This window comes from Telopea speciosissima, chromosome 4, assembly GCF_018873765.1.
Source record: "Telopea speciosissima isolate NSW1024214 ecotype Mountain lineage chromosome 4, Tspe_v1, whole genome shotgun sequence".
Classification (NCBI taxonomy): domain Eukaryota; kingdom Viridiplantae; phylum Streptophyta; class Magnoliopsida; order Proteales; family Proteaceae; genus Telopea; species Telopea speciosissima.
The window spans coordinates 68,969,772-69,030,719 of record NC_057919.1 but is presented as its reverse complement, the minus strand read 5'-3'; the positions used below and the strand labels follow the sequence as shown (position 1 = coordinate 69,030,719).

At 41.0% G+C, this 60,948-nt stretch overlaps 3 protein-coding genes across 4 annotated transcripts; 1 reads left to right on the top strand and 2 right to left on the bottom strand.

The window, feature by feature from the left end:
• Positions 1-16,222: 16,222 nt before the first annotated feature.
• Positions 16,223-19,219, bottom strand: LOC122659593 (bidirectional sugar transporter SWEET16-like). The gene is made up of 6 exons (XM_043854693.1): positions 19,105-19,219; positions 18,973-19,009; positions 18,658-18,868; positions 18,413-18,574; positions 18,195-18,314; positions 16,223-16,564 (listed from the first exon to the last, which is right to left on the bottom strand). The coding sequence occupies exons 1-6, from the start codon at positions 19,136-19,138 to the stop codon at positions 16,223-16,225; spliced, it is 906 nt and encodes a 301-aa protein (XP_043710628.1). The 5' UTR covers positions 19,139-19,219.
• A 4,502-nt stretch (positions 19,220-23,721) lies between these two features.
• On the bottom strand, positions 23,722-36,589 carry LOC122658061 (peroxisomal fatty acid beta-oxidation multifunctional protein MFP2). The gene is made up of 18 exons (XM_043852933.1): positions 36,439-36,589; positions 34,492-34,563; positions 34,336-34,401; positions 34,185-34,247; positions 33,946-34,013; positions 33,783-33,864; positions 32,878-32,933; positions 32,449-32,751; positions 32,249-32,335; positions 30,961-31,135; positions 30,742-30,863; positions 30,460-30,623; positions 29,963-30,217; positions 29,723-29,844; positions 29,502-29,623; positions 24,809-24,957; positions 24,520-24,658; positions 23,722-23,993 (listed from the first exon to the last, which is right to left on the bottom strand). Exons 1-18 carry the CDS (start codon positions 36,530-36,532, stop codon positions 23,958-23,960), a joined length of 2,175 nt encoding a protein of 724 aa, XP_043708868.1. The 5' UTR covers positions 36,533-36,589; the 3' UTR covers positions 23,722-23,957.
• Positions 36,590-47,105: 10,516 nt separating this feature from the next.
• On the top strand, positions 47,106-58,276 carry LOC122660559 (Fanconi anemia group I protein homolog). 2 transcript variants are annotated; one of them, XM_043855921.1, is made up of 13 exons: positions 47,106-48,197; positions 48,284-48,365; positions 48,646-48,834; positions 49,785-49,849; positions 49,952-50,111; positions 51,705-51,950; positions 53,138-53,254; positions 53,503-53,694; positions 53,783-53,864; positions 54,284-55,254; positions 55,372-55,867; positions 57,405-57,595; positions 57,703-58,276. In XM_043855921.1, exons 1-13 carry the CDS (start codon positions 47,164-47,166, stop codon positions 58,141-58,143), a joined length of 4,266 nt encoding a protein of 1,421 aa, XP_043711856.1. In that variant the 5' UTR covers positions 47,106-47,163; the 3' UTR covers positions 58,144-58,276. The 2 variants fall into 2 exon arrangements, with proteins under 2 accessions (XP_043711856.1, XP_043711857.1); XM_043855922.1 differs by lacking the exon at positions 48,646-48,834.
• The last annotated feature ends 2,672 nt before the right edge of the window (positions 58,277-60,948 follow it).

The following is a 60,948-nucleotide window of genomic DNA, read 5'->3' as shown; positions in this document are numbered from 1 at the left end:
ATTTAGACTTGCAATAGACATTCCAAGAAATTGAGAGACCTTCTTGTGATTTGAAGATTCACCTCTCCAGACCTTCGCATTAATGGAATCTAACTGAGAGCAGATAGATCGGAGAATGTAAAAATAGGACATCAAATTAGTTAGTACACAACATAAATCTGATTTGATTGGACACGATGCACAATATTGGAGAAAACCTGGGCTTGTTCCGAGAAAAACTTAGGGGAGATAATAAATAAATAGAGACATTAAAGGAGACATTTCCTTCACACCCAAATGCATGCAAATACGAATCCTGAGATCATATGGAGTATTTTAACCACAAAAAAAAAAAAATCCCTTGTGAAGGTATTTATTTCTTGACCAGAAAAACTGCAAAAAATATCTAAAATAGATTATATAGTCAAAACACCCTCCATTCTTGCCCGACAAAACACAAAAGTATCATCAGCAAATAGGTAGTGAGAGATTTCAAGAGCTGTCCTTACAATTTTGCTTCCTTTAAATAATTTCAAATACCTTTACGCAATCAATAAATGGAAGAACCCTTCCATAACAAGGATAAACCGAAAAGGACTCAAAGGCATCCTTGACGAATGCCCATAGAAGGCTCGATATAATTAAAAGCAGAATCAAAATTAGAATGAGACATATATATATATCTTTCATTATCTTTGGGGGCAGAGGATCGACACGCTATCAACATAGTTTTTAATATTGGCATCAATATCGGTCTTGGCCGATACCAATACCAATATCAATATGAATCATTTATACTTGCATCAGATGGTTTTGCTCTAATTTTTCTTTAAAATTTTTATTTTTTTATGATTTTGCCCTTACTATGAACCATTATGCTAGCTAATACAATATTGACCAAGTGTTGGTGTCAGCTTCATATTGATATGGATCAATCGATACAATTGATTCAATACTAATATTTGAAATTATTATAATCAACATAAGATAGAATCTTCTACGCCAAGCCAATGGAAGCATGCAAGGGGTCCCTCATAGTTTGTAAATATTTGAAGGTTATTTTTTTATGGGAAAAAGAATGTTGCTTGATCGTGTGACTCCTAAATCCAAACACAAGAGTGCGTGAAATTATCGTCCAACCTCTCCTGAAATAAAATAAATCCAACCATATTGATGCCCATTAGTGCGCTATCATTGGCACTGGTACTGATACAGAATCTACACGATCAAGCTACAATCTGTTGACCTTTTTTTTTTATTTTCTTACCTATCTAACTATCCAATGGGGAAAGGGGAGAGGAAGGGGTGCCATATGCCATAGAGTCCGGATCATCTCTAGCGCGCATCGGACAGTTGGGTAGGTTGGCATGCACTCCAAGGCCAGTGCCCAACCATCCGATGCGCACTAGAAAGGATTTTTACACTATGGCACAAGGTGAAGACAGGAGAAGCAAACCTATGACTTCCTAACAGCATGAGTGGTGCCATATAGCACAAGACGAAGACAAGAGAATCAAACCTGTGACTTCCTAAGAACATGCAATCTACCGACAAAACATCAACCAACTGAACAAGCAATTGTCTTGCTTGTGATATTATATGCTTAGTAATTCACATTCTACTCCAGGGTTTAAGTTGTTGCTGCTAAGTCAATGGTTGTGGAATCATCTCAATTTAAATGTATTTCATTTGTCAAAAAGATAAATAAATGGATTTTGTTGCTTCCTACGCAAAGGTATGGATGAAAATGAGTATCCTGCCCCTCCCATCCCACCCTGCCCACAAGGCCGTATGTTTACTTGAAGTGGTAGCGTGCCCAAACTCTGCCCTAAAATATATCCATACCATTCAATTATTTTTATTTTATTTTATTTTTTTTGTTGAATAATTTTTTGTCTTTTAATTTGTTCCTTTATGGTCACGTTTTAAGAAGACATATAAGTAACGTTTTTCCCTTTGATTTTATATTTAAAATTAAATATCATTGTAGTAGTTATTATCATCATTGAGATATTGTAACTATATTTTATAAAATCATAAAAAAAAAGTGATTTTTTTTTTTTGTTTTTGGTAGAATAAAAGTGAAACGTTTCTCAACATTTTGAAAGGTGATGTGATAATTTCAACTATAAGGCTATAGCCTATAAGCGTGAATTTAATATTTTCAAATATTTTTTTACGTATGAAAAATCAAGACCATATCGATAAAGCAACGAAACCAATTGAACTGATAGCTATTGGTTTTGGTTTAGTTTTTGTAGACTGAACACCTTATTGGTTTGGTTTCGATCTAGCGGTCTCGTATATGAAAACAAAATTAAAACAGACCGAAATCAAATTGAACTGATCAATTGAAACCCTAAAACTAAGGGTATGAATTGCAAACGAAAACCATTTATCAAAATCGAATTAAACCATTTGAGTTGGAACGGATAAACCATTTACTAATTGGATGGTGATACATCCAATATTCACCGAGCCAATCAACGATCGCCACGTGTCACAGGCGACCCGTTCCAAAGCCAAGGAGAATGAACCGGGTCCCAGCACTCGGACGCGGCCTCACCCAGGCGCGGCCACCACTCGGGGGCGGCCTCACCTAGGCGCGGCCACACATCAGGGCGCGGCCTCACCCAGGGGCGGCCACACATCCGGGGCACAGCCTCACCCCAGGCGCGGCCTCACCCAGGTGCGGCCACCACTTGGGCGCAGCCTCACCTAGGCGCGGCCACACCTCCAGGCCGGCGCGGCCTCACCTAGGCACGGCCACACATCCAGGCGCGGCCTGCACCCAGGCACAACATCGTGGGCACGTGAGGTGGGGGCTACCCATCTGCGGTCCGATCGTATCACTAAGACTCATGTCACTATCAGGTCTCTAGACCGCCGCTTAGAGGTCACGTCACCCAGACGGATTCAAGCACCAAGGACGTTATCACCACACGCGGGTATCTATCCACCAAGGATCCTGATGCCACCAGGACACTCCCTCCCACGGGGAGATGGCCAATCAGGATAAAGCCCCGTTACCCAAGGCCCCTATCCACTCAACGGCACAATCGCCATCAAACTGGGACTCTCCACACCGCCATATGCTACTATAAAAGGCAAGGTACACAACCCCATCTGGGAGATCAAAACTCATACTGAATAATCACTATTCATCTGTTTGCGCCAGGAGATCTAACTTTGGCATCGGAGAGCCCTAGGTCGGGACCACACCGGTTCTCTCTGTTGACCCCTTGGTCCACTTGCAAGTGACGGCACTCGTAGGACCGCTCGATGATTTCTTGACGCAACAGATTGGTGCCGTCTGTGGGAACGACGCTAGCCATTACAGCTACTAGCTCGCTTCCATATTCATTCAATGGCACGAAGGAAGATTACCACCACCAACAACAGAGCAAGGAATGGATCACCACCCCCAGAGTGCTCTCGCAAAGCCAACGACCCGGACCATGTCCCTTTGGAGGAAGAGATCCCCCTTAATGACCAGTTCGTGGTCGACGAGCCCAACAATGACGAGGCCGACGATGCGGGGGTAGAGGTGACACCTGACCCCAATGCTCCAGCCACTGTGGGTCAGATCAACGACCTGCAATGACAGATCCTCGATAAACAACGACTCTTTCGAGAATACTTGACGCAGCGTGCGACGTCTCATCGTCGAAGGACTTCACCATCAACAAGGGTGGAGTCCGTACCTCGACAAGAGCCGAACCCTAGGAGATCATCTCCCAGGGGCGTGAGATCAGAGAGACTTGCGCGACAGGCAACCCCCACTCCGCAGCGGGGGGAGCCTTCCCAGCATCCCAGGAGAACAAGAGACCTCTCGCCACGGTCAGAACGTGGGAGGACCCCAACACCCAAGGCGAGGGTGTCTAGCCCGCAGAGATCGGTCCGGAGGTCTGTGTTCGACGAACGACTGGAAGAAGGTCACATACCACAACGAAGCCGGACCTACAGAGAAGAAAGCCCCTCACCTTCACGACAGGGTTCATCACGGCGTGACCATTCCCCATCCCACCAACACTCAAGGCGAGAGGGGACATCCAGGAGAGAGCGTGAAAGGGGTCGCAGCGAACGTCCGGCCAGGCGTGGGGGGCAAACACGGGAAAAGGAGCTCGATCAAAGACTCCGCGACCTGGATGAGAAGCTGGAAGGGTTGAAGAAGCAGACCAAAGGCGAGACGCATTCCATACCTGGACAACACCCATTCTCGGCAGAGATCATGTCAGCCACACTACCTTCTAGGTTTCGACTACCCACCTTCGAACTCTACAGTGGTACCACTGACCCCAATGACCACATCAACTACTTTAATGGCATGATGATGCTGTATGGGGGGTCGGACGTGGTCTCCTGTCGGGCATTCCCGGCATCCCTCAAGGGAGCAGCCACATCATGGTTCTCCAGGCTACAACCGAGATCTATAGGCTCGTTCGCAGAGCTATGCGAATAGTTTGTCACCCGCTTCCAAAGCAGCGTCAAGCAGAAGAAGACCACCGTCAATCTACTGAACGTGGTACAGAATCCTGGGGAATCTCTCAGGGAATACGTTACCAGGTTCACCAAAGAATCCTTGGAGGTTCGAGACTTGGATGACCAGACACAGCATGCAGCCCTAGCAGGAGGTATTAGGGACCTGGACCTGATTAAGGACCTGACACGTCATGAGACCAGGACTATGAAAGAGCTCTTGGAGCGGTGCAACGAGTTTGCAAATATGGCCGAGGTACTACAAGCTAGAACAAAAATAATCGAGGCCAAGCCACAAGACAACAAGAGGTCAGCACCTGATGACCGCAAAGAGGGTAAGAGGTCGAGGACAGAGCGCCGACAAGAGAAGGGCAATCGCCCATCTAGGAGGACAGATCGCCGCCCAGAGAGAAGTGAGAGGGCAAGCACCCCCGAGTTCACACCACTGAACACCACCGGGTCCCAGATACTCATGCAGATCCAGGACCGTGACTTACTCCATTGGCCACGACCCATGCTAGCAGGACCAGAGAAGCGGAACCCTAACAAATACTGCCTCTTCCACAAAGAGAATGGGCACGACACAGAGGAGTGCAATCAATTAAAGAGAGAGATAGAGCAACTGGTAAGAGCAAGAAGCTTGAACAAGTATGTGAAGGGGAGACGTGACAACCGCTCAGGCCAAGGAGATAGAGGTCGCGACGAAGACAGAGTGGAACCAAGACGAGAAGAAAGAAGAACAGATCGAGAGAGAGACCGCCCAGAAGAGCAGAGAGATGCAACAGAACCTAGTGGCACCAAGGGACCTCCTATCCTCACCATACTTGGAGGACCGGGGCAAGAGTCCACCAGAAAAGCTAAAGCTCATGCCAGGTTCGTGGGAGTGGCAGAGAAGCCCAGCAAGATAGCCAGGACCGAGGCGGTGATCTCCTTCTCGGATGAAGACCTAGAAGGACTAAACTTCCCGCATGAAGATGCCCTGGTAGTACAGGTAGAGGTAGCCAATCGACCTGTACACAGGGTACTGATAGACACAGGGGCATCTATTGACGTACTCTCCTTGGACGCCTATCGACAGTTCGGGTTCGGGGACGACCAGCTCAAACCAGAGCCCACTTATCTCCATGGATTCTCAGGTGTCACCGCCTCCATCAGAGGTACCATAAAACTACCTGTCACCTTTAGGGTACACCCTCAACAAGTAACCATCATGGTGAATTTTATGGTAGTCAGGTTCGTGGTGTCCTTCAACGGCCTCTTAGGGCTACCATCACTAACAGCCCTTAGAGGAGTCATATCGCCACTTCACCTAAAGATGAAGTTCCCCACCGAGAATGGGGTAGGCGAAGTCCGAGGAGATCAGAAGAAAGCAAGGGAGTGCTATGCCACCTTCATGAAAAAGAACAATGGCAACACCCGTGGAATGACACTCTGCCTAGAGAGCATGGTCAGTGACCAGAGAGATGAACTGACAGAGAGAAGGGGAAGGCCAGTGGAAGACCTCATCCCCTGGCCCCTCAGCCAGGACGACCCCTCCAAGGTCGTTCAGGTTGGCTCGCTGTTAAATAAGGAACAGAAAGAAGGGCTTGGACACCTCCTCCAAGCAAACATGGATGTCTTCGCATGGTCGACCTCCGACATGCCGGGAATATCACGTTCCATAGCGGAACATCGACTACATGTCGACCCAACCAGGAAGCCCGTTCAACAGAAGCGGCGTAACTTCGCCCTCGACCGACAAGCAGCAATTAAGGAGGAGGTCGAGAAGTTAAGCCGATCAGGGTTCATCAGAAAGGAGAAGTTCCCAACCTGGCTCGCCAACGTGGTCATGGTACCAAAGCCAAATGGGAAGTGGAGGATGTGTGTCGACTATACCGACCTGAATAAGGCATGCCCAAAAGATGAGTATCCACTGCCCAGGATCGACCTATTGATTGACGCCACCGCCGGCCATGAGATGCTAAGTTTCATGGACGCCTACTCCGGATACAACTAGATCCTCATGTATGAGGATGATGAGTCTTACACCGCATTCCGGACGGATAAAGAGAACTACTGCTACCACGTCATGCCGTTCGGGTTAAAGAATGCAGGGGCCACCTATCAGAGGATGGTCAACAAGATGTTCAAGGAGCAGATCGGGCGCAACATGGAGGTATATGTGGATGACATGCTCGTGAAAAGCATCCACGCCAACCAACACCTGACCGACCTAGAGGAGGCATTTGCGGTACTGAGGAGGAACCAGATGAAGCTAAACCCTGCAAAGTGCGCCTTCGGCGTAACGTCAGGAAAATTCCTGGGGTTCATGGTTTCAGTCCGTGGAATAGAAGCCAACCCATCCAAGATCAAGGCCATCCAAGAAATGGCACCTCCTCGAACAGTCAGGGAAGTGCAGAGGTTGAATGGAAGGGTCGCCGCCCTTTCCAGGTTCGTGTCACGATCAGGTGATAAGTGCTTACCATTCTTTAAAACGTTGAAGAACCTCTGAAGCCCTAAAGATTTCACATGGACGGAAGAGTGCCAGAAGGCGTTCGGAGAATTGAAGGAGTACCTAAAGAGCCCACCACTGCTTGGGCGACCAAAACCTAACGAAGAGTTGCAGCTCTACCTGGCCACCACCCCTGTCGTGGTCAGCGTAGTACTGCTGATGGAAGAAGACAAAGTCCAGAGGCCCATCTACTACGTCAACCATGTTCTGATCGATGCAGAGACCAGGTACACTAGGATCGAGAAGGTAGCCTATGCATTGGTAATTGCAGCCAGGAAGCTACGACCATACTTCCAAGCCCATACCATCATAGTCCTCACAGACCTACCCCTGAAGAAGATACTACACAAGCCGGACGTCTCCGGGCGATTGATAGCATGGGCGGTGGAGTTAAGTGAGCATGACATCAGGTTCTAACCCAGGACTGCCATCAAAGGCCAAGCCTTGGCAGACTTCGTCGTTGAATGCACCTTACCAGAGACAGAGCCAGAAAAAAAAAAAAAAAAAAAAAGAGAGAGAGGCTAAGTGGCCACGGCCTTAAAAGACCACGACCAAGAGGTCACGGCCAAAGGGCCATGGTGGTCATAAATGGACGTCACCTATTAAGAAAAAAAAAAAAAAAATTCATGAATGGGTGCCATCCGTCAAGGGCCACCGCCCAAAAGCAAAAAAAAAAGAGAGAGAGGCCAAGTGGCTACAACCAAGAGGCCATGGCCAAAAGACCACGACCAAGGAGCCATGGTCAAAGGGCTATGGTCGTCATCAATGGACGTCACCTATCAAAAGAGAGGCCAAGTGGCTACGGCCAAGAGGCCATGGCCAAAAGACCATGACCAAGAGGCCACGGCCAAAGGGCTATGGTCGTCATCAATGGACGTCACCTATCAAGAGAGAAAAAAATAAATAAATAAATAAAATTTATGAATGGGTGCCATCCGTCAAAGGCCGCTGCCCAAAAGCAAAGAAGAAGAGAGAGAAGCAAGAAAAATAAAAAGGGGGTCTTTGGCCATGGCCAAGGACCATGATCGACAAACCATGGTAGAAGTTCGAGGTTCGTGGTTCAAGGTTCGAGGTCCGAGGTCAAGAAGTTTGAGATGGTTCGAGTTCTAAGGATCGAGAATGCAACTGTTGATGCACTGTCCAGGCTAGCCAATGATGAACTCAGAAACCTGGCTAATGCAGTGTACGTGGAAATATTACATGAGCTAACATGGCGGGAGAAGCAAGTTAATGAGATTGAGGAGGGGCCTAACTAGATGGACCCTATACTCAACTACCTACAGGACGACGTCTTACCAGAAGACAAGGCCGAGGCAAGGAAGATCAGGATGAGAGCTGCAAAGTACACCGTCCTAGACGGGGTACTATACAAGTGGGGGGCAACAGCACCACTAATCCGGTGCCTAGGACCCAAGGGGGCAGAGTACACCCTAACAGAAGTCTGTGAGGGGATATGTGGAAGTCACATGGGAGGACGAGCCCTAGCCTACAAAATCCTCCGCCAGGGACTAGACTGACCACGAATGCAAGAGGAGGCCATTCAATATGCCAAGAAGTGTGAGCAATGTCACTTGTTCACCCCAGTACCCCATCTACCCGCCACCAAGCTGACATCAATCCTCAACCCCATACCTTTTGCCATGTGGGGACTGGACATCTTAGGCAACTTCACCGCAGCACCGGGAAATAAAAAGTACCTGGTTGTTGCGATTGTCTACTTCACCAAGCGGGTCGAAGCTAAACCCTTGGCCAAGATAACAGAGACAGAGATGGAGAAGTTCGTCCGCGACGACGTCATCTACAGGTTTGGGGTACCACGGATCCTCGTCTCAGATAACGGCAAACAATTCAACAACCCCAAATTCCAAGCATTCTGTCACAGCTACAACATCGACTATCGGCCTGTGTCGGTAGCATACCCACAGGCCAATGGTCAGGTGGAGGTCACCAACAGAACACTACTGGAAGGAGTCAAGAAAAGGCTAGAGGGAGCCAAAGCAAAGTGGGTCGAAGAGCTACCAAGCGTCCTGTGGGCATACCGAACTATAGTACGGACACCCATAGGAGAGAGCCCCTTTCGCCTAGCATATGGCACTGACGCATTGGCGCCAGTAGAGGTCTGCGCCATGTCCCATAGGGTTCTGCACTTCAACGAACGTACCTATCTCGACGGACTATGGGCGAACCTAGACTTTATAGATGAGGTCCGTGAGAGAGCACTACTAAGGAATGTCGCCTACCAACAACATACTGCCAGGTACTATAATGCCAGGGTCAAGGAAAGGCTATTCCACCAGGGAGATCTAGTCCTACGGGGGCAAGTGCATTACGATCACAGCGAGGCAGTGAAGTCGATTACCAATAACCGGAAGGACCCTACATAGTCTCCAAGCGATACGTCCAGGGACCTACCGGTTGAAGACTCCGGGGGGCAAGAAGGTAGACCGTGCCTGGAACTCACTACACTTGAAGAAGTATTATCGGCAGGTAATGAAGAGGAGTTTGGCACCACCAACAGAGCAGATGAGATGGCATTACAATTTCAAGGATGAATTGAAAAAAATTCGGGAATACTCGGCTTCTTCTACTACTCAACTGAGGCTTCATGCCTAAGGCAACATGCCACCACTGAGGCTTCAGGCCTAAGGCGTCATGCCACCACTGAGGCTTTATGCCTAAGGCAACATGCCAACACTGAGGCTTTATGCCTAAGGCGTCATGCCACCACTGAGGCTTCATGCCTAAGGCTTTATGCCACCACTGAGGCTCTATGCCTAAGGCGTTATGCCACCCCTAAGGCTTCATGCCTAAGGCGTTATGCCACCACTGAGGCTTTATGCCTAAGGCAACATGCCACCACTGAGGCTTCAGGCCTAAGGCTTCATGCCACCACTGAGGCTTTATGCCTAAGGCAACATGCCAACATTGAGGCTTCATGCCTAAGGCGACATGCCAACACTGAGGCTTCAGGCCTAAGGCGACATGCCACCACTGAGGCTTCATGCCTAAGGCGTCATGCCACCATTGAGGCTTCATGCCTAAGGCGTCATGCCACTACTGAGGCTTTAAGCCTAAGGCGTCATGCCACCACTGAGGCTTCATGCCTAAGGCGACATGCCACCACTGAGGCTTCATGCCTAAGGCGACATGCCACCACTGAGGCTTCATGCCTAAGGCGTCATGCCACCGCTGAGGCCTCAAGCCTAAGGCGTTATGCCACCCCTGAGGCTTCATGCCTAAGGCTTTATGCCACCACTGAGGCTCTATGCCTAAGGCGTTATGCCACCCCTGAGGCTTCACGCCTAAGGCTTTATGCCATCTCTGAGGCTTCATGCCTAAGGCGTTATGCCACCCCTGAGGCTTCATGCCTAAGGCTTTATGCCACCTCTGAGGCTTCATGCCTAAGGCTTTATGCCACCATTGAGGCTTCATGCCTAAGGCTTTATGCCACCATTGAGGCTTCATGCCTAAGGCATTATGCCAATATTGAGGCTTTATGCCTAAGGCGTTATGCCACCACCGAGGCTTTATGCCCAAGGCGTTATGCCACCACTGAGGCGTCATGCCACTAAGGTCCGGGGACCACCGAGACAAGGCATCCCTATGGACCGCCAACTACATGAGATTGCATAGATCAATATCAAACCGACAAGGATCAAATCATATCAACATCTAAAGAAAGAGTCAAGTACATACAAAAGAAAGCATCACAATCCAAAAGTTATCATCCAAAAAGTCAACATCCAGAAAGAACATCTATAAAATCAGGGGGCATCTAGTGGAGGAACAGCCTCTGATCCAGAAGGAGACATCATATCAGCCTCAGCCGGACGAGCAACACTCTCCTCTGGTAAGAACGCACCCTCCTCTGTCACCACAACATCATCCTCAGGAGAGACACGAGCCACTATAGCAGTCTCAGGTAGCAGCGTAGTGACCTCAGGGAACCTTGAGAAGTCATAATCACGGGTCTTCTCCAGAATGCGAACACCAAGTCCGAAGAAGTCAAGACGCTAGGAATGAAAACCAACTTACTCTTAAGGTCACCAACAGAAATAGAAGCTCTGGAGGCCCCACGACCCCTACTAGGGAAGGAATCTCCAGAAACCTCCTCCTCCCCTTCACTAGCAACAGGGGAAGGCAAAGAAGAAAAAGTATCCGCGAGGGAAGAAGACTCCTCAAGGGATCCAACCACGACCGCAGTCGGATCAGAGTCATTAGGTGATGACATGGATAAATAATGAAGCAGACTAGCTACTTGCTCAGAGTAATGACCTCCCAGACAAGAAGCTAGCAAGAAAAATGAAATGAAGACCACCTGCAAAGTATAAACAGCAGATCCATCACAGACAAGAAGAAGAAGGAGAGTGGACAAGCATGAGGGTCCATCACACCCACGCTGTGGCCACCATAGGCGCGGCCTCACACCCACAGGCACAGCCATCCCAGGCGCAACCTCACACCCGCAGGCGACGGCCACCCAGGCACGGCGACCCAATGGCCTCACTCCCACAGGCGCGGCCTCAAGCCCCACAAGCGCGGTGACCCAGGGGCAGCCTCACGCCCCACCGGCGCAGCCTCGCTCCCGCAGGCACAGCCACCCTAGGTGCGGCCACACCCGCAGGCATTGCCTCACCTAGGCGCAGCCCTGCATAAAAAATAAAAAAAAGGAAAAAGAAAGAGAAGGGGTCGAGCTTACCTCAAGGGGAAGACGATCGCACGGGGAGGCAGGCACACGACGACGCGGCCACACCACTGGCACGATCAAGTGACAAAGACCACCAGAGGCAAGGCACTCAAGCCAAGCACCACTGAAGCCCTCCCAGCAAACAAGACACTAAGTGAGCACAAAGCAAACACAAGGACCCAAAATCAAGCAAAAATGGATACTAGTCTAGGTGACCCAAAAATAAGCACATGGTGGGCACCAAAGAGAGGACAAAAGACAAAAAGGAGAATGCAAAGGGGGAATTAAAGGAGAGCAAAAGAGGAGACAAAAAGTAAGAAAGAGAAATGAGAAGTGAAAGAAGAGAAAGTGAGAGGAAGGAACATATACCTACAAAAAACAAAAAAAGAAAAAGTGTAGGAGAAAAGGTTTGACCCCCCAACCTCTCCTACCTCATTAGTGGATTTACAGACACACCCCACAAGGAAAGTCTATTCGCAGCAGACCCCTTACTATGCAAAGGCACTTACTCTCTTGGACATCCTATCCCAAGAGAGTGGGGGGCAAATGATACATCCAATAGTCACCGGGCCAATCAACGATCGCCACGTGTCACAGGCGACCCGTTTCATAGCCAAGGAGAACGAACCGGGTCCCAGCACTAGGGCGCGGCCTCACCCAGGCGTGGCCACCACTCAGGCGCGGCCTCACCTAGGTGCGGCCACACATCAGGGTGCGGCCTCACCCAGGCATGGCCACCCCTCGGGCGCGGCCACACATCCGGGGCGCGGCCTCACCTAGGCACGGCCTCACCCAGGTGCGGCCACCACTTGGACGCGGCCTCACCTAGGCACGGCCACACATCCAGGCGCGGCCTCACCCAGGCTCGGCCTGCACCCAGGCACAGCATCGTGGGCACGTGAGGTGGGGGCTACCCATCTATGATCCGATCGTATCGCTAAGACTCATGTCACTATCAGGACTCTAGACCGCCGCTTAGAGGTCACGTCACCCAGACGGATTCAAGCACCAAGGACGTTATCACCACACGCGGGTATCTATCCACCAAGGATCTTGATGCCACCAGGACACTCCCTCCCACGGGGAGATGGCCAATCAGGATAGAGCCCCGTTACCCAGAGCCTCTATCCACTCAACGGCACAATCGCCATCAAACTGGGACTCTCCACACCGCCATATGCTACTATAAAAGGCAAGGTACACAACCCCATCCGGGAGATCAAAACTCATACTGAATAATCACTATTCATCTATTTGCGCCAGGAGATCTAACTTTGGCATCGGAGAGCCCTAGGCCGGGACCACACCGGTTCTCTCTGTTGACCCCTTGGTCCACTTGCAGGTGACGGCACTCGCAGGACCGCTCTATGATTTATTGACGCAACAGATGGATTATGATTTTAAAAGGTAAAACCGTTTAGTGAACGGTGTTATTGAAATCATCGATTTCGAACCTATTAGTTAGGGCTATAATAGGGCCGGGCTTTTTAAAACCCCAACCCAACCCTAAGTCCCCTTAGCTAGGCCCAGGCCCGACCTGAACCTGACTCAAGACCTGAAAAATCCAACCCTAACCCACCCTTAGGGTCAGACCGGGCTGACATTGATTGGCCCTGACCATGGAATGAGGGAAGGGAGAGATGCAGGGCCTAGACTACATTGGGTTGGATCAGGGAGAGCACTATTAATTTTACATAAAATAACACAATAAAGTATATCAATATATATTTTATGGGAAGCAGTTTTCTATTCAAGAGTGTGGCCTACGCTAGCACTCCCATGTATCTATCTTTCTCCTCAAAACATTAGGGCATAGGTATCTTTTCATATGGGTAGGAGAGAGATGGACTCTATAGGCGACACTCCCAAATAGAGATCTTTTTCCCATATTTTATAGTATAACTTAAAACAAGGTCGGGCCAGACTCAGTCCAAGGCCTCAACTTTGGCTCATCCCGACCCTAACTCTGGGCCAAAAATTTCCAGCCCTAACCTGCCCTCAGGGCCATGTTTCTCAGCCCCAAGCCCTTTTCGGGCTCAAGGCGGGGTCGGGCAGGCAAGGCCAAACTTTCACCCCTAGTATTAGTACCATTACATTAATAAATCGATTAGTCCGAGTATTTTATATACAGTATTTAGCTTTTTTATAATGAACATACACGATGTACATGTCACAATTTGGGCCTACATGCTGTGTTTCAAGCCCAATCATCAGGTTTCTTAATGGGCTTCAACAATAGGTTCGTTCCAATTGGACCCATACTTATTATCTAAAACCGGCAACAAAACCGAAATCAAAATAGGTAAAAACCGTTTATCAGTTGGTATCGATTTGGGTTATTGGAATCATTTATTAAAGGGTACAATACACGTACCCCCTATAATGCACCTAATATTCCTCGTACCCCCCTCAGGTTCTGAAAAGTCCACCTATTACCCTTGCAAATTCCACGTACCACCCCTACTTTACCCCCCCTAATTCCATATAAATCCAAACCGTTAAGTTTAACCGTTAAGTACTAAAAATTTGACCATTTTATCCTTTCTTGTATGTTTATAAATTTGAAAAGACCTAATTGCCCTGACCTATTTGTTTATAATATGAAAAGATTTTTTTGCCCTAACCTAATTTGATAAGACCTTTTTACCCTCACTATTTGTAACAACCTAACCCAACCTAATTACTAAAATGCCCTTGCTAGGGCATAATTACCAAAATACCCTCATCTCCCCCAAAATCCCCAAAAAAGGGTGAGAAACTGAAGTTGAAACAGGCTAAACATAACAGCAGAGCTTAGTCTTCCCGTCTGAAGCTCTGGTAATGGCGAGATTCCCTAAACTCCTTATTTAGGGTTCTTTGATACAAATTACTTTCTTCTTCCTCATCCTGCCCAACGCTTTGTATTCCTTTCAGTGAAAGGAGATTTGCTTGATCGGACCTTTTCCGTGAAGGATAAAACGAAGGTTAGCATTTCCTTCTTTTGGAACTAGAATTGATCAGTTTTGATCTAGAATTCATTTACTTTTCTTCTCCATTTAAAGCATTTCATAATTCTACAAGAAAGAGAAGTCGGAAGGCATAGACATTGGCTCAGTTTTCGTTTCGAGAAATTCTGTTCTTAGATCAGTCCGTTAAGAGTTCCGTGTTTCTCGTTGGAAATACGATCTTGTTCAGGATCCTTTGCCTTTTCATATTTTGGATCCTTGATCAGCGATCTGTAAATGAAAAGGATGCTACCACCAGCTGTTTTCGGGTCTTGGGGTTGTCAATCTATTGCTAGATTTGTTTTTAAATCGTCACAGCTTGAATTTGAATTTGGAGTGCAGCTGCAGGAGGTTGATGGATTTTGGGGAAGATGAGGATATTTTGGTAATTATGCCCTAGCGAGGGCATTTTAATAATTAGGCTGGGTTAGGTTCTTAAGAACAAATAGTGGGGGGTAAAAGGGTCTTATCAAATTAGGTTAGGGCAAAAAGATCTTTTCATATTATGACCAAATAAGTCAGGGCAATTAGGTCTTTTCAAATTTATAAACATAGAAGAAAGGGTAAAATGATCAAGTTTTTAGCACTTGACGGCTAAACTTAACGGTTTGGACTTATTTGGAATTAGGGGGGTAAAGTAGGAGTGGTACGTGGAATTTGTAGGAGTAATACGTGGACTTTTCAAAACCTTAGGGGATACGAGGATTATTGGGTGCATTATAGGAGGGTGAGTGTACTTTACCCTTTATTAAATGGTTAAGTTCTGTTTTCTACCATTCATATCTTGAACCAATTCATCCAAACTGAACTGATTAACACACTTACCCACATTCCGGGGGATGATCCGGCAAGAGTGCATCCCTACGTGTGAATGACTCGCCGGCATTCATCTGTTCATGTACATAATCAGGTTCTAAGTTTTAACATGTCTGCAAAGCATGGTTTTAGTATTCGGTATTGAATCGCTAGAATCGCCAATTTGAATCAGTATTGCAGGGATCCATACCGATACTTGGCCGATTAGGTTTCAATACAGACCAATGGTAAAATGGTAAGAAATACATTTTTAAATGAAATTAAGGGCAAATCCGTGCAATACAGGTCGGTATCCGGAGGAGAAAGAAAAAAAAATTTGGTACGCCCGGGGGAAAAAAATTTGCTGCTACGCTTCTGGCAGCCAAGGAAATTGAATAATTCACTTCCCTTTGATTCATAAGTACCCTCCTAAGTTTTTGTATTTTCAAATATACCCTTTAAAATCTCATTTCCTTGGCTGCCAGTCTTCGTGCTACAAGTGTCGAGCAACAAAATTTCGTCCAGTATCCGGTTCCAATTACTAAATCCCTGCTGAAATCTGGTTGGTAAAGGAAAGCCACTGAAAATTTTTATTTTTTTTCCAGCCTAAACTCCAAAGATCTATTACAGATTTACAACTTACAACTTACAACGCCATTCTGTGAACTACTGGGTTGCAGGGAATAAACTCCCCTGAAGGGCCTCAACGAACATAGAAATCAACAATGGCAGAATTGCAGGTGAGCTGTTTTTAATGAAATAGAGCAGCTAAGCCATCATTGGTCGTTGTGTGTTTCCGGAAGAGAATCAAGCATGATTCTGAGCGTTGTTGCCCTTCTCAACGTCATCTTCGTCGTGCCAACTCTCAGAATGCAGACTCAGAGATTGCGTCTTTAAGATTTTCTGGAAGCTCTGATGCCGAGCAACGGATGTCTTGGGAAGGCTTCTGCCCTTATGGAGGTTCCGATGTTTACTCTTTTTGGTTTCATCGTCTTCGTATAGATCCATCTCAATGCCTCCACGTACAAGGTGAGCCGAACCTTCTTCCTCCACCTTCTCAATGGATTTCTGGCTTGCCGACTTCTTCTTGTACATTGCATAGATCACAAGCTGTAGCGATCCTAGAAAGAAACCAATGATGTTGGGTATCTGCAAATGTATAGAACGATTGATGTTATGTGCCTAATGGGGTTTAAATTAGTATGTGAATGCTAAATTGGGTCAGTCTAATATGAGATAGGTTAAAGTTTTTGATTTAACGTGTTCCATTTACTCTGGAGTTTTCGGTGTATCGATCAAATACCCAACATTTGATATCAAAGTAAGGACGCTAGATTGGGCCAACCTAGTGTGGGATAGTTTCAGCAATGTAAACCGGTTGGGTTCAATCGGGCCTAACTGGGCCTCGAGGTGCTTAAAGCCTACATCGTGACCGCCCATTTATATAATCGGGTCGGTCTTGGACGGGCTAAGTCAGGCTAGGGCTATAATCGGGTAATATAACCGGATCTTACACAATGCAAAACTAGGCTATGGGCATGTTTAAATCTAAATAGGCTTTAAACGGTGCTGCCATTTCAGAGTAGTGTGACGTTCAATTTCGTTCCTTTCCAAATCTAGGATTCCAGACTTCTTGTCCTTTTTTAATATTCTAAACTATAATTTTTTATTTACTTTGTGCTCTCTTGGGTGCTATTGGCGTTGGTGAAAAATCCCTACTGTAATTGGTACAACATTTTAGATAAAGTATCTCCAATCTAGTAAATTTCATAAAATTTCCTCTTAATTTTCATACACAGGTAAATAATGACACAGTCACACAAGGGAGAATGGGATTGAGCTCCTCTCCAGGGAGCCCAACATGCCTAGGGGGCATCCAGCCGTTGGGCTGTGCCACACACATCCCTAGGCATGCGTCGAGATGTATGTAGCACAAACCAACCCTTGGATGCCCCCTTGGCACTCCCTAGGCGCTGAGCTCCCTGGACAGGAGCCGAATTCGAGGAAACTGAGAGAGGTAAGGGGAGGGGAAGTTTACAAATTAAAGGGTCGGACTGTAGCCAGACGGGTTAGGTTGGGCCTGGAATCGATCAGTCCGGTGGGGTGCCCCACAAGCTAGGACCCTACACCAGGACCGCCCAATTACTAAACTTATCAGGTTGGGCTTTAGTTGAGCAGGCTTGATCAGATCTGCCAAGCCAAGCCTGAAATTGGCACCCCTAAATAGGTTAAAGGGTTTAATTTAACAAGTTATATCAATTCTAAAGTTTTTTGTGCATGATTAAGTACCCAACATTTGGTATCTGAATCGTACACTACATCACCCGTTCAACCAACCGAACTTAGCGGTTGGTCACGCCTATTTTGACTAACTTGTAAGGATAAATTCAATCTAGGCTCCCAAATTATGATTTTTTTTCGTGTACAGTTCCCTAGTTTCTCTCACAAGAGGAGGATGGACCCCACCTAGGTAGACTGTTCGATCAGGTGCTCAAGATGGGTCCCACCCCCTCTTGTGAGAGGAACTAGGGAACCGCACCGGTCAAGAACCGTAGACGGTAACGACTCACCTCAGTCTCTCAGATAACTTCATCAAAAAAATAAAAATAAAAAGTCTCGAGAGAAAAATGATTGATAGAAAAGAAAGAAAGAAAAAAAGGTTAGAGAAAAGCTCAGAGAAAACTGTTACCGACTTTATACGAGAAAGAAAGAGAGACACTACCATACACATGAAAAAGTTCTACTCAAAAAGGTTAGAGAAAAGCTGTTACAGACTTACCCCAACGAAGAAGTCCTTGACGAGCACAGCATACACAGACCAAACACCTCCATTGAGGAACAAGAAAAAAGATAGCGAGAATGGCATGTATTCTACACTCTTCGTCTTTATCACCGTTCTCTGCAATTATATTTTTCATCCATTTCCACAAACACATCATATCCATACTTTTTCTTCAAAAACCCATCAAAAAAACAAGAGACTTGAATCTTACTTACCATGGCTGCAAGTGGTGAAGCATACATGCCTAAAGTTAATCCTGCACATATAGTTCCTACTACAGTCAATCGAAGACCTCGATGGATCACCAGAAGACTCAATCCCACCACCAACCCAAAAAACCCTATATTCAATACTGCAACCAATTTCATCGATTTCACCTGAACAAGAACAACCCGAAATCCATGTTAATCAATGATTAAATAGAGAGGTGAAGAGATGAGTAGATGAGTAGATGAGTTACCTTAGTCTCCTTGGGAGCATAGATGAGAAAAAGGGTAACATAGATGAACTGTAAGAAAGTGCCAGCACCATTGACAGTGGCAATGAGCAAACCACCAGGTTTCATTAGTCCATAGAAAGTCCATAAAGATGTGCTCAGTAGTGTACAGATGTAGGGAAGCCCTTTGAAATCCTCTGTAGATTTCTTCTTCACTACTCTACTGAAAGTCCCTCTGCAATTTAACACTCCAAACCCATTAAATTAGTTGTGATATCTACAAATCAAATTTCTTTCAAAACCAAAGAAATAAAGAAGAAGATACTTTAAAGTACTCACATGGGAGAAGTAAACACAAGTATGGAGATGATGTTTCCTGCCAAAAAAATAAAAATAGAATATAGAATCAGAATAAATTAAATGAAGATAACTGGTTCATGGGTAGTAATTAGAAAAATTAGTAGTACTCACCAATGATCCCAACAATGAAGCTTAAGCTGGCCATAGATGATTGAGAGGAAGAAATCAAGAAAACCCTCCTGCAGTTCTGCTTAGAATAGTGAATGAACAGCAGGTAAAGATTAATAAGATTGTCGGTACTGGGACAAAGAGATAGGAAATGAGGTGTCGGTTCTGGAGTTCTGGGTGCCCTGTCCTTGTCCTGGCACATGCCCTTCCACCCTCTTTTATATCTCACTTGCTCTTCTTTTTTTCTGTTTTTTTTTTTTTCTGGAATTACAGAGATATAACATGTGAGGTGGTTTCATGTTTGGGTTTGCTTTCCATTACTTTTTGGCTTCAGGACCACTGTTCCATCACATAGATCTGTCTTATTTCCCCTGGAAGAAGAAAAGGATACAAGCAATCATTCTTATTGGGTAGTCCCCCCTTTCTTGTCTTCCTTTAAGCTCATGGAAGTGAGGAAATGAGACTAGAACATACTAATCCACTTAGCAATCTTACCCAACCTTTGTTAGGTAATCCTCTTAAACTCAAATAAAACTCAAATATTACTCAAATCGATCTCGAATCCTCTTTCTCATCACCCCACCACCACCACCACAGAAAAAAGATACATGGAAGGTATGGAAATGATTCATGCATGGCCTGGTTTTATTTGAAAAAAGACTCTGACCGTACCAATTTAGGGTAACCGCCCACGATATCAATACTTAAATCCTTGATCTGCTAAAGAGTTAGTAGTACTTTAAAGAGTGACGGAACGTCCTCATTGGGGTTTGGCGGTTTCTGAATCAAACCTAACTGCTTAAATACTTATACAGGGAGTGCTTACAGTTATATGGCCAGGAAGGAAATGTGGGATCAGATTTCAGAAAGATTGGCCGATTACAGATCAAATTCTACCTGACCATGCTCTGGGGTTAGGTTCAAACAATTGTCTACACGAAACGAAACGAAACGAAACGACAGTTTCAAAACAAAAGCGATGGTTTCTAGTAAAGGCACAATCGATGTGAGACTAAATTCTATTGCAAAACACTGGAAACATAGGGACTCCTCGGGAAAGTGGTATTCAATTCTAACTTGATTTGAACTCGCTGGATTCACTTCCCCATTTCAATTTTCAACACAATTAAAACAGGGGAATAGGGGGGACAAAAAAACGACAATTTCAAGTGGAGGCCTAAATTCCACTGTTACGATCCATATCGAATCAGATGTGGGGCTGCTGATCTCATATCAGTATACCGTGTCGTATTGAGTAATATATATCGATATTAGTGAGTATAGATACGATACTTTTTTTGAAGAAATATACATACGATACTTATTTTTCAAATAAAGTTTGTATTGATTGATACAGCCCAATAAGGGAGCGACACTGTCCGATATAGTTAAGATACACTTGATATGCATCCTTTTAAACCTGCAAAATAGAAACCTTGAGTAATACAAAACTGAGAGCAACCGAAGGCCTTGAAAACTTGTTTTTCTCTTCAATGAGTCTGGAGGAAATTAACTAACATAAAAAACAACTCTAACCTTCACCATTTCAACAAATTTTGAGGACTTACGATGTTCAAATCATGGATCGAAACAAGTTTATCTTAAAAAACGATAAAGTTATAGATTTTTTTTTTGGTTATGCAATATGTCTCACTTGATTAGATAAAAACGATTCAAATCTTTGCATCAAAATGATATATATTTTCATATTGCATAATAAGGTGTTTTATGCTTTAAATTTGAATTTTATATGTATCATAAATATATCCATGCATTTTTTACCATTTTCATGCATATATTTAACGAATACCCGATACTTAAATCCTTGGGTCTTAGGTTCCCACATCGCTCACCTTATAATTAGTTGTTTATGGGGTTGAGCAATCAATCCTTGATCCCAACACTCGCACAAAAGGGGCAACTTGATACTAAAGTAAAGTCCCTAGAAAAGTACCTGTTGTCAAACTAATTAATATCATGGAGTAGAATGGCCTCGTTTAGAAAACATTCTACATGCAATGGAAACGTTTGTAAATTACTACCAGATTAGAGAACCTTGTATGGGTAGCAATTATACAGGAGTTGTTATGGTAGCAGAGATATTGAAAGGGCATGCAAATAATTGCTATATTGAATTCAGGGTTGATAGACATGTTTCCCTCAACCTATGTGACAAGATGGTATATAATGGTTGGTTGGAAGATAGTCGTAATATTCGAGTTGATGAACAACTTGCAATATTTATGATGACAGTAGCATATGAATGAGTAATAGGCAAGTGTCTAGGAGGTTTCAACACTTAGGACAGACGATTAGTGTTGTCTTTCATACAATGTTGCAGGCTGTGCTCCTATTAGTGAAGGAAACAATCAGGCCACCTTTTTTTGACGTAGTCCCCGAAGAGATTCTTTTGAACCCAAAATACAACCTATATTTTAAGGTAAATTCAAATTTTAGAATTGAGCTACAGATATTAATGTCTAGTTATTCATCCATGAAATAACTATTTGCAGACTTTGATTGAGTATTTGTTCCATTTAGGATTGCATCAGTACTATTGATGGTACTTATATAAGTGCAATAATCCAAGGTCAGAGTAAACCCGATATAGGAATCGAAAGACATTAATCATACAGAATGTCATGTGTGCATATTTTTAAATTGTTGGGCTCTGTTATGTGCTTGCAATATTTTTAATTAATTTTTGTGTTTAAACTTAAATACTAGCATTTCTTATATCTTCCATATCCATTATAGGATGCATTTTTTTTTTTTTTGACCAGATGGCTTCCCGTGAGAGTGTGATTACCATTGCTAGATGTGAGATTTGCAATACATTGTGTATTAGAGGGACCAAATCACGATAGAGATTACTTCAAATGTCCCATCCATACATCATTTTTCATGTGGGTGGACGAGTTGAGATTATGTGAATATGGAATAGGGCAGTGTAAGATACGAGTATCAAAAACCGAAGCAAACTCAGGACGAAGATTCTGGTGTTGCCCACAATCAACCAGGGTATCACTATCAATTTGTGCATTATTATAACATTGTGCATTATTATAACATTGATATAAAATTAAACAACTTATAATTGTAACAGATTTTAATAAGCTTATGTATTTGGAATACAGGTTCAAGATCGTGGTTGTAAATTTTTCAGATGGGTAGATGATGAAATCAGTAGCTCTTATACCAAACTTATCCCACTAACAACTGATTCTACGGGACCCCCCACGTCTAAAGCTCCTTCGCATTCATCTTTTAAGCCTTCATCTGATTATGTCAAGGGATATATACACAGAACAATCCAAGGCGAAGAGGACCAAAAAAGAATGTTAAAAGAAACAGTTCAAGACTCTGAAGAAAAAACAAGAATGTTTAGAGATACCCTTGACTCAGAAACTTGACTTAAGCAAAGGAGGAAATTAAAACCCTATCCCGGCATATTGCTTTGCAAACTCTTTTATTAGAACATACCGATGTTTACAATTGGACTGCAAAACTTTTATAATTATATTTATAACCTATTTATAAGTAATCAATTATGATAATAGGTTATAGACTATAAACAATAACCATTTGGTTGCTACTAGACATAATAGATAATATAATGAAAAATAGGTTTGGTATGCTTGTGGGGTGGGATGGGGTGGGGGTGGAGAAAGAGGGGCAAAACAGAAGCTTTGTTCTAATTTTTGTTAATTTTACCAATTTACCCTCACTTAAGTAGCAATTGTGCAAATGTTCATTAATGGTACCCACATAAACAAACATTAACACATAAACAAACATTAACAATTTATCATAAACAACTCTCAAGTTGTTTATGAATTTATACTTATATTGATTTATTGTAATGAGAAATATGGATCATAAATCATACCAAACACATATATTTATGCTTATAAGTTGGATAAACATAAATTTAAACTATACCAAAGAGAGCCTTAAATCACATGGATATTTTTATTACTTAAATTACATCTTTTCGTGAAGATATTTTTATTATTAAATTTAAGAAATATTTATTGTAATGGACTAAAATATGATTTTGATTTCTCATATGATAAAAGATCATGTCAATTATATACGTCGTGAGGTTATAATGATAATGGCAATTCTGTAATTATTTGTAACAATATAAGAATCCGTTTCCAGAAACAGGTTTTGTCAAACGCCATTGGTGTTCCAAATGTGTTCTGAAAACGTTTACCGAATAGGTTTGCCAAACGCCATTGCACACCCCCAAAAACTGTTCTCAGCACAAAAACAGAAAAAATGTTTCAAAATTGTTTCTGTTGTTTCTCACCACAGAAACAGCAGAAGCGATAGCAAACGGTACCAACCGCCATCACAATGTTTTTATGAGTAAACTGCCTTTAAAATCCGTCTTGGAAGGGCTTTGTAAAGGATCACTTCGATAGATGATGTGGCACGTTGCAAACCCTGATTACGCTAAAACTTGACATGTGAGCACATGACCTATGGTTCCACCTGTCGACAAAATTTGTGCTCCCATCTGAAGTGCTCCGTGATAGATTTCAATGGTTATTTAGGCAACAATCTTCCTCAGTGGACCGTACAGGAAACTTTTACCCTATTTTTAATACTTGATTATCACCAAAATGAAAAGGAATTTGTAGGTTCATTAATGTTGGGAAGTAATAAGAAAGTTTAAGATTGCCTGAAATTGCTGATAAAGACCTTGATCAGAAATGGTTACAGCATTTATTGCAGAATCTTCTTGCAATCCTAAAAGCACCGTCTGAGAAGTAATTTAGCACTCATACAGCTTTCTTCAGTGTCAAGTATGATAAAACTAAGCAGATGAGATTGCAGCCAAGCTAATCTTAAAGCCGAGACTTGGCCTGCTCCTTCGGTGCACTCTGCAGAAGTGTTAACAATGCAATCATAAGTGTAATTGACGAGCAAGTTATCCAAATTAACCACCAGAACGAACGATCTATCATAGGCGTAAAAGTAGACCTGATACAATTGCATAGTTCACCTAACATGGTCAAATATTGGCCATTGCATGCCAAGAGAGGGAATCAACAATGTTTCACCCAATTTATGTGTCATCTGTGGACCAAGTAGAGTGCTGGTGGACTATTCATGTGATGGTCACCAACTGGTATAGCATAATTTCTTCAGCAGTTCTACCCTAGTGTAAAAGCCTTCAGAAGGGTAGGGTGAAAGGAGGGGTAGAAAATGACTGGGTTCGGTTTTTTAGGAAAAATAGCCAAAGGAAAAATGCAACTGCAACTAACACAATTTTATCTGGCAAGAATTCCCCTAACAGAGGAATTGCACATATTAATGAAAACTGATAGCCAACTGCTGCTATGACAAAGGGGTATCTAAATTTTATATATGTTAATTAATCAACAAGAAAAAGATGACATGTCTCACCAGAAGAGCCCCCTTGGCTGCCCTTTCTGCTAAGTAAGCACAAGGCTTGAAGAACTGTCCATACATCATTGACCACTCCTCCAATCTAGAACAAATGTATTTCGATCCAAGAGAATCGGCCCAGAATATTATTCCTCCCCTGATAAAAGAAAATAGTTCCAATCATTAAATCAGACTAGGAATTCAATGCTTGGTCATTTTGGTTTTTTTTTTTTTGGGTGGGGAGGGGCGGGGAGGGGGAGGGGTAGGGAATCAGTTGACTAAACTTTAATAGAAATAAGTCACAAACCTGTATGGTGGAAATCCCATACCCATAACCGCTGCGATGTCTAGGTCTGAAGCCTTGACCGCGATTCCTTCATCAAGGACACGGCAGGCTTCATTCACAACAGGGAAAAAGGTCATCTCCACAATGTCCTTATCTGACAACTTCATTAGCTGCATCCAGGAAGCGGGGGAAAAAGAAGGAAAAGAAAAAGAAACTAAATTTAGTCAAATTTTAGTCAATATGATAGCAATTTCAAATATCCAAACTAAATTTAGTTAAATTTGAATGCTATCCCCTTCTTCCAGATTGATTCAAAAAAATAAAAAGGAAAAAGAAGAAGGTCATGTATAGTAGGAGGGCATGGATTTATAGGAAGTAATAAGATGTCATGAGAACAGCCCTAAAGATTAACAAAGTAAACCTTTCAATACCTAAATAAATCAATCCAATAGGAAGCAAAATGAATGAAATTAACCATTTTATTATTGATCATTTTAACTTTGTCTGCTTTTAAGTAACAACTATCAAATAGCATTGCTGACCACTTTCTACAAATTTTGTGACGATGCATTACAGAACAAAATGCTACCCTGTTTTAATTAAACAAAACCAGAGAACTGCTGTCTAACTCCAACAGTTTTTCTCTATCAAGATCGAATCAAGAAAGCAGCCGGAGGAGGGAGTAAGGGAGCAAGTCAAAACAGCATAATAAAAAATATCTGAACCCACATTCATTATTAGAATTTGGGTTGCAGAACCAAGACCAGAAGATGTGACCTGAGCCAAAATTTCCATATATTACACCAGAACTACATTAACGATTGATAATGGTTCGAATTTCCACAATTTTTTCTACCAAAAAAAACATCCACAATTTTGAGATACAAATAGCTCAAATCCTCTCAGTGGTTAATTGGTGGAGTAATAGTAGTACATTTTGACCTGAGATAAGGAACTTATGTCCAGCAGGGGGGGAAAATAATAAACACTAACATTTTTAAGATGCACCTATCGATGGCCAATATTCTAAACCCAGAAGACCAAATACCCAAGTGTCTCATATAATTATCCTACTTCTTGGACAGCCCTCATTGCATGGCCAAAACCAATGAGGTTGTCACCTTATACTGCAGAGAATTAAGAACTTAATAAATCCAACTTCATACTATATCCGGCCCACTGATTCATCAATGCACTCAATCAGTTACCTATCTTCTTGGACGAGTAATACCACAAAGCCAGGAATGTTTTCCATGGATACAAAGATAATTTGGCACACCCTAATACTTAAATCCACAGACAATAATAGGTGGCACACTGACAATATGGTCTAAGATCTCCAAGTGTGCCTACTGGACGCTGCTATGAGGGATAGTGTTAACTGAGTTTGATCAACTTGAGGAGCAAAATATTTCTCTCTTTTCTTTGATATGGATATATCATCGTCAGATCAATCAATAAAACTTGAAATGAAGGAGAGTTCTGTCAACCCACTATCCTCACATAGACAAAGTTAGCTACTTAGAATACCAAATAATGGGGTATGCTAGATCACCCAAGGGTTAGGGCTAGAAAACCTCATGTAAATCCAGAATCGCAGGGATTAGGAACCAAATCAGAATTTGAAGAAATTCAACAGCAGAATAAAATAGTTTAGATGTTCATGAAAGTCTAGTTGAATGGTCTAGATCATGTAAGGATTAGGGTAAAGAAAACCTCGTGTAAATCGAGAATAGCAGGGATTAGGAACCAAGTCAGAATTTGAAAAAATTCAATAGCAGAATAAAGACAGTTCAGATGTTCATGAAAGTCTAGTTGAACTATTGGACATGGAGAACACACACCAAAAGTTTGAAAGAAATCCAATGTTCAGATGCAAAGATATGATACCCTACTTGATTAGGAAGGTTCCCAAAATAGAGAGCAGAGACAGAATTAGTAACTTCCAAATTAGAAACTATCAAAAATAGTAACTATCATATTTAGAAAGTAGAGATTCGAAACTTTCAGAAATAGAAATCAGATCTGGAAACCGATGAAACAGAAAATACAAGCTTCAGAGAATAGCAACCAGAATTAGAAATAATGCTGGACAGAGTCAGCAACTGCTGAAAACAGAAACTGAAATTACAAACAAAATACAGAATTAGAAAATAGATTCAGAACCAGATTTTAAAAAGTATAGTTTGTCAGGATTTAGCAAAACAGAAATCAGAACACCACATTAGCTTTAGAATGGGGAGTTTCAGAACAGAACATCATTGGTCTCTTCTAAAATCAAAAGCTGCACTGGGGAACAGAAACTAACTGAACCTGGAACGTTAGAAACAACAGAACTGTTAGAAGTCTAAATATATTGTGATGTTATGGCTTGGAACAGATCTAAAACAGAACCAACAATCAGTTATTTGAAGAGAAATAGAGTAGAGAATAACTAGTAGACTACCACCCAACATAATGGAGTTTAACAAGCATACAAAATTAATGAAATTTAAAACTTACCAGCCGCAGGGTATGATAAAGCAGGAACTGACCCCAATCGACAGGGAAGAAAACAAGGGGGAAATGATCAGGAATCACCATCTGATCTAAAGGGGTGGCATCCCATTAGTACCCCAACCTTGGAATCACCACCAGAGGTTTTCTACAGAAACCCCACAGCAGGAAGCATTATGAATCTCGACATAACCAAAGGCAAATACCAACTTTCATTACTCAAATCTTTTGTGAGGGCCTACCTTTGTACATATATTTATAACCTTGGCTAGGACAGGCTCAGACTCTGAAAATAGAAACTCTATAAAATAGAAATAAACACCTAATCTCGTATAGAACTCAAATCCCACATATTTGGGCTCATAGAATTGGCCCTTTACAATAGAAAACCAAAAAAAAAAATTCACATGACCCATATAACCCATTGGGACCTAAAATTGAGTCTAACTTTAATGAGTCTTGAATCGCAGAGATTGGTTTGAACTAAGGTTTCGTTTGGTTGCAAGGGGAATTAAAGGGAAGAGAAGTGAAATTTCCATACTTAAAAAAGGAAGTTTTGTAATTATTACCCCATGTGACAATATCACTAACTCCAAATCATTCCTTAGTTGGTTATTAAATCCATTGTACTTTGCATCCAATTCCCTTTGGTTTAAAATGTAAAATAAAAATTACATGTACAGTGTATCATTACTAAATATGGTAAGAAATGTAAGTAGTTTATACATTCACATGGGGTAATGATTACAAAATTTTCTGTTTTAGGTTTGAAAATTTTCCCTTCCCTTCCCTTTAATTCCCCTTGCAACCAAAGGTAGCCTTAGTGAACCAAACCAAACGAAACTGACAGGAAAAAATCTGATGCAGATAAATCAGCAAGAGTGGGCTTATTTTAGTGGGAATAAGCCTTGGGTTGGTTTCTATACAAGTTGGGCCTTTGGTGGGTTTCCATTGTAACGAGCCACTTTAATGGACCTAAAATATGGATTGAAGGTAGGAATACGGGATTTATTTTATTAGTTTAGAAAGGGTCCTGTTTCTATACTTTTAATTGTTATTAAAATGTTTTACTTGGGTTGGATTAGGTCTCCATGAGTCCAGCCTTGTTCTAAGCTGTTTTCCTTTATTTTAGCCTGAGTTTTAGCAGCAGTAAACTACCTCCAAGGTAAGCTATTGGTTGGAGGAGTTTTAAGCCCAGTTTAATTCCTGTTTTGAATTTTCTATTTAAGCATATGTAAGGGCTATGCCTTGTACACGAATTTTATGAATGAAGTTGGTTTTTTGCCTTTGGTTCTGTGGTGATTCAGTAGGTTAGCTTTTAGCCTTTGGTATTGTGGTGATTCAATGCTTCCTACCATGGTGATTAAGTAGGCTCTCCCTGGTGGTAATTCCAGGAACTCTTGGTGTGAATCAAGGTTATAGGTTCCGGTATCGGTGGTAGTTTTGGTCACCATACACCACGGATCGGGTTGTATCAGCCCGTATTGTGTTTGAATCAGGCAAAAATTCATAAATCAGTCACTTTTTTGGTATCATATCGATGCCAATACGATACCGATACCTTGATCCATAGGTGTGATTCCAAGGTTGGGGTACTGGTGGTGATTCCAATCCAGCCCCGCAGATCAGGTAGTGATTCCTGATCATATATTTTCTATCTTTTCAATTTTAGTTTCAGTTTCAAAAACCCCCCAAAAAAAAAATCTTATCTTTTCCATCGAATTCTAGTTTTCTGCTTCAACTAGGATTTGTTAAATCTTCAGATCTCTAAATCTGTTTTTGGTTGTTATGTTCCTACTTCTATTACTGGTTATTCAACTGTTAGAACCTTAATCGCTGGTTTGAACCCCCATTCTGTCCATCAAATTCTGCAATTGTTGAGCTATCCTTCTCCAAGTAGGATTACTCCATAAGTGTGACTCTAACCATCAGATTTTGATCCCACTTTACAAAACTCTTCTACACTAAAATCAGACCCTTTGATTTGATTATTGGCCAAATCAGACCTATTGTTATTCAGTTATTAGTTTTCTTTTCAAATATGGTTTTGTCCTTTTTTTCCTGTGATCCTATCGCAGGCTGATCTCCCTCTAGATTTCACTGGTTCAAGATAACCACAGCATTAAAATATTTTCTTCCTCTTCTTTTCTGTTGGAAATCAGCATCTCACACACACACACACACACACACACACACACACAGAGACAGAGACAGAGACCTTGGGATCAACTGTAACTCCAGAAATGTTCCTTGCTTTCTCAATATACTTTTTTATCTCAGGGTCTGGGTTAGCTTTGCGCTTATTGTCATAGACGTAAAAACCTTTGCGAGTATTTTCACCTGAAACAAGTGCCACAATGGATGAAACTACTAGGTAAAACGCTAACTGCTAAGGAGACAATTATCAAGCCTCAACTATGCACTGACAATCATTTGTACCTAATCTTTTATCTTCTTGCATGAGTGGAATCAGCATAGATTTATATGACCTCTCTGGAAAGTTCTCTACAAACTGCATACCCGTTGCAATTGCAACGCCAAAACCCACCAGATCAGCCAACCTGCAAAATTTAAGTTATAAAGCTAAAACCCACTTTAGGCAATGAAGCAATGGGCCCACTTCCCAAAGGAAAATGGAACAACTTCCAATCAACAACCAAGAATGTGATTTTTATATACCTAAAGGGGCCCATGGGCATCCCAAATTTAGTAATTGCCCGATCAATTTGGTATATATCTGAACCACGCTCCACTAGTAAGAAAGCTGCTTGAGTGTAGGGAAAGAACATCCTATTCACAGCAAAGCCAGTGCAGTTTCCCACCACAACTGGGGTTTTTTTTATTCTCTTCCCAACATCTAGTAAGTCAACAATTACTTGGGGAGATGTCTTCTGTGTACGGACTATTTCCAAGAGTGGCATGACATGAGCTGGACTGCACCAAGAGATTAAAACAATGGTCAGGTTAAATTTTAGAGGGTGAAAAAAGAAGATAAGAAATCAGGGGGTGTGGTAGCTCCATAAACTTTTCTGGCTCTTCGAGCCATGCCCCACTGGGATGCACAGATGTACAGGATAAGTTCCTCCAATATAGGGCTGAGTTTCAATGTACATCAGGGCATTCCACCAGGAGTATCATTCCTCAAGAAACCAATAAGGCACAGTTACAGAAGTTACCTAAAGAAATGGGCGCCAATAATCCTATCATGGGACTTGGTCTCCTCACCAATTAAGTTCAAATCGATGGTGGAAGTATTACTGGCGAGTATGCAATTGGGAGGGCAGTATTTTTCAAGATCGGCAAAAATTTTTCGTTTTAATGAAACATTCTCAATAACTGCCTGTTCCATGCATAAAAAAGGAAGTAAAAGGACTTGTTAAAAGCAAATATAATAAAATCCAATACCGATTAAAATAAAAACTGAAAAATAAATCAATCAAAATATGTTTTAGAATCACCTCAATAACCATGTCCACATCCCTGAGGCTTTCATAGTCAAGAACACCCTTGAGAAGCGACAGGGTCTTTTCAAGCTTTTCTTGAGTCATTTTCCCTTTTTTTACACGACTCTGCAGATTGGCTGAAATCATGTAATAGCAATGATACACAATGAGCTTTTCCTGATTGAAAAAACATGGCTAAGTAACAAATAATCTGGCAATAGATTCATGCCACACCTTTGACTCTACCAATCCCAGCCTCTAGGAACTTCTCATTTACTTCTTTCAAAATCACAGGGTAATTACTAAGTATCAATGCTGTCGCAATTCCAGAACCCATTAATCCTCCACCAAGAATTGCCACTTTATTTATTCTCCTGGGAACCAAACCCCGATCTGTGACCCCAGGAACCTGTTGCACGTTAAAAAAAGGAAGTGTTACTTTTATACTCCTGGTCTACTCTTCAAGGATTTGATCGGAAAGGGGGTGAAGTTCAGGATAGGAAAGGTCAAAATTAAGAACTTCAGCATTGTCACAGAGTAACCTCGAATTAAAAATATGGATGACTGACATCAGACTTTAAAATGTAATAACACTCAACACTCGCCAGGATCACGAGTTATGTTTGTGACCATGAATATCCTAATCTGGGCTTCCAGCTAAGATGTTGGGAAGTTTTTCGTTAGTCATTTGATTTTCAAGTTGACGCAAATCAAACAATAGCCAGCCAAGCTTTCAATTTTCAAGTCAAAACCTCTTTTTTTTTTTTTTTCAATCAAAGCTAAAGTACCCAATTTTGGTCAAAATGAACCAAAATCATGTAAAGATCATGGAAATCAGAATTGAAAGGAGATCTTTCAATTTTCTGCAAACTTAAAGACATATTATTTATACACCAATGAACATTTAAGAATGACCACAGACAGAAAATCTCCGATAATACTTTTATGGACTTGGTACCTAGTTTCATTAGCACAAGACTGGAACAGTCAAATTCTTTGTAAACGAAGTAATCATCTAACACATATAGAACACTAGTTAGCAAAGCAACACATCCACATAAAAATGCAATCTAGAACAAAGAATCTCCTTTCATTGCACATCAAACTCCTTGAAGGAGGAGATGGAAACCACATCTGTACCTATATGTTACATTCACTACAGATAACAAGAAACACCTCCATACACATCATGTCTATTTTTTTCCAACTAATAGTGAAGATTGATCAAATCTGATGCTCATGGCCTTTAAGACCATTCTGGGTTAAAAAAAATTAGAAGAAGAAAGGGGGGGGGGGGGGGGCTTCTCATAGAACTAGTGCTTTATTACAAAAAGCCAATATCATTATTTTTCTAAACAACAACAACAAATCCTTATCCCAAGTTCCCAACTAAATGGGATTGGCTACATGGATCCTTTTTCTCCAATCAGCTCTAATCATTATTTTTCTAAACAATTAAAAATTTTAAAAAAAAAAACATAAATAAATTCAACGAAGATAACATACAATAGCTTGTTCAAACCTTTAAGGTTCCACGTTGAGCAAAAAATATATGGACCAGGCTCTTGCAAGTATCAGACTGAACGAGTTCCTGAAAAGCCTCTGCCTCCTGTCAAGACCAGAAATAAAATATTTTTTTGGGAGGTGAATAGCAGAAATAAAATATTACGATCACATAATAGCTAAATTTTTTAAATAAAACAGCAGAAAATATCTATATACCTTCCAAAGTCCAGCACGGGGTCCGTAAACTATGCCCTCTTCAATGACGTCGATGCAAACTAATGGGTGTTTGAGATTCGGAGCTTGTTTTCGGGTCTGAGCTCTTGCAAACTTAAGTATCTCCCTAGCCTCCCCCAGGGACTCTAACTTGTTAGTCCTGTGAAGACTAGCAACCCATGGTCTTCTGCACTCCACGATATCCAAGGCCCAACTACGAGCAGTGCTTACCAACTCATTTGCTGGCACTATGGCATCAACAAGGCCCAAGGCATGAGCTTCATCCCCTTTAACTGGCTTTGACATCTGTTTGGAGACACACACACAGAGGGAACTTAGCTGATCATGTTGAATTACTATGGTGAAAATGTTACTTAACAAAGTTAATTTAATACTATGGAATAAGAAAATGAAGAAAAGCATGACATATACCAGGATCATTTCAAGTGACTTTGTAAGACCTACAAGGCGTGGTAGCCTTTGTGTTCCTGAAACAAATGACAAAAGTAAGATCATTACTCTTTATGAGATTAAGGTTTATTGATGAGGATAAGGGGAAATCAGAAAGCCTACGTGCATAATTGTCTCAAGACCATACAGGAATTTAAAAAACTCCACACAAGAAAATCAACTCGGGGGGGGGGGGGAGAAGGAAAAAAAAAAGATACAGAAAGACAGAGTAGAACTTAAAGGAAGTAATATGTAATTGTTGTTCTTCACCCACATAAGGGCACAGTGATAGGAGACATGCAGGATTCACCAACATTAACATGAATTCTGTTAGTCTATGCCAAGATATTAGTTCTCCATTAGTAAATTTGGTTGATCACTGGGTGGGGTGGTATCCACGTATTCAGCCAACTCTAATTCGTCCCCTTCCATCTATTTTAGATTCCTACTGCTGGCAACACTATCATCCAAACATGACCAGGATCTACATTGATCCTAGTCTAAACCTATATAATCAAACACTGCCACTAAAATGAGTCCTGAGAGTGGAACACTGGAACATGAATATTGAGGATACAAACATGAGACCCCCACTTTCACGAACGTTGCTATCATCCATTGTTACTAAATCATAATGAGTCACCATAACATAGATGTGAGATACACACCAACAAAACATGACAAAGCATGCGACTCACTTTAGGTGAGCTCCTTTTTTGTCATGCCTTTCACAAAATTGCATGCTTCATATTATCAATGTTAAAATCTTAAACCCTCACCCTCCTCTTCTTCTAGCTCCTCACAATCAAGCACAGTCGGGTGTACAGGTGTACAACTCCAACACCTAATAAAACACTGCCGTAACATAGAATACACATAAAACATACCTCCAAATCCTGGAATGATTCCAAGTTGAAGTTCAGGCAACCCTAGCTGTGCAGTAGAAGTAGAAATACGTGCATGGCAACCCTGAAAAGTAACAATAACCAGGAAATATAAAAGTATCCTAAATTATCAAACCCATGTTTTAATCAACATAGCAGCACTTACCATTGCAACCTCTAATCCACCACCAAGGGCAAGTCCATCAATAGCAGCCACTGAAGGTTTTTTTGCACCTGAAAGCAACAACCATTGAAACGACGAGCACAAATCCAATCCAACATTGAAAACCCATATATGTGGAGGAAAGAGAAGTAAAATCCGTGAAACAAAATCAGGGGATACAGGTGTACACCTCCAACACCTAATAAAACACTTCCATAACATAGAATACACATAAAACCTACCTTCCAAAGTGTCAGTGACGATTTCTATTGATATAAAACCAGGCTTCATCTGCTCCTCCTTCACTATAAAATGCACAGGAGTCTTATCTTAGAACAAACCAGTAGTACATTACAAAGATGTAAAGAATAACAAAGGAAAAAGTAATCATACTCTTTCCGCTCTGAATTCCACCAAAAGCTGAGATATCAAAACCTCCTGAAAACTTTCCTCCGGAACCTGCAAAAGTAACTCAATGTATTAGCTTCATCCTCAGTCAATCATCTCATATCCTTCAAAGAAATGATTATCATCAGTCCTCCAGTTTACCGGTGACAACAATTGCTTTCACATCATCCCTTCGCAGTGCTTGCTCATAATTCTCTTTCAGGCTGAGTAATACTGGAAAAAGCAAAATGAAGGTCATATTGTGTTGTAATTCAGGAAAAAGAAGTAAGAATCCAATAGTAGAGATAATTGATATATTGCAGAGACATATACCCATTGCGTAATTCAAATATGTTGCTTTGTGCATTTAGTTTACCAAAGGCAAAATTTATTACACAGTCCTGTTTAGCCCCTAATGATCAGATAAGAAAATTATGAGCACGTAGAGGGGACTTAACCTTGACCAATCAACTGCAATAGAACAGTTATTTCTAGAGTTAATGCACAAAATTGCAGTCAGCAATTGCAAGACAAATACCACGGTTATGTGTTTCAAGGCTAGAAGGATTGCTTCCTTTTGCTTAGCTGAATCTCAGTAGCCAATAAACCCTTCCAGCCTTGCAGCATTCAGCCTGCGTTCAGCTATTTTCCACAATTGAATGAAGAATCTACCACTATTCTATCCAAGTTACTACCTGATGAAAATGAGAATACTCTCAATTGGATCTAAATTTACATCAGTACAATGTGTATGGATCGTGGTAAGAAATACCTACTTATTTAACCCCTATTCCAGCAAAAAGAATATTGTTCTGTCATTCCACTCTATTAAGGGCCATATCTTAATGTTGCATTTGGAAAATTGATCCAGCGCAACAACCCTTTTTCTTTTTCTTCTTTTTTTTTAATGGAAATTTGATAGGTCCCCTTCAGCGTTTTAGTTTTACATAAACCATGGGCGTGGAAATTTCTTTCCTTCAGGTGTATCTTTCCCACAGGACATCAACCAATTGCCATCTTGAAAGGAAACCAATCCACTGACCCGCATGGTAAACTGGTATAGAGTTCAAATGGCAGTGCTTGAGAGCAGTAAGTAGCTAATTGTTTGTCCAGTTTTATTCACTATGAGCTGATGTGAAGCTGCATCATATGAGTCAGTGAGAGTTTAATTAGAATTTGTTTGTTGGTACAAAAACATATTGGTTTACTTCTCAACTATGAAACAGCCTATGGAGCTTCTTGCTTGTGAAGATGTGCTCTGGGGTAGAAGTAATTGCATCCTTGCACTAGCATAACGATAACAAACTTTTGCTAATCCTGAGTAAGAAACTAGAGATTTTGACTACCTGGTACACAAATATCCTATTACTTTTTGTCCCTCCGTGGGAGCTGGCGTGGCGTGGTGGCTTCAAATTACCGTCTTCTTGTGATTAATTCCATCCATAGTAAAGGTAGTATGAACATATCTGAGAGAAGGGGCAAAGTTCTTTGCCCCTTGAATTAAAACAGAAGCACCATATAAGAGTAAAAGAAGCTAAAATGTCAGCTAACTGGACGAATTGAACTTTGCCCCTTGAGTTAAAACAGAAGCAACATATAAGAGTAAAAGAAGCTAAAATGTCAGCTATCTACCTCTCCAGACACAATATCTTGAGTTAACTGGACGAATTGAAAATATAAATCAAAACAAAAATATCCTATTTAACAAACTCCTTGTTAAAGTACGGTTTAACACTCCTAAAACTCAATTTTCAATCAGTAACCGCCTCATCCAATTTTTTTCTGCCAATTATACATCTTACAGATCGGTCTATTAACTCTTCCATCGAAGTGACCACAGAATAAAACCATGATAAAGAAGACAACCGATATCGGAAAGGCGGAGAGTGAGAAAGGGGGTGTTAAAAAGTGGCGCAAGTAACATTAAGACGTTGATCTCCCTAAATTGCAAAGAATGGAAGATCTACCATGTTAAAAATCAAGCGAAACCACATGGTATGTCTGTAATTGGAAACTAATTAGACAAAATGAAGAACAAATCCATGAAACGAAGCAGGAACAAGTAAAAATTCTGGAGAAAAAATGAAAATGATAAGCATGGAAGAATACCATCAAAGGAGAGGGAGTTGACGGGAGGGTTGATAAGGGTAATCACAGCTACCCCATCAGCTCCAACCTCCAAAACTGTTCTTCCTTTAGCCATATCTCCTTCTCACTCTCTGTGATCTATCTCTTCTCTCTCTCTCTCTCTCTCTCTCTCTCTCTCTCTCTCAGGCGACGACGAGAAGAAGTATTATAAACGAAACTTGAAATGGTTGGCAATCACAATCGCATTGAAGAGCGGGACGGTCTGATGTTAAAGGAACGATAAATGAGGAAGTTAGAATTCGTAAGCCGTTTGGGAGAGTGACGTGTGACGGTGTGAGACGTTTGTCAGTTAGCCCACGCTAGGTTATAAGCGAGTGTAGGCCTGTAGCTTTGACTAGCTTCGTATGGCACAGCGATTATATCCACTGATCCACAGCACAGGTACATATTCATTATTTTGTCTTGGTGGGGACACCTAAAATAATCGCTTCACCGAATCACCCATGGGTGATTGTCGTAAGGGCGTCGGTTGGGTTTCGGTTTTATGATTCAGCTGTTGTTGTTGTTGATTAATTCGGCCGAGTGGTTACAGGTTGGAGTATGGAATAAGTCTTTTTACGAAGGTTGGCATAAGAACAAGGTTTAAAAAATCGTTTTATGGATCCGACTATGTATTGGCCAGAGTTGGTGTGTGTTGTAATCTTAGGATTTGATCAGCCGATATTATCTGGATTGGATCGATCAAAATTGGTTGATATCAGTCAGTATCGATCAATATCAGTCAAGATAGGTTGGTATCGGTCAAGATAATATAAAAAAACTTTAAAACTTTAAAAAAATAAAAAAAAAATATCAGTTGGATTGGTCAAGGATCGGTCGATCCAATCGAATTGGACGATCCAATCAACGATTCAGTCAAATCTTATTGTATCGGTCAAATCTAAGGATCGGCCTCGATCGATAAAGATACTAGTTTCATTGTCGCGTACTAGTTTCATTTGGATGAGCAAGAGAGGCCACGTCAGTATTCTAGAATAACGATAATGTTGATGAGACTTGTGATATTTCCCAGGTTCACACTTTCCAAGGTTATCCATTTCATTGCAGCACGTCCGGCCTCGGCCCAGTACTCCAGTCTCCGATTGAAACGGCCCACCGCTACAGGGACGCAAGGCTAGGGTTTTCAGGCAGTATCAGAACCATGGTTAAGTTTAAATGGTTCGGTTCGATTAAGTTCGATTCGTTACAAGTTTTTTATAGGTGAAACCAAAATCAAACCGTTTAATTTTTATAAACGGTTTTATAAGACTTTTTTTAACTTTTGTTATTCAAATGGTTATTTTTCATTATATGTCTTTTATTTTAATTAATTAATAATTGAAATGGAAGTATAAATTTAATTCTTATATGTTTTATTTAAATAATTGTTTGTTTGTACCATTAAATATTTACTAATTATTTATTATTATCATTAATGTTTAACTATTATCATTACATAGTACTAATATTTGTTTTGGTTTAAACGTTACTTTTTTTAAACGGTTTATCTTCAGTTTAAACAGTTCAATTAAACGGTCTCAATTTTAAAACCAAAATCGATCCATTTATTAAACATTTCTAGTTTAAATGGTTCGGTTTCGATTTCAATAAACAGGTTTGGTTTGATTTTGATAGCCTTAGTTTAAGTGCACGGTATCAGATTGGGGATCGATCACCTTGGAAATCGATACAAATCAGCCTGAATTGGATGGTTTAGCCCCTAGCTTTTCTTTTAAATAGGTTTCTTATACCCTTGGTCTCTTATCATTCAATCCATACGAGATCAGTCTAGACCGATACTGATTTGTGGCTAATACCTCAAACCATGGCTAGAACCTTCCCATTTTATTAAATTGTTCCAAAACTAGGATTCAGTCCTCTTTATTTATGGGACGGTTTGCTAAAGTGTATAAACTTCCAAATTACCTTCCTAAGCATGCAAATTATCGAATATACATTTCTAAAAGTATAAATATTTTAGACATCTATTCCTAAGCATAAAATGTCTCAAACCTATATTTATAAACACACATCAAATACTTAAAGAGGAAATCTCCATTGCTAAGTACAAAGTCCAAAATTCCATAGTTTCAAATCACTAACACGAAAACAAGGTCATTCGAATAAACATATTCCATAGATCACAACCCTTAAAAACTAAAACTATGTTTATATATGTGTTTTTAAACGGGTCTTGGTGGTTTCGGTTCCAATTGGTTCCTCATTTGTCTTCGGTTTTCAACCGGCTGGGAAACCAATCCTAGAACTGTTTCATCCCATTTACTAATTGATTTGATATCCCCAATTTGACATTGAGAGGGGGTGACTCAATGTACTTCAAAATTTTAAAACTGACCCTCACTGCTCACTGATAATATTGTTTGTATTTGAATGTCATTAGCAATTGCAATTACATAATGAAGGTCGTGCTTGGCACGTTGGTTAAGTGCTCACTTGCTGAATGCTTGGTCACAGGTTCAAGTCATATAGTGGCCAAGTCTACCAAACTATGCACCCCCATCTTGCAATCACATAACATTCTAATTCCACAATAAAATCACAAGCATCCACAACAGTTACATGGTTTGACAATTTGCATACATTGGTATATACGAGGGGGATCGTTTCTTCCCACCTATAGTGAAGAGAAGAATCTAAACAGGAAGAAGAATATTAATCAAGACAAAGTGGCTTAATCGAGGAAGCCTGACCTCTCTACTCAAGAGTAGTTTTGGTTAATTCCCATCCCTTCATTCAACGAATCAATACTATTTATCCGTGTACATAACCAACTCCACCTACTCACAACACCTCACTACCTCTCCCCTATAACAGCCCACATAATGCTCTCCATCCCTCAAAATAACAACCCATACTCTATAACTACCTACATACAAAGTGAAAGCCTACATAAAATAACATAGCAACCCACCTAAAATGATGACCTCATACATAAAATAATGACTTCACCCACTAACCATGGAAGTTATCTCCTCCCTCATGCACGTGGCCACTCCCCCTCTCTCTAGCACGTAACATATTTCCTCCCGTTGAGTTTGGTCTTGTCCCCAAGACCAAGGGCTGGGAATTGTAACTTCATCGTTTCCACGTTCTCCCAAGTAGCTTCGAGGAGAGAGTCCACGCCAATGGACTAAGACTCCGAGCCCGCCTCTTGTGTGTACGATGGTCTAATATGGCTTGTGGAAGAGGATGGAGGGTTTCATCTTCTTGCACCACCGAAATCGCTCTTGGGTCCGATGCCGCTCTCCAAGTTGCTTCTTCGGTAGAGACACATGGAGCGTGGGATGGATGCGTGAGTAGTCCGGCAAATCTAACTTGTAAGCCACTTTCCCAATGCGTTGAAGAACTCGGTATGGACCATAATATCGTGGAGCAAGCTTCTGCGCCTTCTTAATGCAAGAGATGTTTGTCGATAAGGGTGCATTTAACATAGACCCAATCTCCTATCTCAAATTCTCTCTCCGATGTTTTTGTCATAAATGCGCCTCATTCCGTTTTGGGCCTCGATGAGGGTGTGACGCAGCCTCCTTAACTTTGGTATCCCTATCCAGAATTGTCTTTCAACTCGCCTCCACCTTAGCGGTCCCTGGCACATAGGTAAGTAGAGATGGTGGTGATCGACCATACACGCTTCAAAGGGTGTAGTTTTAATGGCGGAGTGCCAACTAGTGTTGTAGCAATACTGCCCACGCCACCATTTGCTCCACTCCTTAGGATGTGAACCAAGAAACATCGAGATACATCTCCATTGTACGGTTAACCACTTCACTTTGCCCATCGGTTTGGGGATGATATCTTGAGCTCAAATTGAAGCGGGTCCCATTAAGTTGGAACAGTTCCTTCCAAAAATTGCTAGTAAAAGTAGGGTCACGATCACACACGATCGACTTGGGCATTCCATGAAGTCGGAAAATTTGATCAAAGAATAATTGCGCCACTCCTGCAGACGTGTAGGGGTGCGAGTGAGAGAAAATGTGCATACTTAGAGAGTCGATCCACCACTACTAGAATAACCGTCTTTCCCTTAGAAGTAGGAAGTCCTTCCACGAAGTCCATAGAAATGTCCTCCCAAACACGTTCGGGATAGGAAGCGGTTGCGATAAACCCGCAGGGGTTTGGAGAATTGCCTTGTGACGTTAGCATGTGTCACACGTGGCTATTTTCTCTAAAATGGACTTCCGCATACCCCGCCAATAAAACGTCGCCCTTATCCGATGATAAGTCTTCTAAATCCTTCATGCGTGCTGTTGTGGAACTGGTCAATAATGGTGGCTATAAGTGGAGAATTTGTAGGGATATAAATCCTCTCCTTAAAAATACAACTCCACCTCTATCCTCCCATGGCCCCACGGCTTCATGCTCTCTTATTTTTGTAAGGATTTGTTGCATCTCCACGTTGGAAGCAATTTCTTCTTTTATGGCCTCTATCCAATTAGTCAAAGGCATGGATAAGGCTCTTCATCTCCTTCTTTTCCTACTACTTCCTCTCTCCGTGAAAGTGCATCTGCGCACCACGTTCTCTTTCCCTCTTTTTATACTCTATTACGAGTCGTAATGCATCGTTTAAATAACCACCGCTGTTGGCCAGGGGTAGTTATTTTTGCTCCCATAGATATTTCAAACTCCTCTGTCAGGTCCTAACCACGAATTGTCGGCCAATCGGGTAAGAGTGCCACTTTTGAACGGCTACCACCAGCGCTAGGATTTCCTTTTCATAGGTTGAAAGCAAAAGATTTTTTCCTTTCAACGAATGACTAAGGAAAGCAATCGGCCTTTTTGTAGGAGCACGGCTCCTATACCGTTCCGCTTGCATCACACTCAACAATAAACTCGATGAGAAGTCGGGTAATGCCAGGATCGGAGCGCATGTCATCGCGGCTTTGAGTTGTGTGAACGCCTCCTCACTGTTGGTGTCCAATTGAAATTGTTTTTTTTAAGCATTCCAAAGTGAGTGGCTGACTATTTTACCGTAATTTTGAATAAATTTACGGTAATAGCCCGTTAATCCAAGAAACCCACGCATGGTCTTTATTGTCTTGGGCTTTGGCCACAGCTCAACATGGCCGATACCTTATCCGGATCAATCGCTACTCCATCGGCAGAGATAATATGACCTAGGTAGTGAACGCTAGATTGTCCAAAGTTACACTTCTCCCGCTTCACGAACAACTTATGTTCTCTTAGAATTTGCAAGGTCACCTCCAGGTGCTTCGATGCTCCTCCCACGTGGTGCTATAAATTAAGATGTCATCAAAGAAAACCAAAATAAACTTCCTTAAATGCTCCTTAAATACCCGATTCATCGATTCTGCAAAAGTGGAAGGTGCATTGGTGAGTCCAATGGCATCACCAAAAATTCATAATGGCGTGATGGGTTCGAAATGCCGTTTTTCATCTTCTAAACGACTCTGATTTGATGATAGCCGAGTGGAGGTCCACTTAGAGAAAACTCGTGCACCATGGAGTTCATCCAATAACTCATCTATAAGAGGAATCGGAATTTATCCTTGATGGTAATTTTGTTCAATGCCCCGTAATCCACGCACATACGCCAAGAATTATCGTGTTTTTGACCAAAATCACGAGGCGAAGAATAAGGGCTGTTACTTGGACGTCACGATGCCCGATGATAGCATGTCCCCACCAATCGTTCGATCTCCTTCTTCGAAAATATGGGTGACGATAGGCTTTGGCACAAACCGGTTGCGAGTTGGCCTTGAGAGGAATCGGTGATCATGCAACCGCATTGGAGGAAGGCCTGGGCTCGGTAAACACGTCTTCATACTTGTGTAGGAGACGTTGTAGTGGCTTTGAAGTGGGTCCCTCTCCTAATTGTGTGGAGGAAGGTGAGATCGAATACGCTTGTAGTAAGAGTCCTTGCTTGCTACGTCTTGCTTCTCTAGTGGGATCTCCTACTATCTTATCTACTCCACCCTTCATGCCCTTGAGTTCAACTATCTTGCCTACCACCTCATACTTCATGGTAAGGTTGGCAAAGTCCCATGTAATAGGACCAAGAGTTCTCACCAATGGGCTCCAAGTACTACTTCATAACCACCAAGGGATAAGAGGAAAAATCGCAACAATAGGTACTCCTTGCACATTTAATGCAACGTTGGTACACATGCCTGGGCTTGCGATTCTCTCTCCGATGCTACCATGACTTCAAAAGGCTGCTTATTTGTAGGAATGAGCCCCACCTTTGTAGCTAATTTTAAGCTCAGGAAATTGTGAGTGCTACGGAATCGATCAAGACGTGGATCGCCACATGTCCCAGCCTACTGCGATCCTCATCGCCTCTCGAGCCTTATCCCCACATATTGCATGTAAGGAAATCTCGAACAAGCCGTACCCCTCATCTACTATATCATTTGGAGCGTCCACCGCCGCTTCCTCCTCCTCGTCAACGTCATATCCTTCAATCAAAAATAGTTTTTTACATCGGTGGCCTGAACGAAGCGCTCGTTGCGTTATAGCAAAGCCCCTTGCTCCTCCTCTCCGCATTTCGCTAGCCGTCATTCTTTTGATCGGCAGCCGATCCCTGCATTTGGCGGCTCCTTGTTGGTTGCGGGCAGCTTGCGAGGATCTATTGGTGGTGCGAAACGTCTCTGCGTGACATGCTCTTCGCTTAATAGTCGTGCTAACCCGATTGCATTTGAAATGGTAGATGGTCGCGCGCCGTAACATCCGCCTTAATATTGTCGCGTAACCCACTCAAAAACAACTCGATCCGCCTATTGGGTGGTAGGTAACCCACCTTTGATAAGATTCTTTCGAACCTTGTCCTGTAATCACGAATCGAACTCGTTTGTTGCAACGCTAGCCAATTCGCCAAAGAAATCTTGGAACGGTGTCGGTCCGAACCTTGCGTGTAAGCCCTCACGCAATTCCGGCCAAGTTCCATAGCCTCCACTTTGCTTGTGAAGTTGGTACCACGCTTGTGCCTCTCCTTCGAGATGGAAGGATGCTAGGGCCACCTTCTCCGCCTCCGGCGTTTGGTGAAAATAAAAACTGCTCTACCCGGCATGTCCACGTAGTATCCTCCTCACCATTGTAATGGGGAAAATTGAGCTTGACCAATTTGGGATGAACTGTTTGTTGTGAAGTTGTGGTCCTCACAGTAGGGGTGATGATAGGAGTCTTTTGCGCTCCGTGGTTTTGAGATGAAGCCCGCGAATTCTCCCTACATCTCCCTCTTCTTGGATTGGAAGGTGAAGACTCATGCGCTCAAACATATCCCCAATCTTCGCTAGCATGTTGTTGGCTTTCTAATTTCGGCGAAATTTGTTGCTGCCTTCGTTTAGAGAACTCACATCCTCTTCTAGTCGCTCCACCCTCCGATCCATTCCCAGGCTTTGATACCAAGCTGGTATATACGAGGGGATCGTTTCTTCCCACCTATAGTGAAGAGAAGAATCTAAACAGAAGAAGAATATTAATCAAGACAAAGTGGCTTAATCGAGGAAGCCTGACCTCTCTACTCAAGAGTAGTTTTGGTTAATTCCCATCCCTTCATTCAACGAATCAATACTATTTATCTGTGTACATAACCAACTCCACCTACTCACGACACCTCACTACCTCTCCCCTATAACAGCCCACATAATGCTCTCCATCCCTCAAAATAGCAACCCATACTCTATAACTACCTACATACAGTGAAAGCCTACATAAAATAACATAGCAACCCACCTAAAATGATGACCTCATACATAAAATAATGACTTCACCCACTAACCATGGAAGTTATCTCCTCCCTCATGCACGTGGCCACTCCCCCCTCTCTCTAGCACGTAACATACATCCACGGGGTAATGCATACCAAGGGCTTCATATTATACCCAATACTCAACATCATACTTGTCAAGGCGTTAGACGATCCAAGGCGTTCGAAGTCCTCCTTAAGTGCTTCGGCAGTGTTTAGGCGGCCTAAATCACATCTAATATTATTTTTTAAATATATCAGTTATATGTGTGAAACAATCAAAATACATATTTGGTTTATATGTTATTGGAATTGGTCATTTTTAGGTATACCTAGTCTCACATTTGGTTTATACTGTTCATAGAAAATATGATGTTATCAATAAGTAATGAATCAATCCTATAACCGTTTCATCCCATTTATTAATTGATTTGATATCCCCAATTTGACATTGAGAGGGTGTCACTGCTCAATGATAATCTTTTTTGTATTTGAATGACATTAGCAATTGCAATTACAAAAACGACAATGACACTGACTCTCTTGCAGCACACGCATTCACAAATCAGTGACACAATTGTGTACACATCTACCTCGCTACCACATAGTGGCCAAGTCTACCAAACTGTGCACCCCCATCTTGCAGTCACATAACATTCTAATTCCACAATACAATCACAAGCATCCACAACAGTTACGTGGTTTGACATTATGCATACATCCATAGGGTAATGCATACTAAGGGCTTCGTATTATACCCATACTCAACACCATAGTTCTCAAGGCGCTAGGCGATCCAAGACATTCAAGGTCCTTCATAAGCGCTTAGGCAATGCCTAGGCGGCCTAAGTCGTGGCTAATATTTTTTTAATATATCAGTTATATGTGTGAAACAATCAAAACAAACATATGGTTTATAATTTTATATGTTATTGGAATTGGTCATTTTTAGGTATACCTAGTCTCACATTTGGTTTATACTGTTCTTAGAAAATATGATGTTATCAATGAGTAATTAACCTGCTCTCGATTTAGAGAAATATTCTTATTCTCTAATAAATTTGATTAATCAAATGATTTTATTTTTACATGAGACTTTTTGTATTAGATAAAGCACAAAACCAACTTTCCAACAAATTCAAGATTGCTTATATGTATGTGGGGTCATTTATTACGTGTATAAACCCATGTACTATCAAGTGACAAATAGTGAACGTTATACTTCACTAGGCATAGTGACACCTAAAATGACCCAAGTTATGTAATAAGGGTAATTTGAAAATTTTGGGATGTTGATTTAGTATTGGTGGTTTGGAGTTTAGAATTTTGGATTTTGTATACTTAGAAATGGAGGTTTCCTCTTCAAGTATTTGGTCAGTATGCTTATAAATTGACATATGAGTGTTTGTATGCCTATGAATGTAGTTGGAAATGTGCACCATCTAACCGTGTCAGAACCGTTTAGGAATCAAACTGAACCGTTCCATCAATAATTGGGTTCCGGTTCATATATTATTTCATCCTTATTGGAGAACCATTATTTGGTCCAACCAGAAATAATTAATAAAGGGAAAATTATGCAAACACCCCTTGTACTTAACGTTAAATATAAATCGAATCGAAGTTTCAAAAAGTGAACGAGTGCACTCCTGCAGTTTCAAAAAGTGAATCTCGAGTGCACCACCATAGTTTCAAAAACCTGCTAAACTAATAACTAACCGTTAGCCATCCAACATTAATAGTTGACGTGTCATTAAGAGTGGATTTGAAATGTCCATTTTACCCTTAGATATCCACTAACCTAAACAGTGGGTGAAGAGATTCTCCCTTCTTCCATCTTCTTCCCAAAACCCTAATCTAAAAAAAAACGTATTTTACATTCTCGTTCTTGGCTTATCCTTCGTTGAATTCCCTGCTTCGCAGCCCAAACAAAAAGAGTTGCTGAGAATAATTACAGAAGCGAAGCAACTCCTCAATGTCTTCCATCCCAGCGAACAACGTTCTCTTTTGGTAACTCAAAGCCAAGAGAGGATCGGAATCTTGATCAGCAACTTCTAAAGATGGATCCTAACGTAATGGAAGAATGTTGGTGACTGCCATGGGCAAATGGGTTGCAGCACACAGTGGGAGATTTTATACGGTCCATTCCACCAAACAGAGGTTTTTTGGACAAAAGGTCTCTGTTACAGTCCACCGTGCTTCATAAACTCCACCATCGTTACCGCCAGTACTCCACCATTGATGTAAATTTCTTCGTGGTTACTACGAGGAGGTCTACTTGTTCACTTTTTGAAACCTCTGGTCGATTTATATTTAACGCTAAGTATAGGGGCTATACGCATAATTTTCCCTTTAGCAAAACATGACGCATATTTCAAATTGTTTGTCTGCAATTGCACTTGACACATTTTTCAACGGAAAAATTATCCTCTCCAATTCCCTAAAGCTCAGTAGTGCGGCAGTGCTAGGTGGAGATGCCGACATATGCATGGTTTTAGTGCATGGTATCAGAACTGGTATCAGCAACATGCAAAAATCGATATGATACCAATATGGTATCGGTCTGGATCGGTTGAATCGGGCAAAATTAACCCTAAAATTCTTTAAAAAATGAGTTTTCTAACCAATTTACCCCTTATCTGTACTATGATACTGATACGATATTGGTGACTAGCAAAACCAGTCTGTACAGCCCGATACGTGCGATACAATTCTGATACTTAAAACCATAGACACCTGGCAACTAGAACATCCAACAGTCCGAGCTCAACATAATCAACCAGTGCAAAACTGAACCGACCGGCCGTTTCGTTTTATCATTTCTCCCGCGCAAATGAGTGGAAAATCCCACTCAATATATTTCAACCAGTTAATTTTGAAAGACTTACATGGCGCCCACTGCGCGAACCTCTTTTTGTCTTCCCACTCCGCCTTCAAGTCGCTGCAACTAGGAGCCCAAAAGACCAAAACCGCGAAAAATCATGACCGGGAGAGTAAGCGATTCCTGCAACTCGCCGCCGCCGATAACCGACATGGAGATCGTGCGACTGGCCCAACAACATCAGCAAACAGGTGCAGCTCTACCATCGTACTTACTTTCCCCCGCTTCTCACCCCACCATCGTCTCCTTCCTCAACTCCCGTTGCGATTCTCTTACTTCTTCCCTTTCTGTAACCGAATACGTTTCTGCCATCGTTTACCTCATCTCCCAAACCCCTCAAAACTCCTCTCTTTCTTCCCTTCTCTTCTCTCTTATTCTCTCGTATTTTCGCCTCTTTTACTCCGCCAGAATTCCTCACGATACTAATTCATTGAAGACAGTCCACCTATTTGCTCTCCATCTCGACAGAATCCCTAGAAATGATCTCGCTTCCATTGTGGATTTACTGGTTGCCAATTTATCCATGATCGTTGAACCCGACGATGCGCAACCGCTTGACCTCATCCCTCCATCACTTGACTTCATTCGATCTTCAGATGAGGTTCAAAGAGCTGGAGACTATGTGTATTCGGTGCTTGATCGCATCATCTCATCGAACTGGTCGAAGATATTGCTGGTCAAGATAGTTTCTCTTCTTCGTGATTTTTCATTTATTGACAAGGGTCGGGCTAGAGAGTTTCTCGAAAAGGTCTTTGCCGGAATGGAGGGAGTGGATTTGCAAGATTTACCGTCTCTTGTTTACCAGCTTCTGGTGTTGGCTTCGAAGGGATTCAGTAAGAGAGATGTGATCGAAGGGATTGTACATTTTTTCGGAACAATAATGGAGTCCAAAACAAATTCAATAGTTAGGCAGGTTGAAGGGACGGTTTTGCTTCACGTGAATTTTGCAGTGAAGCAGGATCCTTCTCTGGGGCAGGAGGTTTTGGGGCTTGTGAAGTCGGACCTCAGGGCTTTTAACCATTTCACTGTTGTAGTTCTGCTATCTGTTGGGAGGGTCCGCAGACTCAATGAAAGTTCGATAGAGATTTTGAAAACTGCCGTGGCAACGTCTTATCATGACCACAAATTCGCCAGGTAAGAATAAAACAAAAATTTTGTTCAGTTAGGACTCCTCCATTTCTTCTTGGGGCTGGTCTCTGACTATATGATTAAAATTGCAGAAACTGTAAGTGGCTGCCTGATATTTTGAAGGAAGAATATCTTCAAACTGTTCAAAGAGTAGAAAAGGCTGTCACAAGAGCTGTAATCCTTCTATTGCTTATTTTTTCATGTGCATATTTTCATTCAACTTGACTAATTTATTTATTTATGTAAATCCTGCATGTGGTTGATGGTATACAATGTATGCTATCCAGCTAATCGGTCTGCATACCGTAATTACTCATCCAACTAATTGATTGAAATGGAAAATCTTTTGACTAGCTGCATCATTTGTATTTGCACTCAATTTACAGCAGCCATTGGCATTTTTCATACTTGTCAGAGTACATTTTGTTATATTATTATTTTTGCTGCACCCCAGGTCAATGAATGCAACCATGGAAGGGAGCATATTGTACCTAGCATTGTACAATTTGGGTTTGTGTTGCTAGAATCAGTGGAAGAAGGTAAACATGAAGAATATGGCAATGATTGTGTGATGGGCACAGTAGAGCTTGGTATTCAGATGCTAAAGACTTTGTTCGAGGTTCATGACATGGCCAGAAATGAGGTTTACAAAGTGCATTTACAAATTATGTTTCCTTGAAAGATGAGATTCTTCTATATGCAATTACAAAATGTCTATTATAAAACATACTGCACAGTTTGTCTTAAAACATACATCTAAGTTGAGCTGAGAACTGTTCCCACGTATTTCCTTTATTCAAGACTTGAGAGAAAGCTGGTCTGGCATTTTAGTGGACCCATCTCAAAGAACTAAGAATATTTCCTACTTATATTTCTCTCCCCTTTTTGTTTTTATTTTGAGTCACTACTTATATAAGAAATGAGCTTGTTGACTCATTATGCAACTCATGTGATTCTATTGGGAGCAACTTTAAGCTTTGGCGAGCTAGTTTCGCCCCCCTTCCTTTCTGGGTTGGGGTTCAGGTTGGTGGGTGGTGCTTGTTTTCTCGTTCTCCAAATGCAAAGAACTTTGATCCATCAAAATCTTTTTCTTGGTGTGCTTAAAAAATTTTCAAGTGTTAGCTAGGTTTGGTGGTCATATCCGAGGCCAGAAATAAGGTTTTGTCAAATTGCTCTACAGCTGCTCTATCAAGTATGTTGCCATAGAAAGCCCTCTATTAAAGACTTCTCGTTTAACCCTTTTGATTTGAAGATTGGCTTATTTTATAGAGAAGCATATTGTCATTTAATAAGATGGTTGGCTCCTACCTTGGCTCTTTATATATTTGGGAGTAAATTCTGTCTCACCATTTTGACTTTTAAATACCAATAGCTATGATGGGAAGATAAAATTTGAACTCTCTGAAATTTCCTTTATACATTTTTGAAGTAGTGTTGCTCTTTCCCAGTGCCGTTGCTGTATGGATAACTGTTTGGTTATCAAGATACTGAAATTGGTTATGGGTACTTAATGTTTTTTCCTCCAGATATTAAGGTGCATAGTATACTTATCATGGTATTGATAGTCATAAATTTATACCACCTGGTGTGCAGATTATTGAGCAGTGCAAATTCCGTATCCTTTCTCTGAAGCCAGAACAAAGCATGCCAATCATCAAGTAACAATATTTTAATTTGGTATTGTACTATTGTTGATTTTTTCTGTAAAAACCAAAGTTGTTTTTACATTGCTGGTTACAAGCATGATTTTTTCTATGCAGACTGCTTGGTTTTTTGGTTCAGAGCTATCCATATCCCATGCTAGAACATGTGACACGGCTGAAGGAATTGTTGGATTATTTCACTTTCATGCATGGACAAGTTGCCACTTCCCTTGTTACTACCCTATTGCCCCTGATGAAATTCAGTACTGACCTTCAGGTACTTGCTTTCCTACATCTCTAGTGGCAAAAGTTATGTAAGGTGAAGTGAAGTTCTATATTTTAAGTAACTACCACAAAAACAATTTAGAAGTACTTTTTTGTGCATATAAACTGTAAATTAAGTTTACTATACTACATAGAAAAAGGAAGCAAATGCCAAATACTAGAGCCATAATGGTGAGATGGTTAACTTTCATGGTTTTTTTTTCCCTTTTCCTTTTGATGGTAGTGAATTTGTCACTTAGTGAATGGGGGATCTTTTGTAAAGTAGGGATGTGTTGTTTTGAGGTATTCATTGGGAGAATTTAGATGAAAGATATAAAGAATGTATAATAAAATTTTGTGCATCCCTAAAGTTACAAGATAAAGTTCAAAATAGTTTTTTTTAATGGATTTTATCTGTTATTGGTGAACAAATTGTGATTCCTTCATCCCCCACCTTCCTTTCTTAAATGCACGCTTGTTGTGGTTGAAAATTCTAAACTTTTATTACAGTCAAGCCAATGGGTGCTCTCTCACTCATCAGGTGCCCCTGCTTCTTTTGGGACAAAGAGAGGCCATTCTTGTGTTTTAGGGGTAGTTCTTAATCTCAGTTTCAACAGAAACTGAGACGAAACCTTGAGTCCATACTGACTCGTTTCGACCAAAAATTTCCCAAGTTTCAACCAATTTTGACCAGTTTCGATCAGCTCAGTTTCGGTAGTTTTGACTTGTTTTGTCCAACCCATGACATGTCGAGTTTTGCCCGGGTTTCGGTCGAAACCTGGGATATCTTGGTTTCGGCCAGGGTCGAAACCGGCTTCAAAACCGAGATCTAGAACCTTGGTCTTAGGTCCATAATCGAGAAAACTGTGAACAATCTGAGGAGAAAAACTCCTTCAATGGTTGAGAGTTGTGAAGGAATTGAATCTAATAAAATGAATATTGTAGTGAAAAATGAGTTTGACTATTCCTATTAGTTGGGTTACTTGTTAGAAAGAGGTTTGTGGGTCTTACTCATTTCATTAAGCAACTTAGGGAATAATCCTTGGGTATGAAGATCTTGTTCTAAACATCAACTCAAGATTGACAAATGATATGGCAGTCCTACATACTGTAAGGCTTAAAACTTAACAGTTTATGAGGAATGGGTTTCCTGTCATCCTGTGCAATTTTTGCCCTTTGTACCTCTTGTCTTTGTTTCCATCTATTTGGTTTTATCAGGTTCTGTGGCCATGTGCAAAGCCCTGAAGTTTATCTTGTAAGACATTTTCAAATGAAAACTATATTCTCAAAGTAGATGTTAGGACTTGGGATATACTTTTTATTGAATATTAAATCTTATTTCATGTTGTTTTCTATGAATACTGTTTCTTGTTTCTGTGTCTTTCCTTGTTGAGAGTTCTAAAGTATAGTCTAAAACAGTCAAAATGTCCGCTGAGATATGTTTTAGATGAGAGAACATACATATGTAATCTTTCAAATTTCTTAACACCCTCCCCCCATCCCCCAAATAAAGGGCCCTTCCATGAATAACTTGCTTTTTTGACAGACCTTTAATGTTGAACTGCTTACTATATCCAAACTGCCTAATCTACTTCAAACTCTACAGAGTTACATGATTTTGGTTATGAGGAAGGCTATGTTCAGAAGAGAAGAAACAGTTCGTATTGCCGCTATCAATGCCATTATTGATATGCTTTTGGCAGAAAAACAATCTAAGAGAGATGGCTCAGATTCCTTTCAAGAGTCATCCAGCCAAGCCAGTTGCAGCCAACAGGCTGAATTACCCTGTGTGATGAAGATGGGTCTTTTTCAGGAGCTGAGTGGTCTACTGCAGAGATGTCTGTCTCAGCAGGTATGATTTTATTTGAAACATTTTTTGTTTCCCTTTCTTTCATCCCTTTTCCCCATGGTAGAATGATTAGTGGCATAGTGGTTACTGAAACAAGATAGTCGGTAAAGACAGTAGCTAATCCCTGGTTTCATGGAAGGTTCAAAAGTTTGAATCATGGATAGTTTCACCATTTGGAGTCTAGGAATTTTGGGTTGAAATATTTTGGGTAATATAAAATTTACGGATATTGGGGAATATCAGGGAGAAAACATGGAAATTTTCTCTGGAACTTTGAGGAATGTGATACGAAGCATTATTACGTAGGCCTCAAATCCCCCACTTTTCCCCTGACACACATGGTATATCTCTTCTTTAGCTCTTGTATTCACCTTTGGGTTAAATTCACAAAAACTTCCCTTACTTCCCTACTTCTTTGAGGGGGAGGAATAAGTCTGGGGGACTACAGATATCCTTAATTTCGAATATATATCAGTGCAAGTTTGAAAATATTGAAATATTAACAGTATTTTTCTCTGATTCTTCAACATTTTCTTTTCATTTCTTTGAAAAATTTGGCAAAATGAACTAGTGTGTGGAAACTTGGGAAATTATAAAATGAAATTGCCAGTTCTGGAAGTTACTTCTTTTTATTGTCTTTCAAACTTAAGAATGTGAAAGAAAAGTCTGATTGTGATCAGAGTATTGGCTCAGTACTGTAGAAATGTCAAGCAGTAGTACTATTGCCACCATATTATGATAGTACAGCAACTATTAGTGAATTTGTGACCCTATTTATGCTTTGTTGAGTATTTTTATGTGATTTTCGGTAATAGAGCTACTTGTATCCTATTATTTATTGACTTTTGAGTTTTGAATGTATACTCAAGCTTCTTTTCAAGTTACATGGATTTCCTTCAAACTCTCCAGGACTTCTACCTGATTTTTTTCCCTACCTTTTTTTAGAGTTTCTTTTCTTATGGGATGCCCACCCCCCCCTGAGGCGGGGATTGAAAAAGAAGAAAAAAGTTCCGAAATTCCCTTTAACTCCTCGGAAGAAACTATCCTTTACTACCCCATCCCTGGGAGAAAAGAAGTAGCAAAACTATGTGAATTATGCTCTTTGTACAATGGACAGAGATTTTACTTAGTTGTCATGTTTTGCTTCTTTTATATCCTGCTTATCCTTATGGTTGGAATGTTGTGGTCAGGCAAGAGTTAAAGGGATCATGTACCAGGGACTTGTGAAACTTGTTTTGCAGGACCCATTCACAGCTGGGCCTACCTTTGATTTTCTCTTGCCTCATTTCCGTTGTTTCTACTGTGAGGTATGAAGTCAGCAATTATTTGAAAAAAAAAAATAGTTAGAAGCTTAGAACTTTATTCATCTAATTATTCTTTTGTTCTCCTTGTTTATTTATTGTGTTCTATATTGTAGCTTGATAACCACCCACTATAAAGATATAAGAAATAGAAATCAATGTTTGCTTATTTCTGTAAGCATCTTATATTGCAATTTAAGATTCAATGTTTTCCATTCAATCCCACTCATGAGGTTGAACCTGTGTTTTGGCAGGAACCAGATTTTCGACTTGCCCTTAGCTGTTGCTTTAAATCTGATAATGGCAAAGTTTGTCTTGAAGAGCCTTTGGATTGCCTTTTATCTTGTGTCTCCTGGATTCTAATCCTTCAGCAACATGGAAAAACTGATCACTGCATGGAGGATTCATGGGCATGTTTTGGTTTCTCCCTAACACAAGAGAACGAGGTATTCTATAGCCTGGTTGAATGGTGTTATGAGCTCTATGAAAGAAAAGGGTGGTTGTACTCAAAACAATTATTTGAAATTTATGCAGGCAGGAAGAAATTTATCTGCTGCGGCATTCTTCAATGCTCTATTGAAGATCCGGAAATTCTTAAGAAATGGCCATTTAGAAGGTTCTTGAATTTTTCATGTTAAATTTCTCTTATCCCTTCTCTCCAGCTTGGAGGGTTTCATTTTTTCTTCTAAAGGATTTTTGGAAAGAAAAACCTTTTGGGAGATTTTTTTTAGTTTTATTATTAAGTAGAGGGGATGACTCAAAGAAAAGTGAAAAAAAAAAAAAGAAGAGAAAATATTATGGAGGTATAAAATAGTCTTGAACACTAAACAAAAATATTATATACACAAGAACTTAATATATAGTAATCATGGTGGTGTTTTGGAGTTGTTATTTTAAAATGTCTAGTTCTTTCTAAAAATCAGAACTCTTTAATCTTGAAATAAAAATTTTAAATATTGTTCTAGAAGATCACATCTTGCACTTTTTATAAAAGTTCCTGCTTCTTACTTGTTTTGTCCTTCCTTGTCAGATCAGACTTTTTAGGCCAAACACAGGATCCAGGCTCTCGCTCTCTGGAAGAAGAAAAGGATAGCTACTGTGCTTTGATTTTGTCAGGAATTCTGGAGGTAGTGCTAAATGCTATTGCGATTGAGTTGGAGAATGCAACAGATGAAGAAAAAGTAAATCTTGAAGAGGAACTTCTTGAACTTGTTGACTTGTATGAGTCTTTGGAAAAGGAAGTATTTACAGCAAAACATGGTAATGGTATCAAAAGAGTTATCCCTAGAAGTGCTGTTCAGGATACACCGGCTAAGACTGATCACAACACTAAAGAATGGCATCATTCTGGGCCCATGACATTGTCTCCAGACAGAATACCTTTCTTGGCAACTTCAAGTATCTATCAAATACTATTGACAGCATTCAAGTTACTTAAAACCACTGGTTCTAATATCAGTACAGGATCACAGAACAATGGTAAGCCATCGTGCAAAACATCAACTAGCTGTTCCAAACTGATAGCGTTTGCCTTGAAGGCTTCACTTCGCCAAGTAAAGTCTTTCCCATTACTGAGTAATAATGACCCATTGAAGACTTTGATCTATGGAGATATCAAAGTGTTGGGACCTCCATTACTTAAATTGGTTTGGCTGCTCAAATCGGGGCCAGAGTTGGATATGGATCAAAAGAAAAAAGAATCTAAGGGAAGGAAAAGTGTGGAAGACAGAGAAGAATTGATCTATTTATCCTTGATTTGCCTGAAAGAATTAATTACATTAAGTTTCCAGAGTTGTCACTTGACTAACTTGATTAAGGATTTGGCCTCTGTCACTCCAACTGGATGTAATTTGGAAAATGGCATGGGTGCCGGACTGGATGATGACCATGAACTTGTCTTGCAGATTGAAGATCAACTTACAAAAAACAGACAATTGTTCATTGAGAAAAGTATAAAGCCCTTGTGCTTTGAGTTTCTTGCACTTTCACTTTTTCGAGAATCTGAGGTAATTGATAAACATGTTAGAATTTTCCTGTTTCAGTCATGCATAATGATTGGAGACACATTGCTTCATTTTTTTATACTTATCTAAAAATCGTTTAATATATGATTTTATTTTTAGGTTCTCTTGGATATGACATTGATGATGGGGAACAAACTTCCATGCAAGCTGAGGAACTATCATGGAGCTTGGGCTATTGATATCTGCAAAAGCAATACCATAATGAATTCCAAAACTGCAAAAAGTGTGGTTGCATTTGCCATCTGCTTAAGCTTGCCTCCAAATGACTTAATTGTGGCTCAAGATATGGCTGCAGAGCTGCTAAAAGTTAACGGGTCTGGGGAAAGTGATCCGGTGAAAAAATCTGAAACTTATCCCCTCATAAATCATTCAACAAAGAATGCAATAGGTTCCAGTTTACTGCAATTAATTGAATCAGTTGTTCTTGATCTGGATTGGGCTGTGAGGAAACTGAAGGCATCATTTGCCATCACTCAAAGATGTCTTGATCAGTATGGAGAAAAGGCGCCTGGCTTAATATTGGAAGAAGCTGTGTACCTGAGATCTGAAGCTCTGGTGAACTTGTTATCTTTCTTTGTGGTTATGAATCTCAAGGGTATGTTTTAACATCTCTCTCTTCCCATCCCATCGTTTTCCTTTGTGATTCAAGCCACATATATAATTCCATTGAAGCCTGTATAAAGGAGTGGCTGTGGAAAGTTGGCAGCCAACATAAAGCCTTCACCCATTTAAAGAGTCAGGTCTAACACCCTGCTGACTTTATTGGTGCATATGAACTGTGACACCAAATGGTTCAAGTTGGTAAAAACGTTTTTGCGCTTGCTTCTTAATGTTGCATTGGAAACCCTTAAGATCAATCCCTAACCTTAAATTTTCATGGTTTCCTCTTAATACAAATCAATGTTCTGAAAGAGAGCCTTGCATTTGCACAAACTGTGAGAATGAAAGGGTAGAATTTTGATTCAATTCTGTACTCTATACTGTGAGGGCATCCCCATGAAACCAGAATTGATTTATTGAAAAGCGTGTAAAATGTATTTCTGAAGCTTTTAATACAGTGACCTTATTTCTATTATTGAGATAATCTTTTCTGTTTTATGGAAATTTGAGCAACAAACCAATGGAATGCAATAAATAAGAAATAACAGTTAGAAGTGCACACACAATGTTTTATGTGGTTCATCTGTTAAAGGTTACATCCACAATTGAAGAAGATAGACACAAATGCTTCCACGTCAAAGGAGAAGGAATCAATGGGAACAACTCTAAGAGAGAATTCCAACTCTTTGACCCAATTAAGGTGATCTTTTCTTGTTATAGAAGATGATCTTTCTCTCACCAACACTCAAAAGCCAGAAAGGGGGCCTCCGTCCTCCCAAGCATATTTATAAAGTTTTAAGACCTCCCAATTATTTCTTTCACAAAAAACCCCCCACTTCAGTGGTTATTAAAAAGAAGCCATAGCTGAGAACAACTGCCTAGCACAGTTGGTAGAGTGTGGTGTGTAAAAACCCCACCCCACCAGGAGGTCTCAGGTTCAAGCCTCCTGGTTCTGACCCTCCCTCTCCCCCCTTAGAATAGAATACCTATCCAAAAATATAAAAAAAAGAAGCCATAGCACACAGAAATCCAAGCAAGTTAAGGAGCCACAAATACTTGTGAAGGAAGGAGTTGGGCTCCAATTAGGCGTATCAGCTTGGAATTCAAGTCATATTTGACCACTTACTAAAGAGATCATTGATATACACTGAGCTTGGGTCTTGAATGTGTCTTATTCAGCCCCATAGGTTACTGTCTCACATTTGGGGAACCGGATCCAAGCAGTAGGTGGGGTCCACCTAATAGAGTGCTTAGGCAAGGAGTTGGCATGATTAGGTACTTTTTACCAAATAAATTTCCTTCATTCTCTGAGCCTTTTGGAGTGCTCTCTCTTTTCATCCTTCAAGTAAATGCAAGGTTGTGGCAATCATCATCTGTTGAAGGTGAAGTATTTCAATGGTGGGTTCTTATCCTTTAAACATGACACATGGCAAGTTATTGAGACTCTAGGCATTTTATAGGTTCTCTGGCACACAACACATTTATGTGTTGGGTGTGTAGCAGATGTTTATAAATGCAACTTTAATGTGCAGATCCTCACCCAGAGCAATTGTTGAGATTGGCTGCAAGGTTTTACAAGCATTTAGCTTCTTTGACAAAGCTACGGATTCCTCCCAAAGGGAGCAAACAGCTTCTACCTGGAGTCAAGTTCCAGAAGCTCGCGGAAATAACCTGCAAAAAGTTGACTGGTCCACTCTATAACTTTGTGGCTCTAATGCAACAGGTACACACTTCAGTGTCATTGACATTTTATGTTGTTTTACTCTACAATGTTATTCCAAGTTCTCTGAGGCTTCCTTGTTGATGGGGTGCTGTTAAATTAACTTGCAGCGTCAACAGGAGAATGCACAAGCTAAGGGAATTATTGGTAGGATCAAAAGGGAGAATAAATGCATACCTGACCTGATCTTCCAGATAGAAGATTATGAAAAATATCTTATCCAGCTTAGCAAGGTGAGCAAAATAAATTTGTTGAGACATGCTAAACGCAGCACTGCTAGAGATTTTAAGATTCTTGATTCAAAAAAGATAAGTAGAGAAGAGGAGCCACCAAATCATGAAGCTGACCAAATTAACGCTATTGCTTCCCAAAACAAATCATGTGAGGAGGAAGAGAGTATGTCTGATAAGGTTTTGTCAGCTGAGTCTGATGGTGCTGTGGTTGCTGAGGATTCTGGATCTGAAAGTGAAGCTTGTGATATCGTTGTCAAAAACAAGAGGGCAAGAACAAGAACAGACAAGGTTGTGAGGGATTCAGATGATGAATCATAGTTTAAACAAAAGAGTTATGGTGATATCCTGAACCATTTAACACTACTGAACTAATAGCTGAAGGAATTCAGGTTACTTGTCATGTAGTAAATTTGTATGTGAATGGTCATAAAGAGAGTTGCTTGTAAACTGCTGCCAACATTCATAGTAATATGTGGGTCAGCATAAACATGGGACTTAATAGAATTCCATTTGAAAAGTAATATAAAACGGTGGCAACTATTTGCTGTGATCAAGATGTAATTAGATAAATCTTTTGATGGTTCATCCTAATTGTCTCCATTTTGTAATAGAAGAGAAGTTCGATTTGGATTCTAATTCTCGTTGATTTCCTGTACTAGAGACCTTGGTGCATCTAAGACATGTATTACTTTAACCACCACTGACTTTTGGAATTCAGTTTAAAAAGAAATTGCAAATTGCTGATCTCTCTATGTTATTGCTTTAAGAAATGTTTGTTAATAATGATTTTTGCTGAACTCTCTATGTCATCAAATTTTCTTTATCCATTTTCTCATGTATTAACTTCTCAGATTTTACGAGTGAGAAATGAAGTTATCCCCAAGATTCTCCAACTCCTCCATCCTTATAAAAGAAAAATTCTGTTTGTACGGATTCCTGGCTATAGCTTTACCCATTAATAGCAAGAGTGTGCTCTATATAGTTTTTTCTTTTCCTGAAAAAAATAAAATCGTAGTGGCTGCTTGCGGTTTTTGTGGAACGGGAATGGATGAGGTGTGATGCTAAAAATTGTCACAAATTCTAAAGGCTGTGTTTACTTTTGTCTGATTATATGTGGTGGTGTAGTGTAGTCCTGTACTAGTTTTGGTAAATTTGTAGCATAAAAGTCCTTGAGTAGTCCAGGGAAGAATGAGTTTGTAAACACCAAAGTTTGTTCAGGGGCACAGTTCCATCACTTCAATGTGGTTTGATATGCAACTCATGCCGATGTATAGTTTGACTCGGATTTTGACTTGATTTCTCAAGAGTCCAATGAACTCAAATGATGTAGATGAGGGGGCTAATTGCTTTTCTCAATACACAATAATAAGGAACGAGTTTCCCTTCCTTGACTCACTCATGGGTCTTCTGGCAGCCATAACCACTATCTCTCACAGTCTCATGGGTAGCAAAAGACTGAAATGGCCCATGAAATTGCACCAACCAAAGAGCCTCGAGTCAATAAGGATTTCACCTCAAACAGCAGTATGCTCATCTTACATGATCTGATACTCAGAATTCTGTGATAAGGATCTAGGGGCTATTAAAGTAGTCTCGTTGCTATCTCTGGATTGACATAGTCTCTTTTCACGATGGTCTATGATAGACCTTATTGAATCAATTTTTGAAGCACCCTGTTCAACATGGGCATCCGTACTGTTGGATGCCCAAGAGGGGTAATTTCAACCCCAAACGAATGAGGGTGGGAGTTTGTGATGAGACTTGTCCCATTACATTGTCACAATGTTGGAAATTTTCAAAATATTGATGTGGGATTTTTAAGTCCCACATCGGCTATGAAAGAAAAGCTCATTGGGTTTATTTGTGTTAGTGGTTATTATTATCACATGTTATGCTTAGAAGAGATTGTACGGTGCACTTACGAGCGAGGACGGTGATCGTCCGAGCGCTTACGCATACATGAGGCGCAATGTGGCGCTTTGATGGTGCACTTTGCACGTCATAGTATGTTGCCTTAATCTTTTCAGGATTGACGGTGTTTGATCAAAGGGTGCTTAGGATCGATCCGACCATTGGATCGGTGGCTAATCAAGGGTTGCACCCCACACGTACAGCCATGAAAGCCCAGCCCAATAGTCATGACTTGTCCGATCAAGCCATATGAGCCAATGGGTGTGACCCATCCGAACAGGCCTTGTGGGCCTATAAACGGGCCACGAATTCTCTTAGTCTAGGATATTAAAAAAAAATCTCTGATAGCTTCACAATGGTTACTGTCTCTGCAACCAGTAACAGTCCAGCCCACTGTTAGCAAAAACGCGTTTAAAACGGACGTTCCCGTTTTTTACCGTTTTAAACACGTTTTGCCGTATGCTTCCCAAACATACGGTAAAAAAGGGCAAACGGCAAGCATTCCCATTTTAAACGCGTTTAAAACATGTTTAAAAGACGTTCTCCTTTTTTGGCGTTTTTTAAGACTTTGGACTTAATTGACCATATCTCTCTCTCCCGAACTCTGATCGGCTTGATTCTTTCACCGACGTAAAGATGACTCGAAGGGCTACATTTTTCATGATATCACCTTCAACTCAAAGTCAATGCATGGATACCGGAAATAGAAACATGTATTTCAAATAAAAATTCCTCAATTTATATGAGAATAGTGGTGTTTTTTTGAAATATAAACGTTTAAAACCTGTACCGTCCATTTTCCGTTTTTTACCGTTCTCTTTTTTTTTTTACCGTTTTATTTGACAGTACGTTTGCAATTTTTTACCTTCTAAAATCTGTACCGTAAAACTCCGTTTTATTATCGTTCCCGTTTTTGCTAACAATGGTTCAACCTGATTTATCTTGGGAGGTAGGTTTGCTGCAACCCTTTGCAGGAATAGGAGGGTGCAAATACTGTTTTAAGGACAGAATGACCTCATTCGACTCAAGCCATAATTCTGTCCTCTTCTTTTTTATCCCAGTTTTCTAACAATTAACATCAGTAGTGAGGGGATTCTTCCTCCCCCCCATTTGGTGAAAGGAAAACTTTTGCCAAATAATAATATGATTAAAATAGAATTAAAATATGTAAAAAAGTTTTCTAGTCCTCCGGATGTTGTTGGAAGCAACTGA

Coding starts and splice junctions, on each gene's coding strand:
- LOC122658061 (XM_043852933.1), bottom strand. CDS start 36,532: ATGGCTAAAGGAAGAACAGTTTTGGAGGTTGGAGCTGATGGGGTAGCT. Junction 33,865..33,945: donor GTGGATTAGAGGTTGCAATG/GTAAGTGCTGCT, acceptor GTTACTTTTCAG/GGTTGCCATGCACGTATTTC. Junction 32,336..32,448: donor CCCGTGCTGGACTTTGGAAG/GTATATAGATAT, acceptor TGGTCTTGACAG/GAGGCAGAGGCTTTTCAGGA.
- LOC122659593 (XM_043854693.1), bottom strand. CDS start 19,138: ATGGCCAGCTTAAGCTTCATTGTTGGGATCATTG. Junction 19,010..19,104: donor CTTCATTGTTGGGATCATTG/GTGAGTACTACT, acceptor TTTTTTTGGCAG/GAAACATCATCTCCATACTT. Junction 16,565..18,194: donor TCAAGGACTTCTTCGTTGGG/GTAAGTCTGTAA, acceptor ATACATTTGCAG/ATACCCAACATCATTGGTTT.
- LOC122660559 (XM_043855921.1), top strand. CDS start 47,164: ATGACCGGGAGAGTAAGCGATTCCTGCAACTCGCCGCCGCCGATAACC. Junction 49,850..49,951: donor CAAAGCATGCCAATCATCAA/GTAACAATATTT, acceptor TTTTCTATGCAG/ACTGCTTGGTTTTTTGGTTC. Junction 53,865..54,283: donor AAGAAATGGCCATTTAGAAG/GTTCTTGAATTT, acceptor TTGTCAGATCAG/ACTTTTTAGGCCAAACACAG.